The 60,022-nt window shown below is 44.2% G+C and overlaps 4 protein-coding genes across 6 annotated transcripts; 1 reads left to right on the top strand and 3 right to left on the bottom strand.

Moving 5' to 3' along the window:
- Positions 1-3,079: 3,079 nt before the first annotated feature.
- LOC120679550 lies at positions 3,080-13,750 on the bottom strand. Of its 2 annotated transcripts, XR_005677234.1 has the most exons (4): positions 13,389-13,750; positions 11,742-12,730; positions 11,549-11,574; positions 3,080-8,410 (listed from the first exon to the last, which is right to left on the bottom strand). XR_005677234.1 is itself a non-coding variant. In XM_039961157.1 (3 exons), exon 3 carries the CDS (start codon positions 11,384-11,386, stop codon positions 10,277-10,279), a length of 1,110 nt encoding a protein of 369 aa, XP_039817091.1. In that variant the 5' UTR covers positions 11,387-11,574; positions 11,742-12,730; positions 13,389-13,750; the 3' UTR covers positions 9,358-10,276. The 2 variants fall into 2 exon arrangements, 1 of the variants encoding a protein (XP_039817091.1); XM_039961157.1 differs by lacking the exon at positions 3,080-8,410 and having other exon boundaries at positions 9,358-11,574.
- Positions 13,751-13,890: 140 nt separating this feature from the next.
- On the top strand, positions 13,891-17,647 carry LOC120679490 (50S ribosomal protein L27-like). Of its 2 annotated transcripts, XM_039961094.1 has the most exons (5): positions 13,899-14,072; positions 14,157-14,211; positions 16,544-16,642; positions 16,717-16,838; positions 17,200-17,647. In XM_039961094.1, the coding sequence occupies exons 3-5, from the start codon at positions 16,564-16,566 to the stop codon at positions 17,437-17,439; spliced, it is 441 nt and encodes a 146-aa protein (XP_039817028.1). In that variant the 5' UTR covers positions 13,899-14,072; positions 14,157-14,211; positions 16,544-16,563; the 3' UTR covers positions 17,440-17,647. The 2 variants fall into 2 exon arrangements, with proteins under 2 accessions (XP_039817027.1, XP_039817028.1); XM_039961093.1 differs by lacking the exon at positions 14,157-14,211 and having other exon boundaries at positions 13,891-14,072.
- Positions 17,648-21,817: 4,170 nt separating this feature from the next.
- On the bottom strand, positions 21,818-25,322 carry LOC120677345 (KH domain-containing protein At4g18375-like). The gene is made up of 7 exons (XM_039958496.1): positions 24,552-25,322; positions 23,677-24,171; positions 23,351-23,590; positions 22,972-23,253; positions 22,801-22,856; positions 22,604-22,694; positions 21,818-22,235 (listed from the first exon to the last, which is right to left on the bottom strand). The coding sequence occupies exons 1-7, from the start codon at positions 25,272-25,274 to the stop codon at positions 22,104-22,106; spliced, it is 2,019 nt and encodes a 672-aa protein (XP_039814430.1). The 5' UTR covers positions 25,275-25,322; the 3' UTR covers positions 21,818-22,103.
- An 887-nt stretch (positions 25,323-26,209) lies between these two features.
- Positions 26,210-28,008, bottom strand: LOC120677346 (pentatricopeptide repeat-containing protein At2g26790, mitochondrial-like). The gene has a single exon (XM_039958497.1). It carries the CDS (start codon positions 27,898-27,900, stop codon positions 26,326-26,328), a length of 1,575 nt encoding a protein of 524 aa, XP_039814431.1. The 5' UTR covers positions 27,901-28,008; the 3' UTR covers positions 26,210-26,325.
- Between the last annotated feature and the right edge of the window lie 32,014 nt (positions 28,009-60,022).

The following is a 60,022-nucleotide window of genomic DNA, read 5'->3' as shown; positions in this document are numbered from 1 at the left end:
CCTTCGACAGCTGTCTCGAGAATCTGGACAGGGTCTTGCAAAGATGCCAAGAGAAGGACCTGGTGCTTAACTGGGAAAAGTGCCATTTTATGGTCCGAGAAGGCATCGTCCTTGGGCATCTAGTGTCCGAGATGGGGATCGAGGTAGATAAAGCTAAGATCGAAGTGATGAACAGCTGCCTCCCCCTGTGAACGTAAAAGGGATCCGTAGCTTTCTAGGCCACGCGGGGTTCTATCGACGTTTTATCAAAAAAATTTCACAAATCTCTAGACCCCTCACAAGCCTGTTAGCCAAAGACGCACCCTTTGAGTTCATAGATGAGTGCATGAAAGCTTTCAATACCCTGAAAGAAGCACTCATCTCAGCACCAATCATTCAACCACCGGATTGGTCACTACCGTTTGAGATCATGTGTGATGCTAGTGACTATGCTGTTGGTGCGGTCCTTGGCCAAACCAAAGATAAAAAGCATCATGCGATCGCTTACGCCAGCAAGACACTCATGGGAGCACAGCTCAACTATGCCACAACAGAAAAAGAGCTCCTGCCAGTTGTCTTTGCTATAGATAAGTTTAGGTCTTACTTAGTGGGAGCAAAGGTCATTGTTTACACTGACCATGCTACTCTAAAATATCTGCTCACTAAGAAAGACGCGAAGCCTAGACTTATCAGGTGGATCCTTCTACTCCAAGAGTTTGATCTTGAGATAAAAGATAAAAAGGGAGTAGAAAATACTGTTGCAAATCATTTGTCTCGTTTGCAAATCACTAACCCGCAGGAATTACCTATCAACGATTTCCTACAAGACAACATGCTCCTCAAGGTGGAGGACTTCAGCCCATGGTACGCAAATATTGTGAATTACATGGTTTCAGGTTATGTACCACCGGGCGAGTCCAAGAGCAAGCTGCAGATGGAAAGCATGCGCCACCTTTGGGACGATCTGTACCTCTACAGGATATGCGCTGACGGCTTGTTAAGGAGATGTGTACCAGCAGCCGAGGGACAACAAATTATCGAAAAGTGCCATACAACCCCATATGGAGGCCACTATGGAGTTTTCCGCACACAGGCCAAAATTTGGCAGTGCGGATTCTTCTGGCCAACAATGTATGACGACACCAAAGAATTCATTCGAAGGTGTCATAAGTGTCAACTGCAAGGTGGCATTACATCCCGCAACACAATGCCCCTCCACTACAACATGCAAGTGGAGATCTTCGATGTTTGGGGCATTGACTTCATGGGACCATTTCAAAAGTCCCATGACAGCGAGTACATCCTCATCGCTGTCGACTACGTCTCCAAGTGGGTAGAAGCTTTACCATGCCGAGCCGCTGACTCCAAGCATGCAAAGAAGATGCTCTATGAGGTAATCTTCCCTCGCTTTGGAACACAACGAATGGTGATAAGCGATGGAGGGTCTCACTTCACGGACAAAGGATTTAGAGCATTCTTGCAAGAACTTGGGGCAAGACACAATATCGCTACACCATACCACCCACAAACAAGCGGAAAAGCTGAAACATCAAATAAGCAAATCAAGAATATCCTGCAGAAAACAGTAAATGCCATGGGAAAAGGATGGAAAGATAAGCTACCTGATGCACTCTGGGCATACAGGACCGCTTATAAAACACCCATTGGCATGTCCCCGTTCCAGTTGGTCTATGGAAAGACCTGCCATTTGCCAGTCGAGCTTGAGCATAGAGCTTATTGGGCAATCAGGAACTGGAACATGGACGTGAAGCTAGCTGGCAAGAACAGGCAAAAGCAACTTGCCGGGCTAGAAGAATGGCGAGAAAAGGCCTATGTAACACCCTAAAATTTGCATTTCTTGAAATAGATGAAAATTGATTTATTTAAGAATTTTGTGCTCATAAAACATAGATGAAAATTTATTTTATTCTATATTAAAATTCATCATAGGGCATAGAAACATGCTTGAGCATACATGCTGGTGCATATTTATTTTATGTGATGACTGGTTTTGATCCAAACTTGAAAAGATTTCAAAACCATTTGAAAACTCCATTTGAAAAGCTGTTCAAATAAAAGAAAAACACATTTCTTTTCCCTCCTCACTCTATTCCTCCTTTCAGCCCAGCTGGCCCAATTGGCCTGGCTCTTTCTCCCATCCCGCACCGGCTTTTCTATCTCTCCCTGGCCGCTGCCCGCTTGCTCTCCTTTTGGGCCGCCAGCGTCCAGCCCATCTTAGCCTTCCCCTTCGCCTCTGTTCGACTGGCAGCCCGGCCCCGCGCTCTGTGCCGCTGCCACCCCGGGCCCGCATGGCAGGGTGTCATCCCCCTCCTCCCGTTCGAATTTGGAACACGCTGCTGCTGATGGCGCCCGCGCCAATCCCGCAATCCCGGGCTCCCCTTCCTTCTAGCGCGAGTACCCGAGCCTTCTTAACCCGCATCACCAGTGCCGCTTCGTTCCTTTCCACTCTCGCAACGAAAATCGCCCCACCTCGAACCAGTCGCCGTCGCCGAACCCTAGGCGAAGCTGCCGCCGGTCGACATCGCCGTTTCGTCGCACCTGTGTTGCCATAAGTCACGAGACGGGCTTCGTATCAACTCAACGAACTCGCCCGTCCTTTTTCCCCAATTTCTACCGCACCTTTTGCTCATGGCGGATCGCCGGACTTTGCAGGTTGCCGACCGTCCGCCTCGACCCGTCGCGCGTCGTCCTCCGTCCACCTCGGCCTCCGTTTTCTCCTTGGTGAGAACCCCCTTGATCCCCACTTTTGTTTGGTACCGGTCTCGTGTAAAACGGTGGCCGGAATCGCCCGATTTAAATCCGCCGGCGAGCTCACTCGCCGCCGGTAATGGCGGGCCGCCGCGGGGTCATCTTCTCCGGCCGGGCGCGCCGCCGAACCGGCCGCGGTCTAATCCGCACCGTCCAATTCAGATCCAAAGGATCTCATCATCCCGTACCCTTTCGGGTGGCAAAACTATTAAAGAGTCCCTGTCTTTTATGGTTATTTACATCCAGGTCCCTGTGCAGTGTTTTAATCAGATTTCCGATTTATTTTTATTCCGAAAATAGTTCCATCTATTTACAGAAATGCCATTTCATTCAAATGCTTATAACTTTTGCATTTTAAATCCGATTAGCTCCGTTCAACTTGCATTGGATTCCTAATTTCATAAACTATCTGTTTATCTTACTGTTAACCATGTTTCCCTCTGTTCAAAATTAAGTTTATATTAATTTATTATTTCTCTAAAAGTAAACCTTGTTTAAATCATAACTTCGCCGTTTTAGATCCAATTTCGGTGAATTTCGCGTCTATGTGATCGTAGCGATGCGTACTGTTGTTTGCATCGTGTGTGATTGCATGGATGTTTGTGTGTTGCTTCATGATGATCGATCGATAGACGGTGAGCAGTACGAGGGTGACCAGCAGTACGACGACGACCAAGAGCAGCAGCAAGACCACTTTGAGCAAGGCAAGTATAGCATGGGTTTGTCCTTGTTGTCCTATTCACAATTATACTTACATTCATTTATGCATGTGTCCACCTTGATCGACAATTAAGGATATCCTAGATGTTGAATACTTATACCTTGACACACCTATGGGTTATGCATTGGGTAGTATCTTGCTAGCGCTTAAACACACCATGATCTCGTAACATAATTAATGATGATGTTTATTTTTTGTTAACATGATTCAAGGGCAAGAGCATCCATGTTCTTCTATTTGTTATTGATGCTCTTAGCTCTTCATAAGGACTGTTTCATTTGTGATCATCCGGGTTTTACCGTACAGCTATGGGGGCTATATGGCTCTGGCTCTAGTTGATTAAAGGACCCTGTCTAATATTGTTGGTGGTTACCGGTTAGGGGAAGTCAAGGGTTTGTACCTGCAGGCCTTCGACGTATTAGACAGACCTTTGAAAGAATTTATATGGTTGTCAATGTGTTGGCCTCACACTCGAGAATCATGACCCATAGTGAAAGTGTACACCTCTGCGCAAAGTTAAAAACTGTTATAACAGCCGTGTTCTCGGATATGAACGGCCCTGGAGACATTTGTGAAATAGTTGGTCACATTTAATTGCTTGTTCATGTTATATTTATGTTGTTTTATGATTATGTTAACTTGATCATGGGGTAAAGGGAACCTTGATGCTAATGCTTAATAAACGTGACATGATTTATAAAAGCTAAACGCAGTTTAACCAGTGTCTAGCATTTTGAGCCTCATTCACCCCATGTTATATTTGTTGAGTACGACATGTACTTACGCTTGCTTTATATTTCATATTTGGAAAATCCCGGATGGGTAACAGGTTATGATGTGTTTGATGAGTTCAATGACAACTACTAAGCTTGGTCAACCAGTCAGTATCCCTGTGGCAATAATGGTGCCTCATCGGAGAGTTTAGCTATCTATATTTTGTTTCCGCAGACTTTGATTTTCTATTTATGTAATGGATGATTAAACGATTATGTAATAAGTTATGAGCTTGATACTCCAGTAATTTGTCTATCATATGTGTGATGGATCTCTGGGCACATATGTAATATTATATCCAGCTTTGTTCTTAAAATGAGTATGAAAAATTGGTATCAAAGCCATAGCTGACTGTAGGACGCAAGCCTAGTTAGAATGGTCGTTTTTAGCTTCCCTTGTTCCTCTTAATTCATGCTATTTACTATAGTTTTGTTATTTGCTAAATTTTTATGCTTCTATCCCTTACTCTATTATGAAAATTTTGATTCTATAATAACCAAAGTCTAATTTCTGTAGATGTATCACGTGACCAGCTCCCAGTACGTTGCCCAGTTCAACTCAGTGGAAATGCCATCACTAGCGCAGGAGGAACCTGTCATTGGGTGGACCGTAAAGGAGTAACACACGTTGGACTGCCACACTAGAGCTCACCTGCGTTTGGAGGGAGTTCTCCTCCAGGACTACATGGATTGGGGGATTGTGAGGGTGGAGTATGTCTGCCATCGCTTCTCACACCCACTGGAACCCACACATTGGAGAGCTACCGTGACACTCCTCACCCGGGACTTCATGACGGATTCATGGTTGGTTGAGTCAAGCTTCACGCATCCGGGCGTCCGTGCTACTATGGAGCATAGCATGGATGACGCTGCTTTGGAAGCATGGCTCAATCTTCGGGGACGTCGTCGCCATATCGTATGTGCCAGCCACCGCAATGATCATTATCTTCCTTACGCTCGTCCTACCATGGGTTGGGCAATCAAGGAGCCTTCGGGTGAAGACTTCATTACCAAGTTGAATGTGGGATTTGCTCGTGACATGATGAGGAAGGATATGCGCATGGGAAGCATGTTGGCAAGTCAAGAGCGAATCATCAAGAGGCTCCAAAACCAAGTTGATTGCCTAAGGGTGCAGCTAGGACGATCAAAGATCTACAACATTCTTCCACCTTGGTACATGCCATAGGTTTTGAGCCCCATCCAGTTGAATAAGGCGTTAGTTGCGTTTGAGTCAAGTTGAGTCTATCCTAATAAGTGTGGTATGAAACTTTTGTGTCATTTGAGTTGTTATGAACAATTTGTGATTTGGATTTTTGCTTGTGTGCTGGAGCTTTGTGGGCATGTCCACAGGTTCCAAGGTTAAGGATTTTAAGTTTAAAGTTAATGATATCATAGTGGGTTTGCTTTATCTTTTGTCTATCCTTGCTGTTGCTGTTTTTTGGAGCAACCTGTGATGTTTCGTATTTATCTCAAAGTCTGGTCATGATAGTTGGATGAATTTTTTATGAGAATAACTAGACTTCAGTACCTTTCCAATAGATCAAGAATCATGTTTATATCTATTTCGAGCTGTGAGATATAACTGTATGAAGATGAGGTTTTTGAGTTGTCTGGAATTCTGGGTAGTTTCGGTTAGTGTCTGTTTTCAACCTGGTTTATGGCAGAATCTGGTAAAGTATTCTATAGGAAAGTTGTAGAGAATTTCATAAGCTTTCCAAAGGTATAGGCTACAACTCAATTGGATTACCTGAACTCGAGGTATGTTAGCTTTATACTGTGCTGTTGATTTCCTGCTCTCAAGGAATATCAGATTTCTTGATCTTTCCTATGCACACACGAGCTATCTCTTGGATATCGAAGGTCTTCATGACAAGTTAACTCATTTAGAAGAAGGTTAAAGCTATCCTGGGTGCCCCTAGTTAATCTTCTCTTAAGGGGGGTAGCCAAGTTATAGAGGTTGCAAGAATTAAGTTTCATCCATTCTAGAGCTTCGCTTGGAAGTAATCAGTTATATCTGTGGTTAAGAAGTTAGTACCAAGTGCCGGTATCTTTGCTCAAGATTGACCACTTGTTGGATCATCTAAAAGGAGCTTGGGTGTTTGTCATGAATGGGTATTGCCTCAAGCACTCACATCACTTGGGAGTGCAACCTCAGCTCAAAACAAGTTAGCATTTATGACTTCTCTACAATTAGATCTATGATAAATTAGGAAGCCTCAATACTTACACCTAGCCGGGTGTGTGAGTTTTGTTTGGAAGGAGGTCTTTTATTGGTCATTATATCTCTAATGGTGGAGTGACAAGTAGAAGAACTCAGGAAAAAGATGCTAAGTTGAAACCTACTCAAACATATAAGAGTGTGTTTTAGAGTTCTTTTGGATGTTGATGATCAACGGGAGGTTGAAGGAAGGTTTTCTCCAAGTCTCTCAGATGTTTTTACTAGAGAAGATATTAAGTGTGTTTGGACAAAGCTTAGGTAAACTTTTGGAACAAAACTTATGACTCATCTTTGCTAGATCAAGACTAGAGTATTCTATCTATTGTGATGCACAATGTCAAGGGGAAGTAAGTGTCCTTGTGAGAAGAGATGGTTGGATGTAACTTTGAATAGTGAAGTGTATGTATTTGGAGGTAGCGACATCTACATGGACGGTAAGAATCTATAGGACTATTAAATTGATCTTGAGTTTGAGATGTTCTAGTTGGTTTGGGCTAATCAAGAGTGATGACTTGGAATAGGTGCCTTGAAGTATGATGTATAGTCCACTTTGGAATAAAAGAATTCACAAAGGACTAACAATTGGAGGTTACTTGAGAGTTGGGTTGGAGCTGTCTTGGAGTTGTTAAAAGTATCTATTTGGAATTGGTTTCGCAAGTTACTTGGAGTAAGGTTATCAGGATATGCAAAGTAAGACGACATCGTTATCGAGAAATTGGGAATACACGAGGAGTAACAAAGAATTTGAAGATGGAGTATCTTTATCTCTTTGATCAACTTCTTTCGAATCTCGGGACGAGATTCCTCTTAAGGGGGGTAGAATTGTAACACCCTAAAATTTGCATTTCTTGAAATAGATGAAAATTGATTTATTTATGAATTTTGTGCTCATAAAACATAGATGAAAATTTATTTTATTCTATATTAAAATTCATCATAGGGCATAGAAACATGCTTGAGCATACATGCTGGTGCATATTTATTTTATGTGATGACTGGTTTTGATCCAAACTTGAAAAGATTTCAAAACCATTTGAAAACTCCATTTGAAAAGCTGTTCAAATAAAAGAAAAACCCATTTCTTTTCCCTCCTCACTCTATTCCTCCTTTCAGCCCAACTGGCCCAGTTGGCCTGGCTCTCTTTCTCCCAGCCCGCACCGGCCTTTCTCCCTCTCCCTGGCCGCTGGCCCGCTTGCTCTCCTTTTGGGCCGCCAGCGTCCGGCCCATCTTAGCCTTCCCCTTCTCCTCTGTTCGACTGGCAGCCCGGCCCCGCGCTCTGTGCCGCTGCCACCCCGGGCCCGCATGGCAGGGTGCCATTCCCCTCCTCCCGTTCGAATTTGGAACACGCTGCCGCTGATGGCGCCCGCGCCAATCTCGCAATCCCAGGCTCCCCTTCCTTCTAGCGCGAGTACCCGAGCCTTCTTAAACCGCACCACCAACGCCGCTTCGTTCCTTTCCACTCTCGCAACCGAAATCGCCCCAAAGCCTACTCAGGATAGGAGAGAATTTTGGAAATTCATTTTTCTTACTCAAACACAACAAGCAAGAGCAAGCACAAGCAAACAATCTAAACACTCTTTTGTTATTTTTGCAAAGAAATTTATAAAGCCACATTTTTGGAAAAACTTTTAAATCCTTGGGTTTTTTTTTGCAATCTTTCGAATAACAACCCAAGATGAAAAACTTGGGGTGTTATAGTTTAGCATGCTTCGGGTCGCGAACCAACACATGGATTTTATTATCACAGGGAAGGGAAGATTAAAATAACGGAGTGGAAGAGAAGTGCTACGCTACGGTACATCTCCCTTGGGACACCACAATGATAGCAAGCAGGAACACCACAATGATAGTCAGTTTGGTGACACTTACTTGTGAGATTTGATGTTTGAACTGTCCAGAACTCCATATTCTTGTCCCACACTCCATATCCTTGTTGTTCTGCTGCTGAAACTGTAATTATAAAGAGAAAAACTGAAGTCAGTAGTTGAAATTAAATGTGTAACAGCATTACAGCAAGTGAGCAAGTAATTCAAAATTTAAAAAGAACACAACTAAACCAGGGCAGCAGGCAACCAGGAAGGCATACATATTACATAGACAATTAGACAGCTAAATAGGTTCAGTGTTCAGACATTCAGTACATAAATAGGTTCAAATGATAAATTGATAATAAGCTAAACACTTCAGCTGAACAACACATCAGCACACAACAATTCAACAAAGCAGCAAACTTCAAAAGAAGACAACCCAGCCATGCATCTAATCAAGCAATGCTTCATTCAATTGAAATTCTTGTTCTCCATCAGGTGGTCCTCTGGAATCTTCACCATCCTACATTGTATATTCTGAATCTGATACACCATGCTGGTCACCTGGTGCATCTACCTCCATCATCTCCTGATCACTGTCATTCAGTTCAGCAATATCCTGAGTAGCATTTGCCCTCCTTGGACGCTTCTTCCTAGCATAAGTGTGGCTAACAGCAGCAGCAGAACGAGCAGCAGCCGCCCTTTTCAGGCCACGACCCTGGAGACCTTCAGTTGCACCAATAGCTTCATCCATCTGCCCCCAAGTCAGCACGTTGCCATCCCCATCTGTTGCTGCTCCTGTGTGAACTGGATCCGAATTTACATCAACCCATTCACTCTCCCAATTAAATTCAAGAATCAGAGGGTTGAATTTCTTTGCTTTGGAGCCAAGTTCTCTAATTTTTTGAAATCTATTTGACATCTTCCGGTTGTAGCTAACATACACCAGCTTGCTCAACCTTTTGTGCTCTAATCTGTTCCTCTTTTTGGTATGGACCTGAACAAATAGACAATGCAAAATCAGATTAGTGTCCAAGGAATATAGCCACCAAACTCCAATTGGTTTGTACTAGTACAGTGGTACTTACATGAGAAAATGTGCTCCAATTACGTTCACATCCAGAAGCAGAACAACAAAGGCTCACAATTCTTTTTGCTAAATTTTGGAGCTCATATGCTAGGCCACCATATGATCCCCACCACAAAACTGCAAGGCAAATACAATTTAAGGTAAGGAGCTACAAAGCAGATCAAGAGGCAGGGATTGAAGGGAAGGAACTTACTAGGATTCTTGTTATCTCTCTCTCTTATTGCCATTGGCTTTGAGAAGCAATCACCTTCAGGCCTCTCATAATCATCAGCTTGCTTACTAATCTTGCACTGTTCATCATCATCCGACACCATCTTCCACAAAACATCATTGAACATGGACCTTAGCCTTGTAGCTTGCCTCCTGTCCTTCTCCCTTATGGCAAAGAACTTGCCTGGATTCAAGAATAGGGCTGCACCATACAACTTTTGCTCCATTTGGTTTTCCCACCTCCTGTCATAGCAGTCCATTACTTGTTTAAGTAAAGTGTTATTGGCTCTCAGGTCCTCCTTGATTGTGCTCTTTGCCACTTCCATTGCTGCCATAATCTCAGGGGCTGCTGGTGTCTCATCTCCATCTGCTATCCTTAGAGCAATGAGAAGGGGCTGTGAAGCTTTTAGGCAATTTTGCACTTTTGTCCAAAATGGTGCTGAAAGGACAATTCTCACATTGCTGTCCTTCAGCAGATTTGGACCAGGCACTGCTACTCCATTGGGGACTAACAAACAAAGCCTTCAAACCTTGTCTCTTTTGAAGCATACTTGCCAAAGTGAGATATGATGTAGCAAAGCGAGTCACAACAGGTCTAACAAGATCTCCATCTATTTTCTTTCTCATAAACTCAAGAAGCCTTCCATGCTTGTATAGAAATCTGGACAATTTCTTTGCCATATTGATAGTTGTGTTGAATTCCTTTATCTACCCAATGTCCTGCATCATCAAATTCAAGCAATGTGCTGCACAAGGTGTCCAAAACAAATGAGGGATGCTCTCCATTAGAATCCTTCCCGCTGCCTTGAAATTGGCTCCATTGTCTGTGACTATCTGCACAACATATTCCTTTCCAACCTTATCAATTTGCTTTTCCAATAAATCTGCTAACATTTGTGCATCGGCTACTTCACTTGAAGCGTCCACTGAGCCTAGGAAGAAGGTCCCTGCTGGGCTGTTGGAAAGAAAGTTGATGAGATGACGGCGGCTTGTGTCATTCCAACCATCGGACATGATCGTGCAACCATATTCCTTCCAAGCCTCCTCATGCTTCTTCCTCAGTTCTGTTGTTCGCTGCACAACCCTTTCAAGCAGCTCCTCCCTAATTTCACGAAATGTTGGTGCACGATACCCAGGACCATATTGCCCAATGGACTCAACCACAATCTCAAAGCTTCTTGAATTGATGACATTGAAAGCTATGGCATTCTCATAAAAGAAATCAGCGACATGATCATCAACAATTTCTTTGGCCTCCTTAGATTTCTTTGTGCAGTGCTCAAGAGTAGGTTGTGAAGTACCATATTTATGCCTTTTTGCTACTACTTCCTCTGGTGTATCGCAAAGCATTGAACTTATTGACTTGGAGTACTTTTGTGTTTGTGGTTTTACTGGACCAGAAACCATAAAAGAAGTGATTGCATCTTGAGAAACTTTCAGCTTTGCTGCCTTTGCTTGCTTAAGCCTTGTCCCAGAACTTGGTACTGCTACTTGTTCAACAGCTTCACCCTCCTCTGCACCTTGCTCTTGTTCTTGTTCACCTTCACCTTCACCTTCATCCACTTGCACAATCACACTTCTTGCATTCTTTTTCAGGTAAATGCTCATCTCTTTGGAGATCAACTCTGGTGCTTTTGGACATTTTATTGTATCACCATAGCCCCCAGCAAGGTGCTGCTTGAACCTTTTGATTCCTGTAGGAACAACCTTCTTGCAGAATATGCATTGCACCATCTCCTTCTTCAGAGGATCTGACCAGAACCCATATTTCCATCCAGGGTCTCTAGATTTTGCTTTCCTCTTAGGATCTTTAGCCATCTCCGCAAGATTTGGTGGCAGTTCAGCTATGGCCTTCTCTACTATGGATTGACCATCTGGAGCAGCTGAGGAGGCAGTTTCAGCAGCGGAGGAACCTGTGGCACCTGCTTCATTGGCCACGGCTTCATTCTATGGCGACGGTGGCGGCATTATCACTTGCACCTGCCTTTGCCGCTGTGCATCGAAATCTGCAGAGCAATGATCGGAGGAGGAGCACCCTCAGCTGAGCAGAGCAAGAGTAGAGCAGAGCAAGAGCAAGAGCAGAGCAGAGCACCCTCTGCTGAGCAGAGCAAGAGCAAGAGCAGAGCACCCTCCGCTAAGCAAAGCAAGAGCAGAGCAGAGCAAGAAAACTTACCATCGGAGGAGGAGCTCATCTTCAGACGCCGGCGGGCGGCGGCCAGGCGACGTGACGCAGGCGGTCAGGCGACGGCATGATGCGAGCTGGCGGCCGCGTGACCTGGGCGGCGTGACACAGGCGGTCGGGCAGCGGCGTGATGCGAGCGGCGGCGGCGGCACGACGCAAGCGACGGCGGCGGCGTGATGCAGGCGGCGGTGGCGGCTCGACTCGAGCACTCGAGCGGAGGAGCGTGGTGCACAGAAGTGGCTTTATATAGTTAACCCTAATGGGCCTAATTGAGCCCAGTACAGGCGGCAGGCTGGACAACTTTTGGGGCCGGCAACCTGATCGACCAAGCAGCAAGTCGGACGCCTAATCTCGATTAGGCGACGATTAGTCGGACAATCAAATATCTGATCGACAAAAGCTAGTCGCTCCACTTATCGAAGCCAGCGGAGCGATAAGGTCGACTAATCGCGACTAATCGCGATTAGTCGGACGACTATATAACATGGCGTGAGAAGTAGCACATGTTTTTCTCAAGTGATCAATAAGTGTTAAGACTTCGGGGCCATCATTACCAGTTCCCGAGAGAATCTCACAAAACAAGGATACCAGCATCTTCCCCTGGAATGAATGGGATAAAATTTGTATGATCTCTGAGTAGGTTGAGAAGTCATGCTGAAAACCAAGGCTATGTATATCTTTAAAGTAGGCAAAGGCAACAGCAGGCTTCCTCCTTAGGCAGCGGAGTGCATGCACAACACTGTCAGAGCTCAAAGACCGCCGCCGTTTCCGGATAGGCTCATTATCAGGAGCACAATTCAGCCTTTCATCACCACTTGAGTCGTCATGCTGAATTGAAGCAGCGAGTAAGGAGTAGGGGCAAGAAGGAACTTCCCAGGGTAAAACCTTCCTGTGCCTGAACCATTCAGCAGTGCATTTGGGCCACCGCAACAGGATCATTGGAGATATAAGTCTCTCTGCTCTTCCAACAACCCATTAACCTTCATTGAGAAAAGAAATATGCCAGCATCAGAAAAGAATTAGACAAAATATATCAAAAGTTTTATATGGTTGGTTCCCATTACCGAACAGGCAAATGTATTATTTGATTTCAATGCTGATTGCACGCAATGGTTAAACCGAAGAGATGATTGGAAAAGAGACAGAATTTCTTGTGGATTTCTGTATCTCCATATGATAATGTTACACTAAACCATCTAGATTAATTAAAACCACCAAGAGCCTTCTCTTGTAACTGAGGAAATTAAGTACTCTGCTAATTTGCACAGCTGGCTACTTTCTACATGTACAAATCCTGGCTAATTTTGTACAAGTTGTTAATTTTGCACAAGTTGTTAAGGACCAGCCACACGAGAACCTTGTCAAGGTACTGACCATTTCTCCAATAGGAAATTCATTGTAAAGTTGGTGACACAGATTCATTGTATATAACTAACGTTGAAACAAGTTACTGATCATTTGACCTTCTAGTATGGTGAAAGAAATATTATGCAACAAAAGTTTCAGGACAAGCTTTTATGCTCAAAGAAAAATTGTATTCTGCACAGTGAGGCTACAAATCTTACTAGCATTAAACTAAATAATACTTCAATATGCAGTGCCATCTGACTATATAGAATATAATATAGTACATCTTACCTGTGCTAAGCAAAGCACTACTGCACTAGCGCAGTGTAGAGGGGCCAAATGGCGAACGGACCCGCCGTGCGGCGAGCGCCGTGCGCTCGTGCCGGATTGGCCCAGGGCCTGGATGCCGTAGACTTGCCGTGCCCCTGGGGCCACCTCCACGCCACCGCGCCACAGCGCCAGCCGCCGCCGCCGGGCAGCGGGAACTCTGGAAGAAGAGGAGGCAGGACCAGCGACCGCAAGAGTTAGGAGCGCCTGCTGGCTCGCGGCTGCGGATGGGGTCTGCCGGTCTGGTCTCTGGTGGTGTGCCGGCTTGGGCGGCTGCCTGCCGAGTCGAATTGCAGGGCGCCGTCGCGGAACACTGACGAGGCGGCGAGGAGGAGGAGGATGCTGCGAGCGTGCGCCTGTTCGTGTTTAACGGGTTGGGCTGGGCCTTCTAGCCTCTTTTGCTGAAAACCGCAAGATGGGCTGGAATCTAGCCCAATCATCAAAATGAGCTAGAAGCCCAGTCAAGGGACCAGCCTCTGCTCCCACTCGCCGCGCCGGCCATTTCTTCCTTCCTTGCGCGGGGCCGGGGCCTTCCTTGCCTTCGCCAGATTCGCCGCCGGACGCTGCAGCTCAAGCAGCTAGGCTGCAGCGCCGCTCCTCCGCCGTACGTACGTTGAGGATTGGTTTTCTTCTTCTTCTTCCCTGTTGGTAAGTTAATCACAATGGATTCTTCGAGAGATCGAAGCCTTTGTTTCTCTTCGTTCAGTTAGCTGTGTGTGAATTTGCTTCCAGCCCGTGATGCATCAACCGGCAGCACTTGCTGGTGGTACGCAAAGATGAAGCGCAGGTGAACTTCTATTTTCCAGAAATTGTGAGGGGTTTAGGGTTTGGAAGCTGTGCACTTTTGCTGCTGGCATATTTTGGCCACGATAATAGCACTTTTTTTCCTCTACGAGGATGGATCTGTGTGATTGTGTCGCCAACTAGAATGCTAGATAATAAATTTCTTCACTTAGAAACGGTCCCTGTCTTAGCAAGTAACTTGGATTTGGGTTAAACTTTAAAGTTTAAACACACCGTACTCGATGTTGCTTTCTAAAAAGCAGCGTCATAAGGCTTCGTTCTAAATATGGAGATATAGGGATTAATAGAATTTTTTTTCTCTCCAGCCATATCTTGTATTTAGTTAACCTTTTTCTGCAACATACATTGAATCTGTCATGTTTCATTTGCCTGCTCTATAATGGGACTACAGAAACCATCTAAAATAGGATCCTGAATTCAATGATATTTAGTTCAGTTACTTATACCTTGGGGCCTTTCTTATCTGGTGTGACTTTAGACATTTAAGGTCTTCACAATTGGTGCACTAGTAAAATTTTTGTTCTATATTTTTGCATTCTAGGGGTAATCGATAAATAGTGTAAGTGGCACTTATGAAGGTACTAAAAGCCTTGTGTAGTCACTGTCATAGTCTGTGTCAAGTTCTCAACTGTCCCAGTCTCAGCCAATCCGATCTCACCGGCAAAGGTTTGGGATTTGGATGCTCTGCTATCTGCATAAATATCTATACTTATTCTCTTGGGTCCTAGGTAAAACTTTGTTATGTTTTACGATTTCTGCTCAGTGTAGAAAAACGGGAAGAAAGTATTTGCTGAGTTGAATCATCTTTTTAGCTTGTAGCTGCCAGTGAATTATGGCACAACAGTTTGATCTATGCTGCAATAATATTTATAGTTCACAAATGGGGAAAGAGGATACATGAGTAGAATGATGAGCTTATGAGGAGGCACTTCATCTTCTTTTTTTTCTCGAACAGGCACTTCATCTTCTTTACTAGTAACTCTTGACTTAGTCACTGTTTTTCTTGCACTTACACTTCTTGTATTAGATAGACATGCACGTCTAATTAAAGCATTCAAACCCTGTGTTTTCCTTAAAGATCATTATATTTAAACCATTCAGCTTATCTCCTAATCAAATAGTAATATCTCTTCAGTAGAGTAGATGGTTGTACCTGTGGCAGAACCAGGTAATTATCATGAGGGGGTGGATAAACATAATCGTTCTCTCACAATATATGTTGTCATCAGTAAATATAACAATAACTGTATATGTGTTTAACCTTTCATTCCTTAGGTGTTTATTAGCTATTAAGATTTCACGACATAATAAAAAACAATTTTAGGATACATAATTACATATAAAACTAAAATCAAAACAGAGAAAATGCAGCCTGGGTAGCCAATCGATCAGCTGTCGTGCGGTGCAGTGGTGCATTGCACCAGCGCAACAATGGCTCCGATGTCAGCTGTTGCATGTAGCTCTTTCCTTTTGTTGCTGCTTATCGCTGGATGTGGCGCCTGCAGTAGCCCTGGCAGTCACCACTTCACCAGTAGATCTTCCCAATCCCATCCATTGTTGCCTAGGTTAATTAGTTGGTCTGTGAAGTTAAAAGCATCTAGTTCATTCTTCTGTGTCTACTTCTGGACTCGTGGCCATGTTGGCTCCCCACCCCCTGGTTCTGCTGTTGGCTTGATCACCTATCTTGGTTGATGATGTGGTAATGTTGCATAGCACACTGTTCTTAAGAATGCTTTTCGTTTCCATTTTTTTGTGAGAACACGTCTTTGATGCCTAACTTGTTAATCCTTCTGCAAAATCCAATTGTGAAACTATTTGAAAGAAACATGGCTGGTGGTTGAAGATAATACTTTGATCCCGAGCAGTTTGAAGAAGGGGCTTAATTCTTTAGTGGTCTTGGGAGCTTTGGATGTTGTGGAATCATCGTAATGACTGCGTGTTCAACAGTTCTTCTCCTAATGTCCTGCAAACTCTTAGATTTGTCCTGAGGGTGGGTGATCTTTGGAGCGTTGCTGGTGCTAGGGGTTTAGCCCAGCTTGAGGCAGCCATCTTTTGTTTTGCTTGGTCACTTGGTGGTGACTGTCTCTTCTGATTTGGTGCTTTTGTAATTTGTTATAGAGCTGAGTGCATTTATGTGTCTATGTGTGTGTGTATTTGTTGATTGCGTGCTTGATACGCCGCGCCCATGGGTGTTTGTGTGTGTGTTTGTTTATACTTTGATGTTCTCATTTCTTCTTCTTTATCAATGGTACGCAGCTTTCCTGCATATTTGAGGAAAAAGAAAAAGAAAGCTTATATAAGTTCACAATTGGCAGGAATTTTTCTGGTAATCAGCATGGCACTGTCATCAGTGTTTAGGAGAATAAATGTGAAAGATTTGACCTCCAAGGTTTCAGACTATACCAGTGCTACAGGTGATGACTTTGGCAGCTTACCATAGTATTTAATCGACTTAAATTATATGTGCCTAAAGAATACATGATTCCAGAGTTATCTGGTGGACTAAACATGATATTTAGGCGCTGGGCCACAAAAAAGACTGCTGGGTCAACAAAAAATGGTCGTGATTCCAATCCAAAGTATTTGGGTGTAAAGAAGTTTGGTGGAGAGGTACCACTCTCGAATACTCTATTCCGATTCTTTAAAAGAAAGGCGTTATCTTTAACCATATAGTAAGAAGAACTCTACATGATTAGCATCTAAATAGTTAATTTGACAGTTCCAGTCCATTGCACTAATCATGTGGTAGGCTTGCTTCAAGTTTTCCTTTGGCACTTTGGCAATTGACACATAGTAACCCATTTCACTTTGGCAGTTGACACATACTTGGCTCCAGTACTATGATTCAGCATATTTATCAACGATTCATTGGTCACTTAATCTTCTACTTTGTGGTCTTATGCTACCAAGGGTTGGACACAGTGAACTCTTACTGCCACTATCCCCATCTGATGACAGTTTTTTTCTTCAGAAAGTGCTACCAGAGAACATCATCGTCCGCCAAAGAGGGACCCGCTTCCATCCTGGAAACTATGTTGGCATGGGCAAGGACCATACACTTTTCTGCCTGAAAGAAGGCCATGTCCGCTTTGAGCGCAACAAGCTCTCAGGTAGGAAATGGGTTCATGTTGATCCAGTTGCTGGTCATGATCTTCACCCCATTTACGCAGATGGTTTTGCTACTACAGCAGACACTGAGCCTTTGCAATAAATGTGCTTGGGGATTTGGGGTTGTCATTTTGTCCCAACTCATTCAGCTGCCATTTTACAGTTTCGTGAGTAAACTTTAGCAAGGCTTGAATGTACCTTTTCTTTGTAATCATAACTACTCACTTTGAATAAGCTATACTTTGTAATCTTTATTCTCATGGTTAAATTCAAATTTTAAATATGTTATCACTACAATGGAGATTTTATCATTATAGGGGTGTTTTACCATTTCTACATGTTCTTTCTTATGAGTTCGATTATTCTGAACATGCAATTTGCATGAGACTAAGTGCTATGTTGTTATTTTTCTCAGCCCACATTTTAAATTTTCTAGTTAATATAGTTGTCTATACTAATTGCTCGCTTTAGCTAGGTATTAATATTCTAGGTTTAAGTATGACAGGATGTGTTGCTAACTAGTGTACTTCTGTTGTTGAATGCAAGTGAGGTGAATATGTATCTTTCTAGTGCATAAAAATCGGGGAATGTCTTGCATATGAAATGATATGAAAGAGCATGTGCACAAAATAAAACGTCAAAATTTATGAGAATTTGGCAGCCCATAAAATTATTGAATACTTTTCGCATGGCAAACATGGATGTGCTCAAGATCGAAAAAATATTTTGTATGCAACATTTGTTAATCAATTGATGTATGTATAATATAATGCATCCTAGAGGATATAGAAGGGAAAAAGGTTACACGTATTTGGTTTTTGTATCCGTAATACTAATAAGCTGAGTGCTGATTTTCATAATTACAATTTATTAGTTTGTTTGGATATGTAAACCATATACATAAGATATGTTGAAACATGATAAGTACCATAGAATCCTATACAATGATGCATACTCCCTTCGTATCACAATTAGATGACGTTTTGGACAAGGTTTTGGTCAAACATTAGGAATATAAATTATGAATAACTTTTAAGCCGTTGAGTTTGGAAATGTGAAAATCATATCAATAGACTTATCTTGAAAATTACTTTCATAAAAATATACATATATAACTTTTTAATAAATATTTTTATAGAAAAGAGAAGTCAAAGTTGTGCTTTGAACCGTGTCGCTGTCCAAAACATCATTTAATTGTGATACGGAGGGAGTACAAGGTAAACATTTTTAATACCCTTAGAAAGAGTGGTCTCCATTATGTGTTAGTGGTATGAGCTACTAAACAAAATTCCTTATGTTAAAATACAATTTAAAATTTAACTTATATAGAATAAGAGTATCATGTCTAAGGTACATGACATTGTGTACTACATGTTGGTAGTACAATATTGGGCTAATGTTATTTCCAAATGTAACAAAAACATTTGTAGTCTTATTCTTTGAAGTAAGTTTCAAACTAATTCCAAGAACTTATTTGCCTCCAATAAATCGAAAGTATAATTTGAACCAAATGACTGTTTTCAAATATTTATGTGTAATGTTGGACAAATGTCAGCTTTATTGCTAGTCAGTTAGGGTTTGTTTGGCAAGGCTTCGGCTCCTCTGAAAACACCTCCGGCTTTGGCTCCTCTAAAGGAGTGGCTTCTTTAAAGAAGCAAGAGTCTTTTTTTTTTGAAAAATGTTTGGCAAAATAGCTTCTCATGTTTTGGCTTCTTTTGATGATATTAAAGGTTATTTTGCACCACGTGTATGTGGAAGAGTCAGCACAAAATGTGTCATGAGAATAAAGAAAAATGTTTCAAGCAAAAGAGAAAAATTCCATAGTTGTATTTCTAAATAAAAATATTAACTTATAAAAATCCAAATATTATCATGTTTGATCTTGTTTTATACGACTAATTGTAAATGACATCATGGTCAAAACGGCTTTAGAACGGATAAACGATTTAGAAGGAAACTGCTTTCAAAATTTTGAAACCACACTATTTACGTCATGGTCCACTGACTTTTGCATTTGCTCACAGACTCCTCCAACCAAGTAACCAACCTTGGTCCACTAACTTCTAGTTTCTACAGCGTTTGGTAGGCTGCATGAGCCAGAGCTGGAACCGTCGCAAAGCCCTCCAAATGGAAAACTTAGATTGAAAATGACATTTTTGTGCTTCTGAGATCGATTTATATATGATGTGAGATGTAAAATGATGATAAACGCATTGAACGAGTAATCATTTATATTTTTGGGTGATATTACATTTGTCCTTGCAATTTTGATTGAGGGTTGCAAAATAATACATGGACCTCGCTCCTTTGAGCACTCACGATTGGAGGAGTTGCATGCAAATGTGCATGTGTATGCCAACAAGGTTAGGCACTTTGGTTGGTTGTTTAGATTGAAGTGGCACTGATGCCACGAGATCCTAACATTTTGTTGGTAGTGCCCAAGTCAGAAATTAATTCCATCCCATGCTAGTTTAGACAATATTGTTTTAAAGTTTTTTCGTAAATGGTACATGAATTGATCATGTATTTAATAAATTTACTTTGAATAGTAAATAAATTATAGTATATAGCATGAAAATGCAAAATTGGAAACCAAGGTGATAATGCCATGTAATGATGTAACAAAGTTGCAGCTAATATTTTGGATTCTATTCTAATGGGAATAGGTGATGTAAAAATGATTTCCAAAACATAAGCACATAGCATACGATAGAAGAGAGTGCCAAGACAATGCTAATGCTGCTGATTTAGTTAAGAAAAATGGACACTGAAAATAACTTTCAGATTGAGTCAGGGTGCGATTATTGGTGGCAACGGGCGTAACAGCCCCTTCGCTCCAGCCGACTAAATATTTCTATTTTGCTCCAGCCGATTAAAATATTATAAATGGACGTGCATCTACTTTGCAAAAAGCCTAATTACAATTGCAGTGATGGCAATCGAAGGCACTAATTCCTTAAGAAAAACAGAAGGCACTAATACGTGATTCATCACAGGTAGATAACGAAATCAATATATAACACCACTTTAAAAGTACTTCAGAGAAGGAAAAAGTCACTTCAAAATAAATTTCAAGACGTCACCTTGATTTTTACCAATACACATATGCAGAACAGCAGTACATTTATACCATTCACAAATGCAAGACATAAACACGCAGCTAGTAGGATTCTATTACAGATGCACATCTCATATTTCCCAAGACGGCATCAATCAGTTACAGACACTCAAAAGAGAGTCCAGGAGAAAAGAAAGCATGACATTCTACTGTGCTACAAAATTTCAACAGTACACAATATTTACAGAAGACAGCTCAGAGCAACCACAACAGCTGTTACCACGACAACAAACTCTATTACAATTTGTTAACAGACATTATGACACACTGCAACTTTATACACTTGATGGTGCCATAATTGCTTGTTATCACAAAATACACATAAGGAGTAACTGCACAGGTGAATGATGGAGTGAATTTTAGTTTGATAGAGGGCTTCAGGGACTTTTTTAGGGGGGAGGTGGTGTTGACCAAGATTAATGAATATGAATGCTTCTGAATAAAGTATGGTTACCATGCAGGTTTCGAAAGAACTTATTAATATAATGTTCCACAGTAGAATTAATTACTGCAGAAAAACATGCAAACTCTTTCGAACCAGATGATGAAAGAATTAGGCGATTACTGACATGACAAAGCACAATGGGTGAACCAGTCGCAGACTGGGACGGAAGAATGCCCATCTAAGGTGGTAGCAGCATCGGATGTTAGAATACTTCTCTAGGAAGTTTTTCAGACAGCTGAAATGTCAGAATAGTTCTCTAGATATCCACTAATGATGGTCACAGTTACTTGCAGAACACTCACAAAATTGATCTGCATGTTGTGATCCAAGAACATGACTAAGCTTATGTATATGGTTGCTTCTAAAAGCCTAGGGTTTCCGGGCAAGTTTTCAAAGAACTTATATGGTCCAGAGTAGAGTTACCAGAAAAACAAGGAACTCTTTGGAACTGATGATGAAAGAATCAGGTATTGACATTACAAAGTTGTAAGAACCAAAGCAAGCAATGGGTCAACCAGTCAGATTGACAAGGAACAAACCCCGCTCTAAGGTCACAGCTAGCAGCATAGGCAACGCAGAACTACAAAAACTATACTAAGCACCAACTGAATCAGCCAATGGAATTCACCCGGAACCTCACATTCCAAAGAATGTTTGAAACAAAGGAATCTCAAGGAGTTTTGGACAAGCCTTTCACGAAAGGGTCATTATCAGATTCCAAAGGGGGCCCTTGGTACAATTATATTAACCTAATGAATCAGATAGCAGTCAAACAGGATGAAATTATAAGAGCTACGTTAAGCAGAAAGTGAGTCAGATATTGAGGTTGGGAAACAGGCCTCTCTACTATTAGTTGTGAAGGAATAATCAACTCAGTATTCACAGGATAAAAAATTGAAAGAGATATCGGTAAGCAGCAAGCCAGCAACTGGACCGGTCATTGAGATAACGAAGAGTAAGACATGCGAATTATGATGACTATGCCAACACAAATAGGTAACAGTTGAAGATCTAAGGAACATAGAGTGCCTTGTCTACTATTGGAGTACACCTCGCTCAAATATGCATGATATTGATTGGGAACTTGGACAGGTGGAGGAAACACTGCATTCAATGTTCTTCACAAACTCAGGGAATCTACGGATGGGAGAAGTCAAAAGAGATCAAACTGATGAGATGGTGTTCTCAGACCACAGAAGGAATCTTAGGTAGACATTATGAAAGCTTTAATCAAATTCTCAGCTGATTGCCTCTGATCAGAGGTTCTAGATATGTAAGCAATATGGTCATGACGAGAGGATTTTGATTCAATAATTTCAATGTGAGCTCCAGAAATCTGCAACAGCATCCATAGAATTATGCATCATCAGTATTAAAATGTAATAAAAAGTTGATCTCACACAAATACAGGACTGACAAAATCTTGTGAAAGATCCACTTTAATAGATGTCAGGGTATTTCCCAATAATTCTTGTGTAAGATTTGCCAAGTAAGATGAACAGAAAAATGTAATAAAAGTTGGATACTACACAAATAGAGGGTTGTCAACTTGACCCGATACAGACACGCCTAGACATTAGGGTAGCCATTGTGGACTGATCCTTTTTAATATTAAAGATGCTTAATTCAGGGGGAAATAGGGCGTAACACCAAGATTTAAGTTGTGTATTTTCATTCTAAAAGTAAGCAACAATATAAACTCACCTTTCTAATGTTGTCCAAATTTGTGCCACGCTTTCCCATTACTTTTGATAGGCTACTAGCAGGGACAGTCATTTCCACACGAGGTAGATGTCTGACCATTGATATTTAGAAAAAACATAAAATAAGAAATAACTAAAAGGAGAACTAACATGGTAGAATTAGAACAGGATTTATAGCGAGTTCAGTTGAAACAATACTCTTCATATGCCTTTGATGTATATGATGGAAGTCCTCCATAGCCATCATCAGTGACCTGATGGAGAGGATGTCAACAATTAAGAATTAAGATGATAATGAATTCCTAGATACTAAGGAATGCCTAAGACCAGAGTAGGAAGAGAAAAATTATGCAAAATCACAAACCATACCTGCATGGAGCTATACCCATACGAACTAGTACGAGGGAAAACTTCCAGAGCTCTCTCGGATTCACCTCTTCTATCATAGCTCAAGGGGGCAATTTGTGGGTTATGAGGTAATAATGCAGGCAAAGAAAGACTGCCTCCATATAAGGAATCAAAGGTGGCAACGGTTAGCTTGCCATCCCTGTCAGAATTTTGGCTTTCAACACTCTCTTTGAGAACATCTTCCCTAAGTCTTAAAATTATCTGAACAAGAGCATCACGCAGCTTGTCTGCTTCTCCAGATACCTACACACATGAACCATTTGACATTTGACTATTCAAGATATCTTGCTACCAAGGCTATTTAAATTTTAAAACTGATAATGCAAATGAGTACTCTTACCTCAACAAGTTCGTCACTGGAAGATGCTCTCCAGGGCTTCTCACCCTTTGAAATGAGGATGTTTGCCTTAGTCTTCTTCCTCATGTCATTGACTATTGAACCACCTCTGCCAATAAGACAGCCTATAACCTTATTTGGGACAAGAAGGTGAAGATTCATTCTATCATCCTCATAATCATTGATCTTGGCTTGAAGCAGCAAAACAGCTTCCACAGCAGCAGACTTAACATCATCGGTGGCCTGAAAGTAAAGGTACAATCTAAAATTGAGTAGCTGATAGGATACAGAAAACAGAGTAAAACCTAGGTGAGGATGTTTGGTCTAACCTCAGTGGATGTAATGGTAATAATACTTTCCTCCCTGTCATTTTTTGCATCATCAACATCTATCCTTGCACCACTTTCTTGCCTTATATTCTTTATGGTAGCCCCACCTCTACCAATAACCAAGCCAATTTTGCCACCAGGGCATAAAACACGAAATTCAAGTTCTCCTGAACATTTTGGGGCACTATAAGTAGGAATAACTGGAAGAATAGATGGATAAATAGGCAGTCGACCATGATCATCGGCAGGTAGAGCAAGTTCAGGAACATGACGTGTTGACCCTAAGATAGACAGGCTTGGATGTGGTATAGCAGCATCTGGGGCTGAGTAAAAGTTACTAGCTGGATAGACAGGAAGTTCTGAAGGGATTATAATGCTTGGAGCAGGTTCAGGAATGGAAGTTTCAAGAGGAATGTTCTCTTTTGATGGGTGCTTGTAGATGATGGTAGATACTCCAAACAGTGCTTTTTTAACAGCTTCAGCACCACCAGTTATCTGTTTACCGTAAATAGTTAGCAGAACATATGTAACAAAAGATGAAAGATATTATAGAACGTGATACATTTAAGTGTGAGCAACAAACAAAAGCACACTTTCATAAACAGAGGGCAAGTGAAATATGTATGCGTTCTGAAATATATAGCCAAAAACCTGAGGCACTGTGCTAGGAGATTGCAACTTCAGGAACATTCATGTACCATGATGATAAAAGTCACAATATATGGTACAGTTGTAATATAAAAACATTAGCTGAGAACCAAGCAAGTTATTGCAAATATACTGATTATATCCTGCCACTCTTTAATAACAATTATCCCATAATATGTAGGGAACACACATTGATTTACCAAATAATGAGATGCCAGAGAATTTACCTGAACAAAATTATCAAAACTCATAGCACATGAATGTTTAGCATCACTTGGATCTTTTGGGCTCACTTTAATGAATGCTCTTGATGTTGACCGAAGATGCTTGATGACAGCACCAGATTTTCCTATAACATTTGACGCCTGACTAGCTGGCACAAGAATGTTAGCTTCCTCTGTATTCTTCTTATCAGAGTCTCTATGATTCTTTTGTAATCTATCAACAATTGCTTTGTGCACCCTAAGTAATGGATCTTGAGCTGCACAAACAGGCTCATTGTCATCACTGTCAGCATCAAGGTCTCTATGCTTGACGTAGCAGTATACCAAGATAACCCTTTTGTCGGCACCAGGGTACGGGTCAATAGCCTTGACTTTGGCACTTGTCTGTTGCCGGATAGCATTTATCACATTGCCATTCTTTCCTATGACACTACCAATCAAACTGTCTGGACAGAGTATACGGTAAAGAACCAGTCCATCATTATTAGAACTTTCCTGAGCATGGGGAAATGGCCTCTTGTGTTGGTCGTTCCTTTCTTCTCTTTCATATTCCCTGTGCATTTTGTAGTCATATTCCCTGTGCATATTAGAACTTAGCCAGGATGGTGTTTGCACAACTCCATTGGTAGTCATTGATCCCGACGCTGAAGACACGTGCATTTTGTTCTTCTCCTTGACCCTGAGAGGGCAATCTTTCCATGCTCCAGGTGTCCGCATTCCTGACATAGGCCCACCGATCGCTAGCACCAGTAATCAAATCTGGTAGGATCCTAAGAGCACAACTGTGTGCAGGTGGTTAAATAAACATAATTATATATACTATTTTTTTAGTAAATTCATGAATCATGATGGACAAGGGTAAATACAACTACAAGAAATTATTACCTTTTGTTGGCATGAAGTTCCTTCAGTTAAATGACATTCATCAACATACAACCATTGGAGATCATAAATATGAATGGGCCTTTTGATGTCTTAAGGTTCTCTGATGTAATACTGAAAAGGTTAGTACTTCTGGCTTCATCCCCTTATCTGTCATTTCTTGTAAAAGATCTTCAGCCTTAGCTATTTCTCCCTGGCTACAGTATCCATTTATAAGAGCTGTGTATGCATAAACATCAGGGGTAAGTCCTTTCGCTAACATCTCATCAAACAATCCCCGTGCTTCATCTAGATATTCTGTTTTGCACTGTCCATCAATCAATACTGTGTAACAGGTTACATCAGGTTCAATCTCCATGTCTTTCATAGAGCTCAGCAACATCTTATGCTTTGTTCTAAGATGAAAGCTCCTCCATTCCTTAGAGATACCCTGCCACCCTTGGTGTAGGGCCTCCTTTATGTGGCCATCCAATAGCACTGTGTATGCAACTACATCAGGCTTGATTCCTGAATTTATCATTTGAACAAATAAGTCACATGCTTCTTGCAGCCGACCAACCTTGCAATAACCATTCATCAGTACAGTGTATGCAATGACATCAGAAAGTCCTCTTTCAACCATATCAAGGAACCATAAGCGAGCATTGTGCATATCTTCTGTCTGACAATAAGCTGATATAAGTTTGCTATATGAAATTACATCAGGAACGACATTCTTTTCCAGCATCATACTACACACAGTTGAAGCCTCCTCAACCTTTTTATCTTAAGAAAAAGTGTGTAAGCATGGCAGTCCAGCCCGAGTGCAAATAACCACAAACCATAGAACTGTACAGCACTTCAATATTATCTATCCCTTTTTCTTCTACTATATTAAATAATACCTCTGCTTCACTTAAGTTGCCTCCTCTACAAAACAAGCAATAGCTATACCATAGGTGAGTGAATTAGGCTCCAACCCTTGATCCATCATGTGCTCAAGAAGGTCATATACATTAATAACAGCGCCAATCCTGCTATATCCACCGGCCAGTATGTTATATGTAACTACATCTGGTTTTATATTTGCCTTCAGCATCTTCTCAAATACTTGCCAGGCATTTTCTGTTTCTCCTTTCAGACAGTAACCATTGATCAGGCATGTATAGTGGATTTTGTCCGGGACCAAACCTCCAGCCATCATTTCATTCAGTAGCTTAACTGCCTCATTCATGTTCCCAAGCTTGCAATAAGCATCCATAGTAATATTATAAAGCACACCGTCGAGATGGAGTCCTAAATCTCTAAATTTCTGGAAGTGATCAATAACTTCAGATACCATGCCTAGCTTCTTGAGGCACTGTAGAAGGTAACCAATGATATAACAATTTACCTCAATGCCATGGGATACCATGGCTTCAATATGATACCATGCCTTTCCTAGGTTACCCATTTTGCAATAACTACAAATGAGATAGCTATAACCATATAGATCAAGGGTAGATCCATGTCTGGTCTTGATCTCCAAGACATTTTCAGCCTCCTCCAGTTTCATTTCTTTGCATAGTCCATCAATTACCATATTATAAGCGATCGACTCGATTGCAACCCTTTCCTGGGTGATCTCATGAAGAACAGCATATCTGCTTACCATGTTATAAGCTAGATCATACTTTCCACATTCACAAAGGCCAATTATAAATGATGAGTATCCATGTACATCTGGTTTCACTCCCATTTCAATCATCCTAACCCACACTTGGAATGCTTCATCTGCCTTATTTGCTTCAAAAAATGACCTAGTGACTATATTCAATGACTGAGTATCTAGTGTCAACTGAAAGCACTTCATTCGATCATAAGCTCTGATAACCATATTTGAACCACCACTCTGAGATATAAATTTGAGCAGGAAATTGCAAGCCCAAAGTGTAGGAACAAATCCAAGCCTGCAAAGGTGACAAAACATCTCAATTGTTTCTTGTGCATCATGGCTGGTGGTGTATGCCTTGATTAAGCAATTAATTGCATATGAGAGTACGTGAGAAGTAGCACATGTTTTTCTCAAGTGATCAACAAGTGTTAAGATTTCAGGGCCACCATTACCAGTTCCCGAGAGAATCTCACAAAACAAGGATACCAGCATCTTCCCATGGAATGAATGGGATAAAATTTGTATGATCTCTGAGTAGGTTGAGAAGTCATGCTGAAAACCAAGGCTATGTATATCTTTAAAGTAGGCAAAGGCAACTGTGGGCTTCCTCCTTAGGCAGCGGAGTGCATGCACAACACTGTCAGAGCTCAAAGACCGTCGCCGTTTCCGGATAGGCTCATTATCAGGAGCACAATTCAGCCTTTCATCACCGCTTGAGTCGTCATGCTGAACTGAAGCAGCGAGTAAGGAGTAGGGGCAAGAAGGAACTTCCCAAGGTAAAACCTTCCTGTGCCTGAACCATTCAGCAGTGCATTTGGGCCACCGCAACAGGATCATTGGAGATATAAATCTCTCTGCTCTTCCAACAACCCATTAACCTTCATTGAGAAAAGAAATATGCCTGCATCAGAAAAGAATTAGACAAAATATATCAAAAATTTTAGATGGTTCCCATTACCGAACAGGCAAATGTATTATTTGATTTCAACTAGCTGCGTCCTTCATCCAAATTCAGGTTACCTGAAAAAAAAGGACAACTGATAGAAATTAATATACAAGATATAAAATGACTTATCCTTGTAACAATGAGAAAGAACCCATAAATACTGAACTGTTATTTAAGTAAGCAAACTATAAAAATCGTCTCCAAATCTTTGCCTCAAAATGCCATATGCAGTAAACTTTACATTGTTCTTCTAACACCTATTTATTACTTATGCTGACTGCTGTAAAGATCACGATCGAAACGTAAAGCTCACTAAAGCATAAATCAGTAAAATCAACAACTATATATGCAGGGCCCACATTATATGCAGCGCCTAAGTGTCCCATGGCTTGGACATGCTCGGATCATGCATTGTGGCATCAAAATTTTCTCATCCAAGAGGAACCCAACTACTCAGCACAGCATCCAGCACAATTTTTTTAAACAAAAAAACTAACCAATAAAAGAAACAAATTCACATGAAATGACTATATAAATCACAATATTACATTGCTTTCTAAAATAAATAAAGAGAAAAGGGCAGAGAAATATTCAAGTTTTGCCGACAAGAATATAGAAACCACAAAACATAATCATAGCATTCAAACCTGCATATTCTTTGTGAGAAGGAACATGGAAGGAAGCCAACTCACCAGCACAGCGGTAGAGGTAGCAACTTCCTTTTGTTATTTAGTTTCTTGTTTGTCAAGAGGAAAATGTTACTTAATGTTTTTTTTGAAATACATGTATGTCAATCTTAGCAAACCTCCTACATGCTTCAGAGATGCGATGAACTAAGAAAAAGGCTGAAACAGAGTCACGTGCTAGACTCTGACTAATGTTTTTGAAAGACTAAGATTTCTTGTAACCCTATCTCTCTTCAGAGTATATAAGGAGGGGCAGGGTCCCGTAGTTGAGATTACCAGATCAACCTTATTGAATATCATGCCTAATCAACATAAATCAACAGAGCACAAGACATAGGGTATTATGTCACACTGGCAACCCAAACGAACCTGTATAAATCTTGCGTCTTGTGTCTCTGTTACCATTTATAGACACAACCTGTATAAATCTTGCGTCTTGCATCACACTAGCTAGTTCGTGTCTCGCGCACCTTCACCGATTCATCCACCATGGGCATACCCCTCAGTGGACTACTGACCATATTTCATCGACAATAACACTTCTACAATCCTATTATGTGTAAAAGGTTGCTATTGATGAAAAAATAATGAATAGCACAAGATCAAACTCTCAAATAATTGGCTCTCTTATGTATTTAGGTAGTGAAACGAGGGCCAGACATCTTCTTTGCTATGAGAGCAAGCTTTGCCGGTTTGTTTCAAATCCAGGAGATGATCATTCACATAGTTTTGAGAGGGTATTGTGCTAAAAAAAATGGACTATGAGCTATGATATTTAGTATATCTAGGTACAGAAGGGTACTAGAGGCTATTGTGATGCAAAATGGATATATCTGAAGCTATACATAAGTGGATATGTGTTCTCACATAGAGATGAAGTTGTTTCAAGGAAATCTTGTAAGCAGACCATCTTAACGAGGTGATCAATAATAGAAGCAGAACTCATAGCATTAGATACTACCACCGCTAAGCTGAGCGGCTTCGTGATGAACTCCTTATGAATTTACCGATGGTTAAAAAAAACCTATACCATATATTTCTATGAGCTCGAATAATTAGATGTAACAGTTCTAATGATAATATGAAGTCAACAAGGTAAGTAAAGAGACTGTTAGAAAACTTAAAAACTTAGGAGTAATAGCATTGGGGGACCGAGCCGTAGCTCGGGCGGTAAGTCCTCCGGGTGTGGAGGCTGCCGGTCATGGTCCGAGTATGCTCGAACACATGATTTTTCCCACCGGGGAACAATAGGTTCCCTTTCATTGCCTCACACATGGATGTGCCACAATGGTCAGAATGACGTGCCCGTCATGAGCGAAGCCAGAAGACTTCGGATATCTCTCGGCCACATGCAAGTCTCTTCGTATAGCTGCAGCTCTAGCTTGCGCACTAGGGGTGTGAGTGCGTGTGTGAGTTTGTGTGTGGTGGTAAGAGTTAGTGTGTGAGTTCAGATAATACAACTTGTACTTGAAGAGTTGAGGCCTAAAAAAAGGAGTAATAGCATTTGATTATGTCTATACATCTAAAAATTGACAGATTAGTTCACAAAAGGTCTGTCACGTAATGTGATAGATGGTGCATCGAAAGAGATGGGCTTCAGACCCACATAAAATCATTCCATAGTGAAAAGCGTGTTCTATGTACTCAGAGATCCTGTGAGGTAATATAATGAAACAACCTAGTGGTTGGCTGTGATGGAGAGACCCTTTATAACAAGGTCCTATCGTTTGAGATGCATATTTCTCCTATTTTGTATGGTGTGGTTTATTTAGCATAGATGTCCTAAAAACTTCTTAGAAATAACACATCTATAAAAGTTTGGCCGCTAGTCATATATAGCAGTCCATGAGATGTGAGTAATATGTAGATACTTATGAAAGTAGTCGAAATATGACCTATGTGTTTTAACCACCAGAGATGCTTATGGCAGCCTAGTACTACAAAAATGACTGTTGAACTCACTTCGCACAAAGTATCAATTTGAGCATAGTCGGTCGTCGTGATTGAATGTAGCACCCAAATCCTAATATAAATTGCTGGTTTTAAAAATAGATGATAAATAACAGCCAGCCGGTTAGAGTAAATTACAAATCCTAATTTAGAAACATGCAACAAGATTCCCAACCGTGACGCTAGCTTTGTTATATCACGTAGAATGTACGGACAACGTTAATTGCCCTACTACTAGTACCGCATTAGACAACATTTGTGCATGGAAGGAAATTTAACCGGTTATCTTTTTTTTAAAATTACACAAGCAAAGTGTAGACGTCCACACACACGCATACTTTATCTAAAAGACTAAAACTGACAGCAACACAGCCTGGTGCCTACTTGGTAGATGGATTTGCTTATAAAACATTAAGGATCAAATGTAAACTTAACGGAAAACTGGAGCCTGGAAGGGATGGAATAACGGAGAAATGCGTACATAATCACTATACTACGTTCTATGGCATGTAGTCTGCGCAACCTAAGTAGGCTATGAAATCTGCAGCAGGCGAAATCTAATTTCATTCACCTCGCAGCTGGCTCATTACTGTAACAAGCTAGTACTTACTGTACATGCATATGATAGCTGTATGTTGTTCGCTTATTTATGCCTGATATTCATATATATAGACAATGTACGTTACAGTACTGTCGGCCGCTTTTCTTGGTACTGGTTTGTATACGTACGTACGTGTACCATCAAATAAAAAAGTTCTAATGATAGCTAATTACTACTACCAAAATAGATTTCACAGCTGGACACTATTAAGAATTTTCCCAAGGCCGGCAATGTCCACCTTTAACAGAGCGTCTGTGTTAATCGCATTTTATTCAGGCAACATAGTATCTGCCTCTCTTATGTGGAGTCACCACATGCTTCATGGGGTGATATATCATGAGTTTATTTCATGAATTTGGTGGAATCAACCCATTTCTCATGCATATATTACTTATTGGCTTCTGAGGAATAAGTGACGATAGATCAACTCATTCTAGCTATTCCACAAATCCTACTACTAAAAAGAATGAAACGGAATCGTCTCCGCAATCCTTCGGCCTGCCTCCCCGCGGTAAACCGCCCGCGCTAAACATCTCTGCCTCGCTCTAACCGATCCGCTAATCCTCCGCGCCGTGCTAAGCACCCGCCCCACACACGACTCTCGCACGAACGCCCGCCCAGGCGCCCACGCCGCATCGGTTGCGGAGCGCGAGCTCCGACCCCCGCTCCGTACTTCGACGACGACGACTGCTGCACCGCGACCGGCCTTCTCGCCGCTGCAAACGCGCCACGTCGACCTCGCCCCGTCCGTGGCGAGCTCGTCCCCATCCCCGGCCTCGTTCCCGTCCCCGATGACCTCGCCGGCAGTCACGGCAGCCTGGGTGTCCAAACCGCCATTCGCCGGCTCCTCGTAGCCCTGCCTCGACGCGTCTCCTTGTCGGCCGCCGCCCTCCACCTCCGCCTGGAGCGTCCTCCTGCCTTCCTCCCGGGTCGGCCCAGGTTCATCCACACTCCTCTCGTCCCCTCATCCGATTTCCCGCACCCGCTGCCTGTCTGCGTTCCCTCGGAGAGGTCCCCGGGGTCGTGCCGTCGGAGCTGCCCTACTGCTCGCCAGCGACGACGTGAGGGAACCAGCGTGGGGGGCCTCAGGGAGCTTTTCCAAGGAATTCTACTCTTTTCTGTCGGTAACAGCTGTATCCAGGCTGTTACGGTGTAGATCGAGGGAGGCTATTACTGTGTAGAGGGGACAAATCAAATTTGACTTCGAGGACAGTATTAGCTTCAGCAACGCATAGCTGCTCCTGCTGTGCTTTTTGCTGCTGCAAATCAGAATTTTCCAGTATCAAGGAATTGAACAGATTAAGCCTCTCCGCTGCCGGAGCCAAACCCAATTTTGTTAGCCTGTTGTCGTCGTATTCCTAGTAGTGCAATACTACTCATCTGTGAGGCTTGGGAAGTTGAGGCTGTCGGAGGCGGAGAAGCTAGAAGCATGCAAGTCTGTATGCATGTTCGAGTCTGGGAGGACATGGTCATTTGGTGACAATAAATTTTCTTTGCCACTAGGCCTGGATAACGAGCCAGCTCGGTTCGTTAGTGGCTCGACTCGTTATAGCTCGGCTTATTATGGCTCGACTCATTATGGCTCGACTCATTATAGCTCGTTATACAAACGAGCTAAAAAACTGGATCGGCTCAGCTCGTAAGGGCGTGTTTGATATGGGCCAATTTTGGTGGCTCGAGCTCCCCGGATGCATGTTTGTGTGTTTGATTTCTTTCTACTGTTCCTCGGCCAGGCTCTGCAGACGCAAAATACTCTCTCTCCTGGCTCCCGTCCAATGCTCTCCAGTTTCGTTTTTTGAGAGCCACCTGCGTCCCGTGCTCGCACGAGCCACAGGGAGAGTATAGCGCTACCTCCACTTCACTCACCGCCCCTTCACCACGCCACCTCCGTGCCTCCTCCTCGCCTTACCCGACGACGCTGACGAAGCCCCAGGGGGCGCGCCATGAGAAGCAGCGCAGCCGTCGCCAGGAGGTACCACCGGCAACAAGTCGTCGTCGCTGGGCTTCGTCAGCGCCGCCCTCTGCCTCGAGCTGCTCCGCCGCGGTGCCCAGGAGGTCCGCTCCTTCGACCTCCGTGCCGTCTCTGCCTGGTCCCCGCAGCTCCTCGACGCCGGCGTCCGCCTCATCCAGCGGAATCAAGCACATAAGCGCATGGCGGCCGCGAGAGAGACATGAATCTTGTTGGGCCCGACTTCGGTGAATTAGTCCTTCTGTGGGACTCATTCCCTTTTCTCATGGTGATTACCCTCATGATGCCCCTAGGGGTGGTAATGGGCCATGGCCCTAGTGGCCTCTTCACGGCCCAACAAGTCCCTTAAATTTTTTAGTTCAAAATTGTATAAGATTAAAGCCCGACCTTTAGATTTTGTAGTTCAAAATGTTGGGCCCTTTACCACCCCTAGATGCCCCCTTGGTGGGCCGTGATTTTCATCTGTGACAATTGATTCCATCTAACAAACTTGACTCTTTAACTTAACAAACTCTTTCTTAAGCCAACATGGACTCGACAGGTAACAAAATATCAAGACGACCGTCACGGGAACAGCAACAGTGGCGACAGCGGCCTAGGCACAACTGCCCTAAGGCGCCCTTCCCTCTTAGGCCCTTACTAGCCCGTTTGTCTCGCCATAGATCATGGCCCTTCATTGTGCGCATGACATCACTCCCCCTTTTCCACTCGGCACGTCCTCGTGCCAAAATAGGACTTAAGAGAGGTTGCTCCACTTGATGTCAGCTTAGTCCGAGGAAGATGATGCTCCATTCTATCATTGACTAGATTGTTTCTGATGTTGATGGTGATGATGACAAAGTAGTAGCGCCTAGTGATGAAGTACACTATGATTTTTCCCATGTAGGCGTTTGGTGCATCGTTGCATGATGTAGCTAGGAAAGGTCGTGAGGCAGTTGCACCGAAGTTGTCGTGGACCATCCTTTGAGGTGGAGTGAAGGAGTCGTGTATATCATTGGGGCGAGGTAGATGGTGCACCAACAACGGACCATGATGTCCTGGTGTTGAGCATGCTGCCAACGATGGAGGTTACCATATCACGCTCGCCTAGAGAGAGGCGATGTGCATTGGAGTTTGAAAGGAAGCTGATGTCGGTGTTGTTGGTGCCAATGAGTAGCCGTCCAAATGGTGTTGATGGAGGTGATCATTGCTGCCGCTATGGGTTGTCACGACGACCATGGTTGGCAAAGTAGGACTTGCGAAGGCATCCTACTATGTTGCCCCCTGTGGGTGGTAGATGTGCTGCTAATGCTAACTACTCCATGTTGGTTGAACCGTCACGTCGGGAGACCTATAAAAGATAAGGGAGCCATACCGGTGTTGCCGGAAGATAGGGACGCCCATCAAAAAGAGTCAGCCATGGTCCATAGACCAAGCTAGCATGGCTTGGCCGTGCACTTTGGCCATGTCCAATGTGCGAGACTCCTGTTGGTGAGGTGTGGCGTGGAGCATACATAGTTGCCCATTGTTGACGTACAATAGCTTCATGTTGTCAAAATCCCAGGTGAGTTGGCCAAGGCTAACTCGCCAGGGCGTGCCACGGATCACATTGACGTAATCACCGATTTGTCATTGACGTGCAGTGGTAGTATGAATGACACGCGTGGCACGGAACTTTATGCCGGTTGCAGATGAGGGAGGTGGAGTCGATGTTTTGCTCCTGAGGCACGGAACATTGATGAAGTCAGACGTCCTGGCAATAACGCCGGCACCTTGCTGTCTTCAAGGGACCTCGCCAGCTGTGTCTCGCATAGGCATGCGGGAACGCTGGCCGTCTCCATTTTTAATGAAGGGTCTGACGGTCCTGCGGTGCAAACAGTTACCTGTTGATTGATCTCGAAACCCGGTGTGACGGTTATAGTTGCACCGACGGGTTGGACGTCCTTCAGAGGATCCTCTTTGTAGGAGAGCTTGGCCCCCAACTTGGCGCTGAGGTTGCCGTCATTAACGATCAGGTACGAGAATGGCAGCGAGGGCGACTGCAGTGCTAATGTTGGTGTGATCAACATGTTCAACGTCTTGTTGATGATCGTCGTTGTGCTGGATGAAGGTGATTCCTTCAGCATGGTGTTGACGAAGGGTATGTTGGCGACAATCGCAACTTGCTGGTTTTCCACAGCAAGGTTGTTGTCGACTTGTCGTCATCATCATCCAGATCCAATACGGATTGGACTGTGGTCATGGCGGGGTGGACTTGCTTGAAGCCCATGGCGTCGATGATGACGTCGGGCATTGTCTTCATGGAGTCGACGATGATGGTGTTGCCCACTGTGTTGGTGATGACATTGTTACCGATGCGTGTCAGCTTTCCTCGAGGGCAGGTTGTTCCACGCGCAGATCGGTGATCTCCTGGTTGATGTTCAGTGTACTGACGGCGGAGAGATCCGCGGGGGTGTTGGAGCGCGTTGATCTCTAGCGTATACATGGGTTCGTTGCGAATGGAGAAGTGTTGTACGCAGCGAAGAACTCGTCGACCTTTCTCCCCCACCAATTAACAAACTTGTTGAAGTCATCAGTGGCGTTCTTCTTGGGATGTACAGGCTCGATGGTGTTCAACATGGCGTTAAGATTGATGAGTTTTGCATCCATCATGCCAAAGTGGTTGTTCATTGTGGTGGTGAGTTTCGCGATCTCCTTCTCGACGTTGGTGGTGCCGAAGGCTATTGCAGCGGCGTGGACGACCGAGTGGTCTCATGTAAGAGGCGTACCGAGGGGCACTCCAGTGGCATGGTGGTAGCGGCGACTAGTGCAGTAAGGGCGGTGGCCTAGGCCGACACGCGGGCACGCGCGGTATAGGGGCGGTGATGGCGCTGGAGGAGAAGCACAAGGCGATGGCTTGAGAGCTAGGGTTTAGAGGCTTTCGACTATTCCTTTCTTGAATTGCAACTGTTACATGACGCTAGTATTTATAGCCATAGGATGACTTGACCCTTAAGCAAACTGTAGGAGATCCTTATAGGCATTGGATTCTCCTTTCCATCTAACAAACATGAGTCCATAACTTAACAGACTCTTTCCTAAAACAATTTAGACTCTGTATGGTAACTAAATAACATGACGACGGCCGCGGGAACAACGGCGGTGGTGACAATGGCCTGGGCCCTTGGTGGTCCGTTTATCTCGCCGTACATCACGGACCATCATTGTGTGTTTGACAGCTAATTTGAAATGGTTAAAAATGGAGAGAGTAGGAGCCTACACTCATGGGTATGAATTAGGGTATGCACGCGCAGGTCTATCGTGTAACCACGGAAAAAAAAACATCTCGATTTGTACTGAATTGTACCATATTTTTATTTATGTGCAGGAAATAAAGAACTCAATTCAAGGCCAGGCAATACAAGGTCAAAGTATGCTTTCTGAATAAACAAGCTATTGTGGCTAGAGCCGGTGCATAGTATCATACACATTTAATATACGCCATGTAGGATTGTATGGTAATGTCATAAAAATTAAATAGGAGAGAGAACAGAATCTATCTTTTTTTTATTTCACACTCATAGACGCAACATTATAATATGCATTAGAAGTTTATCTCGATAAGCCAATTTATTGACACATTTCAATGATGTGGCAATCTTGAATATAGCATAATGATACTAAGAAGTGAGATTAACCTAGAGTAACCTAGCTTATTTATTTCATTCATACAGTACTATGACTATGCCGAAACCACTTCTACTTCGTGCAGCTATAACAGCAGCTTTTATCCCGCGAAAGGAATGGTTTGTGGTCAGCTACAGTAATACTTTTACAGTCTACGATATTAATCAAACACAGAAGCTGGTCTCGAAGGTCATTTTTGGAAGTGGACTTCTTTCTCGGATCACCGTCCATCAAACCGAGCCTTATGTGCTCATAGCTGATGGCAGTGGCATGCGTGTGTGGGACTGGGAGAAAAACTGGGCGTGCATTTGGTTGGGAGCACAGCGGCACGTGGGGTATCGAAGATTACAAACCACCACAGGCTGTCAAATTTTTCCCTGATTCAACTAGTTTCTTCACAGTCTATGATATACTAAAGGTTCGATCGAGTGCCCTTATACGTAGAATTTGTTGAACAAAAAATGGTGCCGTTATGGCCCATATATGGGTTTTCAACAACTCCATTTTTTTTCAAAATTTAAAAGTCTTGTTATGTATTCTTTGAAAATGCAGATTGGCGATGTATCCCATGACAGGATTCCATCGTCAAAGGAACATGAAATGTTTGGTAGTCCACTCTGCTTGGATTGCTACGTTACTGGGGAGGATGATGAGCTGTACTTGATCACTGGTTATAAGGACAAGACTGCCAAGGTAAGCCTACTATTGTTTTTAACTATTGTTTTCAACTGTAGATTCAGGCAATAAAATATTCTCTTGTTGAAATTGTGGCTTCAGGTATGGGAGTACCAGACCAGGAGTTGTGTTCAAATACTCGAGGGACACGTAGGACCAGTTACTGCTGTTTCTTATCATTCAGATATTCCAGCACTAATTACGGGTTCAAGTGATGGGACCGTTCGTATGTGGAACCCCATTACCTTCAGGTGACATTAACGTCCTTTGCAACGTGCATACTGCATCTACCGATCACTTTTTTTAGATAATGAAAAATAATTCTGGCTTCACCTTCCTCAAGAAAGTGACCCATTATTATATTAGTATCAATATTTTCACTCATAGTTCTTTAGTGCGTAATGCAGCCATCTCCAACACGCGGCATGCAGAGCCAATAATCTCTTAATTGCTTTCGCTTCGATGCAACTTGGCCCAAAGGCGGAGCGACTTGAATAGCACCTGCAAAAATGTTTTAGGTTGGCATCTATCAAAAGCCACTTCTTGCTCTTGTTCCAAATAGCCCAACATAGCGTTGTGTCTCCCGTTAGTAATGATAAATTCGGGCATTACACTAGTACAGAGTTCTTTTTACGTGACGGGCGCCTTTTATTTTTCGTGGCGGGCATAGGCGCCCGTCACGGTCCATATGTCACGGTTAATCTGGCATTAACCATGACGGGCACATTAGGAATGTCCGCCACAGTTTTGCACCAGTTCGGCCCGTTTTGCACCGAGTTTCGTAACTCAAACAAATGGTCCCAAATTCACCAAAATTGTACAAAACGCACAAAAACATGAGTTCAGGGTCCAATGGGGTGGACTGGGTTCGTTGGTTGCGGAAAATTCCGATGCGACTTTGTGGCACAAACTTTTGTACCAGTTCGGCCCGTTTTGCACCTAGTTTCGTAAGGCAACCAATCGGTCCAAAATACACCAAAATTGTACGAAACGCACGAAAACATGAGTTTAGGGTCTAATGGGGTGGATCGCGTGTGTTGGTTGCGAAAAATTCCGACGCGACTTCGTGGCATGAACTTTTGCACCAATTCGGCCCATTTTGCACCGAGTTTTGTAAGTCAACCAAACGGTCCCAAATGCACCAAAATTGTACGAACGCACCAAAACATGAGTTTAGGGTCCAATGGGGTGGACCGAGTACGTTCATTGCGAAAATTTCTGACGCGACTTCGTGGCACGAACTTTTGCACCAGTTCGGCCCGTTTTGCACCGAGTTTCGTAAGTCAACTAAACGGTCCCAAATGTGCCCAAATTTTATGGAATGCACCAAAACATTTGTTTAGGGTCCAATGGGGTGGATCGGGTGCGTTAGTTGCGAAAATTTCCGACGCGACTTCGTGGCACGAACTTTTGCACCATTTCGGCCCGTTTTGCAAAGAGTTTTGTAACTCCACCAAATGGTCCCCAATGCACCAAAATTGTACGAAATGCACCAAAACATGAGTTTAGGGTCCAATGGGGTGGATCAGGTGCGTTCGTTGCGAAAAATTTTGAAGCGACTTTGTGGCCCGAACTTTTGCACCAGTTCGCCCCATTTTGCACCGAGTTTCGTAACTCAACCAAACGGTGCCTAATGCACCAAAATTGTACAAAACGCACCAAAACATGAGTTCAGGGTCTAATGGGGTGGATTGGGTTCGTTGGTTGCAGAAAATTCCGACGCGACTTCGTGGCACGAACTTTTGCACCAGTTCCGCCCATTTTGCACCGAGTTTCAAAAGTAAACCAAACGGTCCCAAATGCACCAAAATTGTACGAACACACAAAAACATGAGTTTAGGGTCCAATGGGGTCTATCGGGTGCGTTCATTGTGAAAAATTCTGACGCGACTTCGTGGCACGAACTTTTGCACCAGTTCGGCCCGTTTTGAACCGAGTTTCAAAAGTCAACCAAACGGTCCCCAATGCCCCAAAATTATACGAAATGCACCAAAACATGAGTTTAGGGTCCAATGGGATGGATCGGGTGCGTTCGTTTCGAAAACTTTTGATGCGACTTCGTGCCATGAAATTTTGTACCAGTTCGGCCCGTTTTACACCGAGTTTCGTCAGTCAACCAAATGGTCCCAAAATGCACCAAAATTGTACGAAATGCACCAAAACATGAGTTTAGGGTCCAATGGGGTGGAACAGGTGCGTTCGTTGCGAAAAATTCCGACACCGCTTCGTGGCACGAACTTTTGCACCAGTTCGGCCCGTTTTGCACCGAGTTTCGTAAGTCAACGAAACGGTCCCAAATGCACCCAAATTTTATGAAATGCACCAAAACATTTGTTTAGGGTCCAATGGGGTGGATCGGGTGCGTTCGTTGCGAATAATTCTGACACGACTTCGTGGCACGAACTTTTGCATGTTTTCTGCCCGTTTTGCTCGAATTTCGTAACTCAACCAAACTGTCCCCAATGCACCAAAATTGTACGAAATGCACCAAAACATGAGTTTAGGGTCCAATGGGATGGATCAGGTGCGTTCGTTGTGAAAAATTTCGAAGCGACTTCGTGGCCCGTACTTTTGCACCAGTTCGGCCCGTTTTGCACCAAGTTTCGTAACTCAACCAAACGGTCCCAAATGCACTAAAATTGTACAAAACGCACCAAAACATGAGTTCGGGGTCCAATGGGGTGGATTAGGTGAGTTGGTTGCGACTTCGTGGCTCGAACTTTTGCACCAGTTCGGCCCATTTTGCACCGAGTTTCGTAAGTCAACCAAACGGTCCAAATACACCAAAATTGTATGAACGCACCAAAACATGAGTTTAGGGTTCAATGGGGTGGATCGGGTGCGTTCATTGTGAAAAATTCTGGTGCGACTTCGTGGCACGAACTTTTGCACCAGCTCCGCTCGTTTTGCACCGAGTTTCGTAACTCAACCAAACGGTGCATAATGCACCAAAATTGTCAAAACGCACCAAAACATGAGTTCAGGGTCTAATGGGGTGGATTGGGTTCGTTGGTTGCAGAAAATTCCGACGTGACTTCGTGGCACGAACTTTTGCACCAGTTCGGCCCATTTTGCGCCGAGTTTCAAAAGTAAACCAAATGGTCCCAAATGCACCAAAATTGTACGCACGCACAAAAACATGAGTTTAGGGTCTAATGGGGTCTATCGGGTGCGTTCATTGCGAAAAATTCTGACGCGACTTCGTGGCACGAACTTTTGCACGAGTTCGGCCCGTTTTGCACCGAGTTTCAAAAGTCAACCAAACGGTCCCCAATGCCCCAAAATTATACGAAATGCACCAAAACATGAGTTTAGGGTCCAATGGGATGGATCGGGTGCGTTCGTTTCGAAAACTTTTGATGCGACTTCGTGCCATGAAATTTTGTACCAGTTCGGCCCGTCTTGCACCGAGTTTCGTTAGTCAACCAAACGGTCCAAAATGCTCCAAAATTGTACGAAACACACCAAAACATGAGTTTAGGGTCCAATGGGGTGGAACAGGTGCGTTCGTTGCGAAAAATTCCGACACCGCTTCGTGGCACGAACTTTTGCACCAATTCGGCCCGTTTTGCACCAAGTTTCGTAACTCAACCAAACGGTCACCAATGCCCAAAAATTATACGAAATGCACCAAAACATGAGTTTAGGGTCCAATGGGATGGATCGGGTGCGTTCGTTGCAAGAAATTCCGACGCGACTTCGTGCCACGAACTTTTGTACCAGTTCGGCCCGTTTTGCACCGAATTTCGTAACTCAAACAAACGGTCCCCAATGCACCAAAATTGTACGAAATGCACCAAAACATGAGTTTAGGGTCCAATGGGATGGATCAGGTGCGTTCGTTGCGAAAAATTTCGAAGCGAGTTCGTGGCCCGTACTTTTGCACCAGTTCGGCCCGTTTTGCACCGAGTTTTGTAACTCCACCAAACAGTCCCAAATGCACTAAAATTGTACAAAACACACCAAAATATGAGTTCAGGGTCCAATGGGGTGGATTGGGTGCGTTGGTTGCGAAATAATCCGACGCGACTTCGTGGCACGAACTTTTGCACCAGTTCGGCCAATTTTGCACCGAGTTTGTAAGTCAACCAAATGGTCCAAAATGCACCAAAATTGTATGAACGCACCAAAACATGAGTTTAGGGTCCAACGGGGTGGATCGGGTGCGTTCATTATGAAAAATTCCGGCGCGACTTCGTGGCACGAACTTTTGCACTAGTTCGGCCCGTTTTGCACCAAGTTTCGTAGGTCAACCAAACGGTCCCAAATGCACCAAAATTGTATGAACGCACTAAAACATGAGTTTAGGGTCCAATGGGCTGGATCGGGTGTGTTCATTGCGAAAATTTCTGACACAAGTTCGTGGCACGAACTTTTGCACATTTTGCACTGAGTTTCGTAAGTCATCCAAACGGTCCCAAATGCACCAAAATTGTACGAAATGCACCAAACATGCGTTTGGGGTCCAATGGGGTGGAACAGGTGCATTCGTTGCAAAAAATTCCGACATCTTTTCGTGGCACAAACTTTTGCACCAGTTCGGCCCATTTTGCATCGAGTTTCGTAAGTCAACTAAACGGTCCCAAATGCAAAAAAAATTTATGAAATGTACCAAAACATTTTTTAGGGTCCAATGGGGTGGATCGGGTGCGTTCGTTGCGAAAAAGTACGACACCGTATCGTGGCATGAACTTTTGCACCAGTTCGGCCCGTTTTGCACCGAGTTTCGTAAGTGAACTAAACGGTCCGAAATGCACCAAAATTTATTGAAATGCACCAAAACATTTGTTTAGGGTCCAATGGGGTCTATCGGGTGCATTCGTTGCGAAAAATTCCAACGCGACTTCATGGCACGAACTTTTGCACCATTTCGGCCCATTTTGCACCGAGTTTCGTAACTCAACCAAACGGTCCCAAATGCACCAAAATTGTACAAAATGACCAAAACATGAGTTCAGGGTCCAATGGGGTGGATCGGGTGCGTTCGATGCGAAAAATTCCGATGCGACATCGTGGCACGAACTTTTGCACCATTTCGACCCGTTTTGCACCGAGTTACGTAAGGCAACCAAACGGTCCAAAATGCACCAAAATTGTACGAAACACACCAAAACATGAGTTTAGGGTCCAATGGGGTGGATCGCGTGCGTTGGTTGCGAAAAAATCCGACGCAACTTCGTGGCATGAACTTTTGCACCAATTCGGCCCGTTTTCCACCAAGTTTCGTAACTCAACCAAATAGTCACCAATGCCCAAAAATTATACGAAATGCACCAAAACATGAGTTTAGGGACCAATGGGATGGATCGGGTGCGTTCATTTCGAAAACTTTTGATGCGACTTCGTCCCACGAACTTTTGTACCAGTTCGGCCCGTTTTGCACCGAGTTTCGTAAGTCAACCAAACGGTCCCAAATGCACCAAAATTTTACAAAATGCACCAAAACATTTGTTTAGGGTCCAATGGGGTGGATCGGGTGCGTTCGTTGCGAATAATTCCGACGCGATTTCTTGGCACGAACTTTTGCACCATTTCGGCCCGTTTTGCTCGAATTTCATAACTCAACCAAACGGTCCCCAATGCACTAAAATTGTACGAAATGCACCAAAACAAGAGTTTAGGGTCCAATGGGATGGATCAGGCGCACTCTTTGCGAATAATTCCGACGCGACTTTGTGGCACGAGCTTTTGCACCATTTCGGCCCGTTTTGCTCGAATTTCGTAACCTAACCAAACGGTCCCCAATGCACCAAAATTGTATGAAATGCACCAAAACATTTGTTTAGGGTCCAATGGGGAGGATCGGGTGCGTTCGTTGCGAAAAATTCCGACGCGACTTCATGGCCCAAACTTTTGCACCATTTCGGCCCGTTTTGCACCGAGTTTTGTAACTCAACCAAATGGTCCCCAATGCACCAAAATTGTATGAAACGCACCAAAACATGAGTTTAGGGTCCAATGGGGTGGATCAGGTGCGTTAGTTGCGAAAAATTCCGACGCGACTTCGTGGCACGAACTTTTGCACCATTTCGACCCGTTTTGCACCGAGTTTTGTAACTCAACCAAATGGTCCCCAATGCACAAAAATTGTACAAAACGCACCAAAACATGAGTTCAGGGTCCAATGGGGTGGATTAGGTGCGTTGGTTGCGAAAAATTCCGACGCGACTTCGTGGCTCGAACTTTTGCACCAGTTCGGCCCATTTTGCACCGAGTTTAGTAAGTCAACCAAACGGTCCAAAATGCACCAAAATTGTATGAACGCACCAAAACATGAGTTTAGGGTCCAATGGGGTGGATCGGGTGCGTTCATTGTGAAAAATTCCGGCGCGACTTCGTGGCACGAACTTTTGCACCGGTTCGGCCCGTTTTGCACCTAGTTTCGTAGGTCAACCACAGGTCCCAAATGCACCAAAATTGTACGAACGCACCAAAACATGAGTTTAGGGTCCAATGGGGTGGTTCGGGTGCGTTCATTGCTAAAATTTCTGACACAACTTTTGCACATTTTGCAACGAGTTTCGTAAGTCAACCAAACGGTCTCCAATGCCCAAAAATTATACGAAATGCACCAAACATGTGTTTAGGGTCCAATGGGGTGGAACGGGTGCATTCGTTGCGAAAAATTCCGACATCGCTTCGTGGCACGAACTTTTGCACCATTTCGGCCCGTTTTGCACCGAGTTTTGTAACTCAACCAAATGGTCCCCAATGCACCAAAATTGTATGAAAACGCACCAAAACATGAGTTTAGGGTCCAATGGGGTGGATCGGGTGCCTTCGTTGCGAAAAATTTCGAAGCGACTTCGTGGCCCGAACTTTTGCACCAGGTCGGCCCGTTTTGCACCGAGTTTCGTAACTCCACTAAATGGTCCCAAATGCACCAAAATTGTACAAATTGCACCAAAATATGAGTTCCGGGTCCAATGGGGTGGATTAGGTGCGTTGGTTGCGAAAAATTCCGACGCGACTTCGTGGCTCGAACTTTTGCACTAGTTCGGCCCATTTTGCACCGAGTTTCATCAGTGACCTAAACGGTCCGAAATGCACCAAAATTTATTGAAATGCACCAAAACATTTGTTTAGGGTCCAATGGGGTGGATCGGGTGCATTCGTTGCGAAAAATTCCGACGCGACTTCATGGCACGAACTTTTGCACCATTTCGGCCCATTTGGCACTGAGTTTCGTAACTCAACCAAACGGTCCCAAATGCACCAAAATTGTACAAAATGACCAAAACATGAGTTCAGGGTCCAATGGGGTGGATCGGGTGCGTTCGATGCGAAAAATTCCGACGCGACATCGTGCCACGAACTTTTGCACCATTTCGGCCCGTTTTGCACCGAGTTACGTAAGGCAACCAAACGGTCCCCAATGCACCAAAATTGTATGTAATGCACCAAAACATTTGTTTAGGGTCCAATGGGGAGGATCGGGTGCGTTCGTTGCGAAAAATTCCGACGCGACTTCGAGGCCCAAACTTTTGCACCATTTCGGCCCGTTTTGCACCGAGTTTTGTAACTCAACCAAATGGTCCCCAATGCACCAAAATTGTATGAAACGCACCAAAACATGAGTTTAGGGTCCAATGGGGTGGATCGGGTGCGTTAGTTGCGAAAAATTCCGACGCGACTTCGTGGCACGAACTTTTGCACCGTTTCGACCCGTTTTGCACCGAGTTTTGTAACTCAACCAAATGGTCCCCAATGCACAAAAATTGTACAAAACGCACCAAAACATGAGTTTAGGGTCCAATGGGGTGGATCGGGTTCCTTCGTTGCGAAAAATTTCGAAGCGACTTCGCGGCCCGAACTTTTGCACCAGTTCGGCCCGTTTTGCATCGAGTTTCGTAACTCAACCAAACGGTACCAAATGCACCAAAATTGTACAAAACGCACCAAAACATGAGTTCAGGGTCCAATGGTGTGTATTGGATTCGTTGGTTGCGGAAAATTCCGACGCAACTTCGTGCACGAACTTTTGCACCAGTTCAGCCCGTTTTGCGCCGAGTTTCAAAAGTAAACCAAACAGTCCCAAATGCACCAAAATTGTACGAACGCACAAAAACATGAGTTTAGGGTCCAATGGGGTCTATCGGGTGCGTTCATTGCGAAAAATTCTGACGCGACTTCGTGCAACAAACTTTTGCAACAGTTCGGCCCGTTTTGCACCGAGTTTCGTAAGTCAACTAAACGGTCCCAAATGCACCCAAATTTTATAAAATACACCAAAACATTTGTTTAGGGTCCAATGGGGTGGATCGGGTGCGTTAGTTGCGAAAAATTCCGACGCGACTTTGTGGCACAAACTTTTGCACCAGTTCGGCCCGTTTTGCGCCGAGTTTCAAAAGTAAACCAAACGGTCCCAAATGCACCAAAATTGTACGAAAGCACAAAACATGAGTTTAGGGTCCAATGGGGTCTATCGGGTGCGTTCATTGCGAAAAATTCTGACGCGACTTTGTGGCACAAACTTTTGCATCAGTTCGTCCCATTTTGCACCGAGTTTCGTAAGTCAACTAAACGGTCCCAAATGCACCAAAATTTTATGAAATACACCAAAACATTTGTTGAGGGTCCAATGGGGTGGATCGGTTGCGTTAGTTGCGAAAAATTCCGACGCGACTTCGTGGCACGAACTTTTGCACCGTTTCGACCCGTTTTGCACCGAGTTTTGTAACTCAACCAAATGGTCCCCAATGCACAAAAATTGTACAAAACGCACCAAAACATGAGTTTAGGGTCCAATGGGGTGGATCAGGTGCATTCGTTGCGAAAAATTTCGAAGCGACTTCGTGGCCCGAACTTTTGCACCAGTTCGGCCCGTTTTGCACCGAGTTTCGTAACTCCACCAAACGGTCCCAAATGCACCAAAATTGTACAAAACGCACCAAAACATGAGTTCAGGGTCCAATGGGGTGGATTGGATTCGTTGGTTGCGGAAAATTCTGATGCGACTTCGTGGCACGAACTTTTGCACCAGTTCAGCCCGTTTTGCGCCCAGTTTCAAAAGTAAACCAAACGGTTCCAAATGCACCAAAATTGTACGAACGCACAAAACCTGAGTTTAGGGTCCAATGGGGTCTATCGGGTGCGTTCATTGCGAAAATTTCTGACACAACTTCGTGGCACGAACTTTTGCTCATTTTGCACCGAGTTTCGTAAGTCAACCAAATGGTCTCCAATGCCCAAAAATTATACGAAATGCACCAAACATGCGTTTAGGGTCCAATGGGGTGGAACGGGTGCATTCGTTGCGAAAAATTCCGACATCGCTTCATGGCACGAACTTTTGCACCATTTCGGCCCGTTTTGCACCGAGTTTTGTAACTCAACCAAATGGTCCCCAATGCACCAAAATTGTATGAAACGCACCAAAACATGAGGTTAGGGTCCAATGGGGTGGATCGGGTGGCTTCATTGCGAAAAATTTCGAAGCGACTTCGTGGCCCGAACTTTTGCACCAGTTCGGCCCGTTTTGCACCGAGTTTCGTTACTCAACCAAACGGTCCCGAATGCACCAAAATTGTACAAAATGCAACAAAACATGAGTTTAGGGTCCAATGGGGTGGATTGGATTCGTTGGTTGCCGAAAATTCCGACGCGACTTCGTGCACGAACTTTTGCACCAGTTCGGCCCGTTTTGCGCCGAGTTTCAAAAGTAAACCAACCGGTCCCAAATTCACCAAAATTGTACGAATGCACAAAAACATGAGTTTAGGGTCCAATGGGGTCTATCGGGTGCGTTCATTGCGAAAAATTCTGACGCGACTTCGTGGCACAAACTTTTGCAACAGTTCGGCCCGTTTTGCACCGAGTTTCGTGAGTCTACTAAACGGTCCCAAATGCACCCAAATTTTATGAAATGCACCAAAACATTTGTTTAGGGGCCAATGGGGTGGATCGGGTGCGTTTGTTGCGAAAAATTCCGACGCGACTTCGTGGCACGAACTTTTACACCATTTCGGCCCGTTTTGCACCGAGTTTTGTAACTCAACCAAATGGTCCCCAATGCACAAAAATTGTACAAAACGCACCAAAACATGAGTTCAGGGTCCAATGGGGTGGATTAGGTGCGTTGGTTGCGAAAAATTCCGACGCGACTTCGTGGCTCGAACTTTTGCACAAGTTCGGCCCATTTTGCACCGAGTTTCGTAAGTCAACCAAACGGTCCAAAATGCACCAAAATTGTATGAACGCACCAAAACATGAGTTTATGGTCCAATGAGGTGGATCGGGTGCATTCATTGTGAAACATTCCGGTGCGACTTTGTGGCACGAACTTTTGCACCAGTTCGGCCCGTTTTGCACCAAGTTTCGTAGGTCAACCAAACGGTCCCAGATGCACAAAAACTGTACGAACGCACCAAAACATGAGTTTAGGGTCCAATGGGGTGGATCGGGTGCGTTCATTGCGAAAATTTCTGACACAATTTTGTGGCACGAACTTTTGCACATTTTGCACCGAGTTTCGTAAGTCATCCAAACGGCCCCAAATGCACCAAAATTGTACGAAATGCACCAAACATGCGTTTAGGGTCCAATGGGGTGGAATGGGTGCATTCGTTGCGAAAAATTCCGACATCGCTTCGTGGCACGAACTTTTGCACCATTTCGGTCCGTTTTGTACCGAGTTTGGTAACTCAACCAAATGGTCCCCAATGCACAAAAATTGTACGAAACGCACAAAAACATGTGTTTAGGATCCAATGGGGTGGATCGGGTGCGTTCATTGCGAAAAATCCCGACAAGACTTCGTGGCACGAACTTTTGCACCAGTTCGGCCCGTTTTGTACCAAGTTTCGTAGGTCAACCAAACGGTCCCAAATGCACCAAAATTGTACGAACGCACCAAAACATGAGTTTAGGGTCCAATGGGGTGGATCGGGTGCGTTCATTGCGAAATTTTTTGACACAACTTCGTGGCACGAACTTTTGCACATTTTGCGCTGAGTTTCGTAAGTCAACCAAACGGTCTCCAATGCCCAAAAAGTATACGAAATGCACCAAACATGCGTTTAGGGTCCAATGGGGTGGAACGGGTGCATTCGTTGCCAAAAATTCCGACATCGCTTCGTGGCACGAACTTTTGCACCATTTCGGCCCGTTTTGCACCGAGTTTTGTAACTCAGCCAAATGGTCCCAAATGCACCAAAATTTTATGAACGCACCAAAACATGAGTTTAGGGTCCAATGGGGTGGATCGGGTTCCTTCGTTGCGAAAAAATTCGAATCGACTTCGTGGCCCGAACTTTTGTACCAGTTCGGCCCGTTTTGCATCGAGTTTCGTAACTCAACCAAACGGTACCAAATGCACCAAAATTGTACAAAACACACCAAAACATGAGTTCAGGGTCCAATGGTGTGTATTGGATTCGTTGGTTGCGGAAAATTCCGACGCAACTTCGTGCACGAACTTTTGCACCAGTTCAGCCCGTTTTGCGCCGAGTTTCAAAAGTAAACCAAACGGTCCCAAATGCACCAAAATTGTACGAACGCATAAAAACATGAGTTTAGGGTCCAATGGGGTCTATCGGGTGCGTTCATTGCGAAAAATTCTGACACAACTTCGTGGCACGAACTTTTGCTCATTTTGCACCGAGTTTCGTAAGTCAACCAAATGGTCTCCAATGCCCAAAAATTATACGAAATGCACCAAACATGCGTTTAGGGTCCAATGGGGTGGAACGGGTGCATTCGTTGCGAAAAATTCCGACATCGCTTCATGGCACGAACTTTTGCACCATTTCGGCCCGTTTGCACCGAGTTTTGTAACTCAACCAAATGGTCCCCAATGCACCAAAATTGTATGAAACGCACCAAAACATGAGTTTAGGGTCCAATGGGGTGGATCGGGTGCGTTAGCTGCGAAAAATTCCGACGCGACTTCGTGGCACGAACTTTTGCACCATTTCGACCCGTTTTGCACCGAGTTTTGTAACTCAACCAAATGGTCCCCAATGCACAAAAATTGTACAAAACGCACCAAAACATGAGTTTAGGGTCCAATGGGGTGGATCAGGTGCCTTCGTTGCGAAAAATTTCGAAGCGACTTCGTGGCCCGAACTTATGCACCAGTTCGGCCCGTTTTGCACCGAGTTTCGTAACTCCACCAAACGGTCCCAAATGCACCAAAATTGTACAAAACGCACCAAAACATGAGTTCAGGGTCCAATGGGGTGGATTGGATTCGTTGGTTGCGGAAAATTCCGACGCGACTTCGTGCACGAACTTTTGCACCAGTTCAGCCCGTTTTGCGCCCAGTTTCAAAAGTAAACCAAACGGTTCCAAATGCACCAAAATTGTACGAACGCACAAAACCTGAGTTTAGGGTCCAATGGGGTGGATCGGGTGCGTTCATTGCGAAAATTTCTGACACAACTTCGTGGCACGAACTTTTGCTCATTTTGCACCGAGTTTCGTAAGTCAACCAAATGGTCTCCAATGCCCAAAAATTATACGAAATGCACCAAACATGCGTTTAGGGTCCAATGGGGTGGAACGGGTGCATTCGTTGCGAAAAATTCCGACATCGCTTCATGGCACGAACTTTTGCACCATTTCGGCCCGTTTTGCACCGAGTTTTGTAACTCAACCAAATGGTCCCCAATGCACCAAAATTGTATGAAACGCACCAAAACATGAGGTTAGGGTCCAATGGGGTGGATCGGGTGGCTTCATTGCGAAAAATTTCGAAGCGACTTCGTGGCCCGAACTTTTGCACCAGTTCGGCCCGTTTTGCACCGAGTTTCGTAACTCAACCAAACGGTCCCGAATGCACCAAAATTGTACAAAATGCAACAAAACATGAGTTTAGGGTCCAATGGGGTGGATTGGATTCGTTGGTTGCCGAAAATTCCGACGCGACTTCGTGCACGAACTTTTGCACCAGTTCGGCCCGTTTTGCGCCGAGTTTCAAAAGTAAACCAACCGGTCCCAAATTCACCAAAATTGTACGAATGCACAAAAACATGAGTTTAGGGTCCAATGGGGTCTATCGGGTGCGTTCATTGCGAAAAATTCTGACGCGACTTCGTGGCACAAACTTTTGCAACAGTTCGGCCCGTTTTGCACCGAGTTTCGTGAGTCTACTAAACGGTCCCATATGCACCCAAATTTTATGAAATACACCAAAACATTTGTTTAGGGTCCAATGGGGTGGATCGGGTGCGTTTGTTGCGAAAAATTCCGACGCGACTTCGTGGCACGAACTTTTACACCATTTCGGCCCGTTTTGCACCGAGTTTTGTAACTCAACCAAATGGTCCCCAATGCACAAAAATTGTACAAAACGCACCAAAACATGAGTTCAGGGTCCAATGGGGTGGATTAGGTGCGTTGGTTGCGAAAAATTCCGACGCGACTTCGTGGCTCGAACTTTTGCACCAGTTCGGCCCATTTTGCACCGAGTTTCGTAAGTCAACCAAACGGTCCAAAATGCACCAAAATTGTATGAACGCACCAAAACATGAGTTTATGGTCCAATGAGGTGGATCGGGTGCATTCATTGTGAAACATTCCGGTGCGACTTTGTGGCACGAACTTTTGCACCAGTTCGGCCCGTTTTGCACCAAGTTTCGTAGGTCAACCAAACGGTCCCAAATGCACCAAAATTGTACGAACGCACCAAAACATGAGTTTAGGGTCCAATGGGGTGGATCGGGTGCGTTCATTGCGAAAATTTCTGACACAATTTTGTGGCACGAACTTTTGCACATTTTGCACCGAGTTTCGTAAGTCATCCAAACGGCCCCAAATGCACCAAAATTGTACGAAATGCACCAAACATGCGTTTAGGGTCCAATGGGGTGGAACGGGTGCATTCGTTGCGAAAAATTCCGACATCGCTTCGTGGCACGAACTTTTGCACCATTTCGGCCCGTTTTGTACCGAGTTTGGTAACTCAACCAAATGGTCCCCAATGCACAAAAATTGTACGAAATGCACAAAAACATGTGTTTAGGATCCAATGGGGTGGATCGGGTGCGTTCATTGCGAAAAATTCCGACAAGACTTCGTGGCACGAACTTTTGCACCAGTTCGGCCCGTTTTGTACCAAGTTTCGTAGGTCAACCAAACGGTCCCAAATGCACCAAAATTTTACGAACGCACCAAAACATGAGTTTAGGGTCCAATGGGGTGGATCGGGTGCGTTCATTGCGAAATTTTTTGACACAACTTCGTGGCACGAACTTTTGCACATTTTGCACCGAGTTTCGTAAGTCAACCAAACGGTCTCCAATGCCCAAAAAGTATACGAAATGCACCAAACATGCGTTTAGGGTCCAATGGGGTGGAACGGGTGCATTCGTTACCAAAAATTCCGACATCGCTTCGTGGCACAAACTTTTGCACCATTTCGGCCCGTTTTGCACCGAGTTTTGTAACTCAGCCAAATGGTCCCAAATGCACCAAAATTTTATGAACGCACCAAAACATGAGTTTAGGGTCCAATGGGGTGGATCGGGTTCCTTCGTTGCGAAAAAATTCGAATCGACTTCGTGGCCCGAACTTTTGCTCCAGTTCGGCCCGTTTTGCATCGAGTTTCGTAACTCAACCAAACGGTACCAAATGCACCAAAATTGTACAAAACACACGAAAACATGAGTTCAGGGTCCAATGGTGTGTATTGGATTCGTTGGTTGCGGAAAATTCCGACGCAACTTCGTGCACGAACTTTTGCACCAGTTCAGCCCGTTTTGCGCCGAGTTTTAAAAGTAAACCAAACGGCCCCAAATGCACCAAAATTGTATGAACGCACAAAAACATGAGTTTAGGGTCCAATGGGGTCTATCGGGTGCGTTCATTGCGAAAAATTCTGACGCGACTTCGTGCAACAAACTTTTGCAACAGTTCGGCCCGTTTTGCACCGAGTTTCGTAAGTCAACTAAACGGTCCCAAATGCACCCAAATTTTATAAAATACACCAAAACATTTGTTTAGGGTCCAATGGGGTGGATCGGGTGCGTTAGTTGCGAAAAATTCCGACGCGACTTTGTGGCACGAACTTTTGCACCAGTTCGGCCCGTTTTGTACCAAGTTTCGTAGGTCAACCAAACGGTCCCAAATGCACCAAAATTGTACGAACGCACCAAAACATGAGTTTAGGGTCCAATGGGGTGGATCGGGTGCGTTCATTGCGAAATTTTTGACACAACTTCGTGGCACGAACTTTTGCACCAGTTCGGCCCGTTTTGCGCCGAGTTTCAAAAGTAAACCAAACGGTCCCAAATGCTCCAAAATTGTACGAAAGCACAAAACATGAGTTTAGGGTCCAATGGGGTCTATCGGGTGCGTTCATTGCGAAAAATTCTGACGCGACTTCGTGGCACAAACTTTTGCAACAGTTCGTCCCATTTTGCACCGAGTTTCGTAAGTCAACTAAACGGTCCCTAATGCACCAAAAGTTTATGAAATACACCAAAACTTTTGTTTAGGGTCCAATGGGGTGGATCGGGTTCGTTTGTTGCGAAAAATTCCGACGCGACTTCGTGGCACGAACTATTACACCATTTCGGCCCGTTTTGCACCGAGTTTCGTAACTCAACCAAACGGACCCAAATGCTCCAAAATTGTACAAAACGCACCAAAACATGAGTTCAGGGTCCAATGGGGTGGATTGGATTCGTTGGTTGCCGAAAATTCCGACGCGACTTCGTGCACGAACTTTTGCACCAGTTCGGCCCGTTTTGCACCGAGTTTTGTAACTCCACCAAACGGTCCCAAATGCACCAAAATTGTACAAAACGCACCAAAATATGAGTTCAGGGTCCAATGGGGTGGATTGGATTCGTTGGTTGCGGAAAATTCCGACGCGACTTCGTGCACGAACTTTTGCACCAGTTCAGCCCGTTTTGCGCCCAGTTTCAAAAGTAAACCAAACGGTCCCAAATGCACCAAAATTGTACGAACGCACCAAAACATGAGTTTAGGGTCCAATGGGGTGGATCGGGTGCATTCATTGCGAAAATTTCTGACACAACTTCGTGGCACGAACTTTTGCTCATTTTGCACCGAGTTTCGTATGTCAACCAAATGGTCTCCAATGCCCAAAAATTATACGAAATGCACCAAACATGCGTTTAGGGTCCAATGGGGTGGAACGGGTGCATTCGTTGCGAAAAATTCCGACATCGCTTCGTGGTATGAACTTTTGCACCATTTCGGCACGTTTTGCACCGAGTTTTGTAACTCAACCAAATGGTCCCCAATGCACCAAAATTGTATGAAACGCACCAAAACATGAGGTTAGGGTCCAATGGGGTGGATCGGGTGGCTTCATTGCGAAAAATTTCGAAGCGACTTCGTGGCCCGAACTTTTGCACCAGTTCGGCCCGTTTTGCACCGAGTTTCGTAACTCAACCAAACGGTCCCAAATGCACCAAAATTGTACAAAATGCAACAAAACATGAGTTCAGGGTCCAATGGGGTGGATTGGATTTGTTGGTTGCCGAAAATTCCGACGCGACTTTGTGCACGAACTTTTGCACCAGTTCGGCCCGTTTTGCGCCGAGTTTCAAAAGTAAACCAACCGGTCCCAAATTCACCAAAATTGTACGAACGCACAAAAACATGAGTTTAGGGTCCAATCGGGTGCGTTCATTGCGAAAAATTCTGACGCGACTTCGTGGCACAAACTTTTGCAACAGTTCGGCCCGTTTTGCACCGAGTTTCGTGAGTCAACTAAACGGTCCCAAATGCACCCAAATTTTATGAAATACACCAAAACATTTGTTTAGGGTCCAATGGGGTGGATCGGGTGCATTTGTTGCGAAAAATTCCGACGCGACTTCGTGGCACGAACTTTTACACCATTTCGGCCCATTTTGCACCGAGTTTTGTAACTCAACCAAATGGTCCCCAATGCACAAAAATTGTTCAAAACACCCCAAAACATGAGTTCAGGGTCTAATGGGGTGGATTAGGTGCGTTGGTTGCGAAAAATTCCGACGCGACTTCGTGGCTCGAACTTTTGCACCAGTTCGGCCCATTTTGCACCGAGTTTCGTAAGTCAACCAAACGGTCCAAAATGCACCAAAATTGTATGAACGCACCAAAACATGAGTTTATGGTCCAATGAGGTGGATCGGGTGCGTTCATTGTGAAAAATTCCGGTGCGACTTTGTGGCACGAACTTTTGCACCAGTTCGGCCCGTTTTGCACCAAGTTTCGTAGGTCAACCAAACGGTCCCAAATGCACCAAAATTGTACGAACGCACCAAAACATGAGTTTAGGGTCCAATTGGGTGGATCGGGTGCGTTCATTGCGAAAATTTCTGACACAACTTTGTGGCACGAACTTTTGCACATTTTGCACCGAGTTTCGTAGGTCATCAAACGGCCCCAAATGCACCAAAATTGTACGAAATGCACCAAACATGCGTTTAGGGTCCAATGGGGTGGAACGGGTGCATTCGTTGCGAAAAATTCCGACATCGCTTCGTGGCACGAACTTTTGCACCATTTCGGCCCGTTTTGCACCGAGTTTGGTAACTCAACCAAATGGTCCCCAATGCACAAAAATTGTACGAAACGCACAAAAACATGAGTTTAGAATCCAATGGGGTGGATCGGGTGCATTCATTGCGAAAAATTCCGACAAGACTTCCTGGCACGAACTTTTGCACCAATTCGGCCCGTTTTGTACCAAGTTTCGTAGGTCAACCAAACGGTCCCAAATGCACCAAAATTGTACGAACGCACCAAAACATGAGTTTAGGGACCAATGGGGTGGATCGGGTGCTTTCATTGCGAAATTTTTTGACACAACTTCGTGGCACGAACTTTTGCACATTTTGCACCGAGTTTCGTAAGTCAACCAAACGGTCTCCAATGCCCAAAAAGTATACAAAATGCACCAAACATGCGTTTAGGGTCCAATGGGGTGGAACGGGTGCATTCGTTGCCAAAAATTCCGACATCGCTTCGTGGCACGAACTTTTGCACCATTTCGGCCCGTTTTGCACCGAGTTTTGTAACTCAGCCAAATGGTCCCAAATGCACCAAAATTTTATGAAACGCACCAAAACATGAGTTTAGGGTCCAATGGGGTGGATCGGGTTCCTTCGTTGCGAAAAATTTCGAAGCGACTTCGTGGCCCGAACTTTTGCACCAGTTCGGCCCATTTTGCATCGAGTTTCGTAACTCAACCAAACGGTACCAAATGCACCAAAATTGTAAAAACGCACCAAAACATGAGTTCAGGGTCCAATGGTGTGTATTGGATTCGTTGGTTGCGGAAAATTCCGACGCAACTTCGTGCACGAACTTTTGCACCAGTTCAGCCCGTTTTGCGCCGAGTTTTAAAAGTAAACCAAACGGCCCCAAATGCACCAAAATTGTACGAACGCACAAAAACATGAGTTTAGGGTCCAATGGGGTCTATCGGGTGCGTTCATTGCGAAAAATTCTGACGCGACTTCGTGCAACAAACTTTTGCAACAGTTCGGCCCGTTTTGCACCGAGTTTCGTAAGTCAACTAAACGGTCCCAAATGCACCCAAATTTTATAAAATACACCAAAACATTTGTTTAGGGTCCAATGGGGTGGATCGGGTGCGTTAGTTGCGAAAAATTCCGACGCGACTTTGTGGCACGAACTTTTGCACCAGTTCGGCCCGTTTTGCGCCGAGTTTCAAAAGTAAACCAAACGGTCCCAAATGCACCAAAATTGTACGAAAGCACAAAACATGAGTTTAGGGTCCAATGGGGTCTATCGGGTGCGTTCATTGAGAAAAATTCTGACGCGACTTCGTGGCACAAACTTTTGCATCAGTTCGTCCCATTTTGCACCGAGTTTCGTAAGTCAACTAAACGGTCCCAAATGCACCAAAATTTTATGAAATACACCAAAACATTTGTTTAGGGTCCAATGGGGTGGATCGGGTGCGTTTGTTGCGAAAAATTCCGACGCGACTTCGTGGCACGAACTATTACACCATTTCGGCCTGTTTTGCACCGAGTTTCGTAACTCAACCAAACGGTCCCAAATGCTCCAAAATTGTACAAAACACACCAAAACATGAGTCCAGGGTCCAATGGGGTGGATTGGATTCGTTGGTTGCCGAAAATTCCGACGCGACTTCGTGCACGAACGCACAAAACATGAGTTTAGGGTCCCATGGGGTCTATCGGGTGCGTTGGTTGCGAAAAATTCCGACGCGACTTCGTGGCTCGAACTTTTGCACCAGTTCGACCCATTTTGCACCGAGTTTCGTAAGTCAACCAAACGGTCCAAAATGCACCAAAATTGTATGAACGCACCAAAACATGAGTTTATGGTCCAATGAGGTGGATCGGGTGCGTTCATTGTGAGTTTAGGATCCAATGGGGTGGATCGGGTGCATTCATTGCGAAAAATTCTGACAAGACTTCGTGGCACGAACTTTTGCACTAGTTCGGCCCGTTTTGTACCAAGTTTCGTAGGTCAACCAAACGGTCCCAAATGCACCAAAATTGTACGAACGCACCAAAACATGAGTTTAGGGTCCAATGCGGTGGATCGGGTGCGTTCATTGCGAAATTTTTTGACCCAACTTCGTGGCACGAACTTTTGCACATTTTGCACCGAGTTTCGTAAGTCAACCAAACGGTCTCCAATGCCCAAAAAGTAAACGAAATGCACCAAACATGCGTTTAGGGTCCAATGGGGTGGAACGGGTGCATTCGTTGCCAAAAATTCCGACATCGCTTCGTGGCACGAACTTTTGCACCATTTCGTCCCGTTTTGCACCGAGTTTTGTAACTCAGCCAAATGGTCCCAAATGCACCAAAATTTTATGAAACGCACCAAAACATGAGTTTAGGGTCTGATGGGGTGGATCGGGTTCCTTCGTTGCGAAAAATTTCGAAGCGACTTCGTGGCCCGAAGTTTTGCACCAGTTCGGCCCATTTTGCATCGAGTTTCGTAACTCAACCAAACGGTACCAAATGCACCAAAATTGTAAAAAACGCACCAAAACATGAGTTCAGGGTCCAATGGTGTGTATTGGATTCGTTGGTTGCGGAAAATTCCGACGCAACTTCGTGCACGAACTTTTGCACCAGTTCAGCCCGTTTTGCGCCGAGTTTCAAAAGTAAACCAAACGGTCCCAAATGCACCAAATTGTACGAACGCACAAAAACATGAGTTTAGGGTCCAATGAGGTCTATCGGGTGCGTTCATTGCGAAAAATTCTGACGCGACTTCGTGCAACAAACTTTGCAACAGTTCGGCCCGTTTTGCACCGAGTTTCGTAAGTCAACTAAACAGTCCCAAATGCACCCAAATTTTATAAAATACACCAAAACATTTGTTTAGGGTCCAATGGGGTGGATCGGGTGCGTTAGTTGCGAAAAAATTCCAACGCGACTTTGTGGCACGAACTTTTGCACCAGTTCGGCCCGTTTTGCGCCGAGTTTAAAAGTAAACCAAACGGTCCCAAATGCACCAAAATTGTACGAAAGCACAAAACATGAGTTTAGGGTCCAATGGGGTCTATCGGGTGCGTTCATTGCGAAAAATTCTGACGCGACTTCGTGGCACAAACTTTTGCATCAGTTCGTCCCATTTTGCACCGAGTTTCGTAAGTCAACTAAACGGTCCCAAATGCACCAAATTTTATGAAATACACCAAAACATTTGTTTAGGGTCTAATGGGGTGGATCGGGTGCGTTTGTTGCGAAAAATTCCGACGCGACTTCGTGGCACGAACTATTACACCATTTCGGCCTGTTTTGCACCGAGTTTCGTAACTCAACCAAACGGTCCCGAATGCTCCAAAATTGTACAAAACGCACCAAAACATGAGTTCAGGGTCCAATGGGGTGGATTGGATTCGTTGGTTGCCGAAAATTCCGACGCGCCTTCGTGCACGAACGCACAAACATGAGTTTAGGGTCCCATGGGGTCTATCGGGTGCGTTGGTTGCGAAAAATTCCGACGCGACTTCGTGGCTCGAACTTTTGCACCAGTTCGGCCCATTTTGCACCGAGTTTCGTAAGTCAACCAAACGGGTCCAAAATGCACCAAAATTGTATGAACGCACCAAAACATGAGTTTATGGTCCAATGAGGTGGATCGGGTGCGTTCATTGTGAGTTTAGGATCACATGGGGTGGATCGGGTGCATTCATTGCGAAAAATTCCGGCAAGACTTCGTTGCACGAACTTTTGCACTAGTTCGGCCCGTTTTGTACCAAGTTTCTAGGTCAACCAAACGGTCCCAAATGCACCAAAATTGTACGAACACACCAAAACATGAGTTTAGGGTCCAATGCGGTGGATCGGGTGCGTTCATTGCGAAATTTTTTGACCCAACTTCGTGGCACGAACTTTGCACATTTTGCACCGAGTTTCGTAAGTCAACCAAACGGGTCTCCAATGCCCAAAAAGTAAACGAAATGCACCAAATATGCGTTTAGGGTCCAATGGGGTGGAACGGGTGCATTCGTTGCCAAAAATTCCGACATCGCTTCGTGGCACGAACTTTTGCACCATTTCGTCCGTTTTGCACCGAGTTTTGTAACTCAGCCACATGGTCCCAAATGCACCAAAATTTTATGAAACGCACACAAAACATGAGTTTAGGGTCTGATGGGGTGGATCGGGTTCCTTCGTTGCGAAAAATTTCGAAGCGACTTCGTGGCCCGAAGTTTTGCACCAGTTCGGCCCATTTTGCATCGAGTTTCGTAACTCAACCAAACGGTACCAAATGCACCAAAATTGTAAAAAACGCACCAAAACATGAGTTCAGGGTCCAATGGTGTGTATTGGATTCGTTGGTTGCGGAAAATTCCGACGCAACTTCTGCACGAACTTTGGCACCAGTTCAGCCCGTTTTGCGCCGAGTTTCAAAAGTAAACCAAACGGTCCCAAATGCACCAAAATTGTACGAACGCACAAAAACATGAGTTTAGGGTCCAATGAGGTCTACCGGGTGCGTTCATTGCGAAAAATTCTGACGCGACTTCGTGCAACAAACTTTTGCAACAGTTCGGCCCGTTTTGCACCGAGTTTCGTAAGTCAACTAAAACAGTCCCAAATGCACCCAAATTTATAAAATACACCAAAACATTTGTTTAGGGTCCAATGGGGTGGATCGGGTGCGTTAGTTGCGAAAAATTCCGAAGTGACTTTGTGGCCGAACTTTTGCACCAGTTCGGCCCGTTTTGCGCCGAGTTTAACTAAACCAAACGGTCCAAATGCACAAAATTGTACGAAAGCACAAAACATGTTTTAGGGTCCAATGGGGTCTATCGGGTGCGTTCATGCGAAAAATTTGACGCGACTTCGTGGCACAAACTTTTGCATCAGTTCGTCCCATTTTGCACCGAGTTTCGTAAGTCAACTAAACGGTCCCAAATGCACCAAAATTTATGAAATACACCAAAACATGTTTAGGGTCCAATGGGGTGGATCGGGCGTTTGTTGCGAAAAATTCGACGCGACTTCGTGGCACGAACTATTGCACCATTTCGGCCCGTTTTGCACTGAGTTTCGTAACTCAAC

The sequence above is a fragment of the Panicum virgatum genome, chromosome 6N (genome assembly GCF_016808335.1).
Source record: "Panicum virgatum strain AP13 chromosome 6N, P.virgatum_v5, whole genome shotgun sequence".
Taxonomy (NCBI): Eukaryota; Viridiplantae; Streptophyta; class Magnoliopsida; order Poales; family Poaceae; genus Panicum; species Panicum virgatum.
Note: the sequence above shows the minus strand (reverse complement) of the source record. Positions and strands in the feature narration are given on the sequence as shown.

Excerpts from the sequence above, each read along its gene's own strand:
- LOC120679490 (XM_039961093.1), top strand. The coding sequence starts at position 16,564 with ATGGCACTGTCATCAGTGTTTAGGAGAATAAATGTGAAAGATTTGACC. Across the intron at positions 16,643-16,716 it reads AGACTATACCAGTGCTACAG|AGTTATCTGGTGGACTAAAC; the intron begins GTGATGACTTTG and ends ACATGATTCCAG. Across the intron at positions 16,839-17,199 it reads TAAAGAAGTTTGGTGGAGAG|AAAGTGCTACCAGAGAACAT; the intron begins GTACCACTCTCG and ends TTTTTTCTTCAG.
- LOC120679550 (XM_039961157.1), bottom strand. The coding sequence starts at position 11,386 with ATGGCTAAAGATCCTAAGAGGAAAGCAAAATCTAGAGACCCTGGATGG.
- LOC120677346 (XM_039958497.1), bottom strand. The coding sequence starts at position 27,900 with ATGATCCTGTTGCGGTGGCCCAAATGCACTGCTGAATGGTTCAGGCAC.
- LOC120677345 (XM_039958496.1), bottom strand. The coding sequence starts at position 25,274 with ATGTCAGGAATGCGGACACCTGGAGCATGGAAAGATTGCCCTCTCAGG. Across the intron at positions 22,857-22,971 it reads ATGGGTATAGCTCCATGCAG|GTCACTGATGATGGCTATGG; the intron begins GTATGGTTTGTG and ends CCTCTCCATCAG. Across the intron at positions 22,695-22,800 it reads ACATCAAAGGCATATGAAGA|ACATCTACCTCGTGTGGAAA; the intron begins GTATTGTTTCAA and ends ATCAATGGTCAG.